This window comes from Panthera uncia, assembly GCF_023721935.1.
Source record: "Panthera uncia isolate 11264 chromosome A1 unlocalized genomic scaffold, Puncia_PCG_1.0 HiC_scaffold_17, whole genome shotgun sequence".
Lineage (NCBI taxonomy): Eukaryota > Metazoa > Chordata > Mammalia > Carnivora > Felidae > Panthera > Panthera uncia.
In genome coordinates, this window is record NW_026057577.1 from 110,278,691 (window position 1) to 110,331,590 (window position 52,900).

The 52,900-nt window shown below is 45.3% G+C and overlaps 3 protein-coding genes across 3 annotated transcripts in view; 2 read left to right on the plus strand and 1 right to left on the minus strand.

The window, feature by feature from the left end:
- DCTN4 (dynactin subunit 4) overlaps positions 1–7,122 on the plus strand; it is a 32,291-nt gene extending 25,169 nt beyond the window's left edge. The window contains exons 12-13 of the mRNA XM_049647995.1: positions 2,143–2,240; positions 4,515–7,122. Coding sequence (XP_049503952.1) covers positions 2,143–2,240; positions 4,515–4,728 — 312 coding nt within the window. The 3' untranslated portion in view covers positions 4,729–7,122. The remainder of the gene's footprint in view (positions 1–2,142; positions 2,241–4,514) is intronic.
- Positions 7,123–14,000: 6,878 nt separating this feature from the next.
- RBM22 (RNA binding motif protein 22) lies at positions 14,001–24,746 on the plus strand. Its single transcript, XM_049647996.1, has 11 exons — positions 14,001–14,161; positions 14,604–14,657; positions 15,849–15,878; positions 16,733–16,865; positions 18,095–18,195; positions 18,297–18,469; positions 19,758–19,958; positions 21,402–21,566; positions 22,345–22,433; positions 22,644–22,775; positions 23,626–24,746. Exons 1-11 carry the CDS (start codon positions 14,108–14,110, stop codon positions 23,754–23,756), a joined length of 1,263 nt encoding a protein of 420 aa, XP_049503953.1. The 5' UTR covers positions 14,001–14,107; the 3' UTR covers positions 23,757–24,746.
- Positions 24,747–36,426: 11,680 nt separating this feature from the next.
- On the minus strand, positions 36,427–48,115 carry MYOZ3 (myozenin 3). Its single transcript, XM_049647997.1, has 6 exons — positions 48,058–48,115; positions 41,465–41,619; positions 40,447–40,500; positions 40,190–40,325; positions 39,609–39,771; positions 36,427–36,595 (listed from the first exon to the last, which is right to left on the minus strand). Exons 1-6 carry the CDS (start codon positions 48,113–48,115, stop codon positions 36,427–36,429), a joined length of 735 nt encoding a protein of 244 aa, XP_049503954.1.
- Between the last annotated feature and the right edge of the window lie 4,785 nt (positions 48,116–52,900).

Here is a 52,900-nt window from a genome sequence, read left to right on the forward strand (position 1 = left end):
CCAGGCTCCGGGCCATCAGCCCAGAGCCTGACGCGGGGCTCGAACTCACGGACCGCGAGATCGTGACCTGGCTGAAGTCGGACGCTTAACCGACTGCGCCACCCAGGCGCCCCGGTCTCTTCCGTTCTTACGTGCACTGTGACAGTAACTTCCTGGCTGCCTTGTTTTGAGTCCACCCCCACTTCCATTCCAGCCCATCTTCTGTCTTACCACCGAAGTGGTCTTTCTAAAATCTAACTTTGATCATGACATGCTGATCATTGGCATCCCTCTGACTTGGGGAAGAAACCCAGATTCCTCAGCATAGCAGAAGAGCTTAATGGCCTTCCCTCTATCTTTTCTTCCAGGATGACCTTCTGTTTTTTTTTAAAAAAAAACTTTATGGTTTTTTGTTGTTGTTGTTGTTTTGTTTTTTAATTTTTGAGAGAGACAGAGCTTGGGTGGGGGAGGGGCAGAGAGAGAGGGATACACAGAATCCGAAGTAGGCTCCAGGCTCTGAGCTGTCAGCACAGAGCCCGACATAGGGCTCGAACTCACGAGCTGTGAGATCATGACCTGAGCTGAAGTCGGACACTTAACTGACTGAGCCACCCAGGCACCCCTTTAATTTAAAAAAAAATTTTTTTTTAATGCTTTATTTTATTTTTGAGAGAGAGAGAGATTGAGAGCAGGGGAGGAGCAGACAGAATCTGAAACAGGCTTCAGGCTTCAAGCCGTCAGCACAGAGCCTGATGCAGGGCTTGAACCCACAAACCATGAGATCATGACCTGAGCCGAAGTCAGATGCTTAACCGACTGAGCCACCCAGGCACCCCTCCATTAAATTTTTTCTTTTAATATTTATTTATTTTTGAGAGAGAGAGCATGCGAGCAAGGAGAGGCAGAGAGAGAGGGAAACACAGAATCCTAAGCAGGCTCCTGGCTCGAACCCATGAGTCACGAGGTCATGACCTGAGCCGAAGTCGGAAGCTTAACCAACAGCCATCCAGGTGCACCTTTCATTCTGCTTTTTAATGATTTCACTTACTAGCATCATTTTCAAAGAGAGATGACACTCATCTGTCCTTACTCTTTTTAAAAGTTTGTGGTTTTTAAAAATGTGTTTATTTAATTTTAAGTAAGTTAACATACAGTGTAATATTGGTTTCAGGGGTGAAACCCAATGATTCATCACTTACATATAACACCCAGTGCTCATCCCAACAAATGCCCTCCTATCATCCATTTATTTATTTATTTAAAAAAATTTTTTTTTAACGTTTATTTATTTTTGAGACAGAGAAAGACAGAGCATGAATGGGGGAGGGTCAGAGAGAGAGGGAGACACAGAATCCGAAACAGGCTCCAGGCTCTGAGCGGTCAGCACAGAGCCCGACGCGGGGCTTGAACTCACGGACTGCGAGATCATGACCTGAGCTGAAGTTGGACGCTTAACCGACTGAGCCACCCAGGCGCCCCGCTCCTATCATCCATTTAGCCCATCCCCCTTTCTACCTCCCCTCCAGCAACCTTCAGTTTTTTCTCTGTATTTAGGAGTCTCTGATGGTTTGCCTCCTTCTCTGTTTTTACCTTATTTTTCCTTCCCTTCCCCTATGTTAATCTGTTGTGTTTCTTAAATTCCACATATGAGTGAAATCATATGATATTTGTCTTTCTCTGACTGATTTATTTCACTTAGCAGAACACACTCTAGTTCCATCCACATGGTTGCAACTTGCTTTTTTAGTAATACTAATAACCTGTGAGACAGAAAGAAGTGCCTGATATGTACACCCAGCTTGTAGATTTGCTCTCTTTCTCTTCATACCTCCCCAGGCTCATTTGTATCCATAATTACAAATATGGTTGACGTTGTTACCTGCTAACCTCTGACATAGCAAAGTTGAGGCCTCCTTACAACATAAGGCTGAGTCTGAAGAATGCTTAACAGTTCTTTATTTTGTACTTTTGCTGGAAATGTCTGTGTTCCTAAACAGTATGTTTTCAAACACTGTATAAATAGTGAAGTAATATTGTGTATTTCTTGAAACTTGAATCTTCTGTGTGTTTAGGTCAGTGTCACACTGTGCTGTATTTTGTCGAATGAATGTCCTGCAACTCACTGGCCCATTCGGAGGCAAACTTCTCTGTTTCACTCTGCAGGTTGTGGTGCCTCCCAAAGAGCTCATCTTGGCCGGCAAGGATGCAGCAGCCGAGTACGACGAGTTGGCAGAACCGCAGGACTTCCAGGACGATCCTGAGTGAGTGAGCGCTCAGTGACCGCCCCCCGCCCCCCGACCCCACACACACACCATAGCTGGCTCATATGGGAGCCCCACGTGCAGATCCCAGTTTTCTCATCCTGGTTTTTTGAGATACTTTTTTCCTATGATAAAAATAATTACTATAGCAATTTGCTGAATACATCTACAATGATGAAGAAGAAAATAAAATAAAATCCCACTACCAGAGAAAAGCACCATTAACGTTTTGGTCTTTGGCCTTCCATGTATTTCTTCCATCATTGGGATCATTCTGTAAGCCGTTTTTTAACCTTTTTTTCCTTTTAAATATATTTGTCCCTCTTAATAAAAAATATCAAGTACATGATTTTTAATAGTGTGGACAGGATCCAGTGTTCTCTCCCTATAGTTTTATCATTAGATTTGTCCATGTACCACTCATCCCCTGCCCTTTGACTAAAAGATTTTACTCTCTCATACCTAATAACTGAGAAGTAACAACCAAACCTTTCCCTGGGTGAGGGTACATCAGTACACCAGTCTAAAACTGCAGCTGGAAACTGCTCCTTCCTGAGGGAAGCATTGCTGGAATGATGCCGACAGGAACCACGCACAAATAGGAAGCTCATAGGCAGGAGCAAGCCCCTGCCCCTTCAGATTTCCAGTCTCCTTTAGACCCCTCCTAAGCTACCTGTCGGGAGCCAGCCTACAAAGCAGAAACATGGACAGCAGAATCCTGTGTCACAAAGCAAGATGTAGAAGGTGGGCTTGGAGCTGAAAGAATAGCTTCACATACAGGCACAAGGAACACATAAGCTTTTTAAACAGAATGATCCAAAGCTTCCTCAGTAAGACGCTAGAAAGAAGAAATAACATGGGATGGGGTTGGCGGGGCGGTGTGGATAAAGGGCAAAGATGAGATTAGTACAATGATTAGCAAACTTGAGTGAACTTCAGAAAGCATCAGGGCAGGTGTTGTGTTTTGTTTTGTTTTGTTTTGTTTTGTTTTGTTTTGTTTTGTTTTTAGTCTGTAGAGTCCCAGGCCCCAACCCAGATACTCTCTTTAGCAGGTCTAGCGGGGCACCAGAAATCTGAATTTTTTTTTAAAAGCTTCCTAGATATTAGTGGTTACCTGAGAAGTCAGGCTAGAAAGACACTAATTTTTTCCGAGTTTTTTTTTTAATGAATCTGATACAAATCAAGGGTTCAGTTATTTACTGTAGTACAAAATGCATTGAGTTAGTCCAATACAGAATTCATTCTCTGTAATCCTTGCTTTATGTGGGTCCTTAAATGACATTAATTAGGTAATAGAAATTTGTTAAACCAAGGTTGGTTTCTGAAAAGATCATCTGCGATAACAAATTTCTAGTCAGGTTACATGACAGAATGAACTATATTTCACATTGTACTTTTAGGACTTTCAGCTATTTGGACATTAATACTATATAATAGTGTATAAGTAGGTAACTGTTTAAATCCAGTAAGTTTTCTTAGAGTGAGTATCATTTGATAGTAGATCAAATTCTGTCTCATTGCCCTTTAGCTTTTTGTTTGAAACTAAGTTACTGAGGCACAAAGTTCAAGTGCATGTCACAGAAGATGAAAGTTGAAACTTCAACTAAAGAGATCATTTTTCTGTTCTAAAAATTTCTAACTTACAGAGCTTATTTACAAAAACACATTAATCTGTGGTGTTCCAGAAATTCCGTCACAGCTCTGAGTTAATATCAGTCTGTATCCTATAGAAATATTACCACATGCACACTAAGATAAATGTAAAGGGGTAGTTGTAGCACCATTGTCTATAACAGAGGAAAACTGGCAATAACGTCAGTATATACCAACTATAGTAACTCTATGAGAAAATACTATGCAGTCGTTAAGTAGAATGGAGAAGATCTCTATATACCAGTATGGAAAGGTGTTTGTGATAAACTGAGAGGAAAAAACCAAGTTAACAGAATAGTGTGCCCCTTTTGTGTTGGTTTGAAAAGCAGGAAAGTATGAGTTTATAGAAAAATATCTGGTAGGTTAAGAACCAAAGTGTTTGTAGTTTTTCCTTGTGTGCTGAGGGGGAAAATGAGGGAGAACTTACATTTTCCCATTTAAATTTTCCACAACTGTATTTTACTTTTATAATATTAAAAAGATAGATTGACATTTTGCTGAAAGAATGCTTCATCTCTGATAAACGGAATGGTGGTCATAACTTGTCATCAGATAAAATGTAAGTCTTAGTGGCTTGGCTGACTTGTGACCTGCCTAATACTGTGCTTCTTTTTTTCATAGCATTATAGCCTTCAGAAAGGCCAACAAAGTGGGTATCTTCATCAAAGTGACCCCACAACGTGAGGAGGGTGAAGTGACCGTGTGCTTTAAGATGAAGCATGATTTTAAAAACCTGGCAGCCCCCATCCGCCCCATTGAAGAAAGTGACCAGGGCACAGAAGTCATCTGGCTCACCCAGCATGTGGAACTCAGCTTGGGCCCACTTCTCCCTTAAAAGGTGCCACCAGTGGGGCGGATCCCAAAGGACAGTACCACCACGAGCCCACGTTAAAATGTGGAAGCCGCTGCTTTGTTAAGCCTTGTTTGTAACGATGTACCCAGGCACTACTGAATCCTATTCCTAGGAAGGTGGGGGCACAGGCAAGGCGTTGGGAACACGGGGTAACTCCTGTTCTCTTGCTCTCACTTCTGCTAATACCAGTGAATTACTGTCTCCCTTACTGAACCCCGCACGTCGAATAACGGCAGCATAGTTCCCTCCCAAAAAAAGGGGGTGGTGGCTCTTCTTTGGCGTGGCATTGGATTTACCACCTGAGAAATTCTGACCATACTGTCTCCCAGTCTGATCTCACAAGGGATCACGGTCTCACAGATGAAACCTAAAATGATAACTGAAAGGTGGACCTGCTGTTAATGATCCAGCACTGGTCTGCTCTCTGCATTCCATTTAGCTATAATCTAGCACTCTAAACATACCCCTTCACTGGTTGCCATGGCTCCCATCTTGCTTAGGTTTCCACTGGACAGAAAAGTAGAAATTGTCACATCGTCTTCAGTTTTGCGGTGTTTGAAAAAACCCGTGAGATTCTCAAGGCGCTCCCATTTGCCTTTTTCTAAGTGAATACAGGATACTTACTTATCAGTTCCTCTTAAAATTTCTTTGTTGTTAGAACATGGAGCTCTCTTTTGAGAAGAATTGAAGAAGCAAGCAATCACATGTCATGTCAAGGGGGTGGCGAATCCCATTCATTTTAAATGTTGCCACAATATCCAGGGGTTACCGCTGTCACTGGGAGGCAGCCCTTCTGTGTCTCACTCCCTTCCCCTCCTCTCTGCCCTGCCTCTTTAACTCAATAAGTTGTTCTGGACATTTGGCACCTGGAAAGAGCCCAAAGAAAACTTGGTGGACAAGTTCACTTCTGGAATGCAGATTTTTAGCATGATCCAAAACTAATGTTCTTTCCACTGATTTGAAGGGTTACATAACGATTAAAATCTCTTGAATCCCAAACTAGATATTAAGATAAGGAACCTTTCCTCTTCCTGAGTTTAAGACTTTTATCATATGGTGTGTCAAATAAGACCATTTTGATTGTAAACCATAAAACAGTTCAGCATACTTGCCTAAGAGCACATGTGCTGTTTTCTCTTGGTATCCTGGAGTTGGGTTGCTGACCTTAACTTCTGTGTTTTCTAAAGTGAGATTTGACCAAGTAGACCAGCTGCACCACATTGTCTGTAAATGTATTGTTAGCAAGTGGCCAACACATTTTTGGGGAGAAGAGAAATTTCCTGTTTGTCCTCGTTTTGTTTTTAAGTTCAAGCCTTTAGTTAAAAAACAATTAAGATATGTAGTAGTCTAGAACATAGACAGGACATAGTAACTTATTAGCTCCCTCTGGAAGATAAAAATACTTAGGAAGCCTTTGAAAGACACTAAATTGTACTCTAAAGCTTAAGCCGACTTTATGAAACAATATTCCACAGAGTAATATATATGCTGCAGTATGAGAAAAAAATACACATATCTCTAACATTATGAGAGTAATTAGTAAGGTTTAGCCTCTTAGGAGTTGGGGCAGGGGGTTGTATAATGACAATTTGCAGACTGTAGATACAGTTTAATTTTTTGTGACCCCACAGTGTTAAGTCAGTTTTTATTTCACTACCTGCTAGAGCCTGCTCTGACGCCACTGCTCCATATTTGCTGGTGGAGAAGCTGGACGTCAGAGCGGAGAATGGCTTCCTGTGTTTACACATCTGCAGACTGTACAACAGTTGTATATTGTGCGTTTACGGCATGTAGCTAGTGTTCGTTCCCAAAAGTGATAATGTTGAAGCCATGGGTCTCATCACCCCCAGGTGACACAGAAACACAAAAATACTTTTGATCACAGATTTTTTTTTTTGCCTTTAGAAGTCAAATTAACGTGAAGAATAACAGAGTCATTGTATAAATGTTTCCTCAAGATAATTTTCAGTGCAAGCCAGTATTCTGTGTATTAGTAGAAACGGCTCAACACCTGCAGCTGGTGAATTCAGAATTTTGTTACTTGTTTATATTAGATCAGGTGCAAGACTGCCAGTGCACAGGCAGCGTGCATCTCTGCAGGCGAATAAGATGGCATTAGCACCAGAAACTACAGTTTTGGAAACTTAAGGTTAGGTTACTTTGGATTTGTGGTTTGATTAGCCCACCAAAGGTTTCTTTTGTTCACAGTGCTTATAGGTGTAACGAGCTAAGTAAATGTCATGCATATTTGTGAAGAAACATCCTTTTTGGTCCCTTTTGGGAATGAGAGGCACTCCTTGATCCTTATGAATCACAGGTTCCTGTTTTGCCTTATAGCTTAACTTAATGTAGTGAAATAAAGCAGACAAAGCTTGAGCGTGTCTTTTGTTTGCTTTCCTGAGGGCTGATTGGAATAGCATGGCTCGGAGTCCAAAGACTGGCTTGAAGAGAGTTAGTCTGAGAGGTGGTGGGGCCTGCTCCCTCTTCCATTTCTTTCAATGAACGAAGCTAAAACCTCGTGTCAAGTCAGTTCCCTGTAACATACAGGTAGATGTTGCCTGAGCTCCTTATCGACGTCTTCTCAGAACCATGATATAAATGTTATGTTCAGCTTTTATCCTGCGTCGTTGCTCCCAAAGCTTACTTGCAGCTGCCCAGAATGGCCCACCCCCAACAAGTGGCCGCCACTCCACCTTCACCTGGACTTCTGTGACCCTGCCTTCCCCCCGCCCCAGGACTGTGGGTGACCCATTCGCGCCCCTGTCTAAAGCTGGCCCCACCACCTGGCACAGTCAGTCTCGTCCTCTCACCTGTCCCCAGACGCCCCTTCAGCAGTGCCCCCTCCGCTCTCCTGCATCGTTGCCATGTACGTGCTAGGATCTCTCTTATCTTAGGAGCTGACCTCACGCCCCTCTTCAGCTGCCACCCCATTTCTCTCCTCCCTTTTCAGCAGAACTCCTTCAAAAACTTTTAGTTCCATCTCCTGTACTCACCTGAGCCCATTCCACCTAGGCTGCCACCCCAGCATGTCACCAAAATTGCTCTTGTCAAGTTCTCTAACAATCCACATGGCTAATTCTCCGTCCTTATCTACTTAATCTTTCACTAGCATCTGGCAGCTGATCTCTCCCTTCTTGAAAACCTGTTTTCTCTTGGTTTCCAGAACACAGCTGATTTTGCTTCCATCTTACTGGCAACTTTTCTTGCATATCCTTTGCTGGCCCTTTCCTGTCATCCCAAGCTTGGAGTGTGCCAGGTCTCATTCCTTATGCTTTTGTCTCTGCTCACTCTTAGTGATGTCACCACTTTCACGCTACCTATTAAATTTACATACCAACTCTAGAATAGTCTCTGAAAGTTCAAAATCACAGTGGATTTCCTCTCCCCACGTCTGCCCCTCCTGCATTCATCTCACTAAATGGCGCCTGTATCCTTTCAGTTGCTCACTCAAAAACCTTAGCATCAACCTTGACTCTACATGCCACATGCAGTAAGTCAGCAAATCCTACCAGCTGTGTCTTCAAACTGTGACGTCACATGCTCTCCAACGTTACTCTCCTGGGCCAAATCACCATAGGCTCTATAAAACCCTAGGATATTGCAGTAGCATCTAAACGGGTCTGGAAACCACCCTGGCCCCTGGCCCCACCTGTTAGTCCACATTCAACACAGCAACCAGAGTGAATAAGGCATTCTTCCACTTCAAACTCAAGCTTTTGAGCTTGGTAGAACAAAAAAATACAAACTCCTTACAGTGGCTTGTGAGGTCCTACATGACATGAACCTACATGATGTGAAACCCCACTACTGCCTCCTTGAATTCATCTATTACTTCCCCATGCTCCCTCCACCCCAACCACGCCAGTTTCTGCTGTTGCTGAGTCACCCAGTCAGGGGTCTTCTCAGGGCCTTTGCATGGGCTGTTCCATCTGCTTGGAAAACTCCTCCCAGATACCTGTATAACTTACACCATCATCACAATCAGGCCTTTGCTCAAATATTTCCTTCTTAGTGAGGCTTTCCCTGACCACCCTACTCAATGGTGGAAAACTGCCGTCCCTAAGCACATTTCCTGTCCCCTTGGCTACTTGTTTGCTTTTTTTTTTTTTTTTTTTTTTTTTGCATAGCACTAAACACCAGCATAATGATATACTTTATTTTCTGACACATGACACTAGAACATAAGCTCTGTAGTGCAGGGATTCTGTCTTTCTTTTTTTAATTGCTGTATCTGCAGAGCCTACAATACCTGATAGTAGGCACCTTAATTTGTTCTATTAATGTTATCCTTTTCCTTATGTATGTACCTGTTGATCTTCTAGCTTTTTTTTTTTTTTAATATACCTATGCCTCTTTTTTGTCATAAGCCAAATATCGTGCTTGCCTTGAGCATTCTTGTTCTGTTGTTTTCTCTACCTAGAATACTCTTCCTTCTCTGTGTGCCTTCTCTAGAATTACTTCCTTGCTCTCTCCTCCCATCTCTCCCTTCCTCTCATCTAGATGTCACCTTGATCCACAGCACTGTATCTCTTAAAAACATTTACCTCTTCCTTCTTTATGGGGTTTTGTATGTGTATAGTTCAGTTACTGGATTGTAGACTCCTTCAGAGCCAAATTCTGGACCCCTTCTCATCTGTTTTTCCTTTATTTCATCAAACTAAAAACAATCAGAGCTGAGATGCTTGTTCAGTTGCTATACTTAACTTTGTTTATCCTCATTTTCTGGTGGTCAGGGACATCTACAGCAAAATGTATTTCACAGTGTGAGACACCCACACAAGATAATGACTTTAAGTATTAAATGAAAGTAACATTAGGGGTGCCTGGGTGGGTCAGTTAAGCATCTGACTCTTGTTCTCGCTTCAGGTCATGATCTCATTCTCATAGTTCGTGGGATCAAGCCTGTGTTGAGCTCTGCACTGACAGCGTGGAGCCTGCTTATAATTCTCTCTCTCTCCCTCTCTTTCTGCCTCTCTTTCTCAATATAAATAAACGCTAAAAAAAAAAAAAAAAAAAAAGAACATTAGGGGCACCTGGGTGGTTCAGTCGGTTAAGTGTCCAACTCTTGGTTTTGGCTCAGGTCATGCTCTCACAGTTTGTGAGTTCGAGCCCTACATCCGGCTCTGCACTGATAGTGAAGAACCTGCTTGGGATTCTGTCTCCCCCTTTCTCTACCCATCCCCCACTTGCATGCACACTCTCTCTCTCCCTCTCTCTCTCAAAATAAGCAAACAGTTTTTAAAAAGTAACATTAGGGGTGACTGGGTGGCTCAGTTGGGCGTCCGACTTCGGCTCAGGTCATGATCTCACAGTTTGTGAGTTCAAGCCCCGTGTCGGGCTCTGTGCTGACAGCTTGCTCAGAGCCTGGAGGCTGCTCCGGAATCTGTCTCCCTTTCTCTCTGCCCCTCCCCTGCTCACACTCTGTCTCTGTCTCTGTCTCTCTCATAAATAAACATTAAAAAATAAATAAATAAAAAGTAACATTTAATAGAGAATCAACCAGTGAAAAAATATTTTCCTCATGTTTTTATCCCTATCCTTCTGGTTAAATCAAGGAAAAAGTATCAATACTCATGTTTGTAACATCTAAACACTTCCTCTTCTTTTTTAAACCTAGGCTTCTAGTTCAGAGTCTGGCAGACAACAGTAGCTACTTACTAAAAAAAAGGCTGTTTCATTTTCATTGTATTTGTTTTTAAGGCTGCATCTAAATATGTGATACTATTTTCCATTTACAGAAGTGATAGAAAGTTTCCTCTTAAACTATATTTTGAAATGAAATCACTCAGGAGTTCCGCTTCTGCCCATGATACGGGTATCTGGAAAGTGTCACCCCCCCCGCCCCCACTCAAAAAAGAAAAGGTGGATAGATGAGAAAGTCATAAATTTTACTGGATCTATCAGAGAGCTGATGTGGCAGAGCAGCCAAATAGCTTGAATTTCAAGGCGGGGGGGGGGGTGGCGGGGGGAGCGGGGAGGGACAGACCCCTCCAAGGAGAGATCAGACATGCACAGCATGGGAGGAAGAAGTGTTGACCATTATAAGCAGGTAAGAGGAAATCAACAAAAATCTTTAAGAATTGTTTGAACAGTCATATTTGGGCTAACAAAACAGTACAAAATCCCTGGGAGCCTAAAACACTCAGGGAGCTTGCATGCATTCACAAGCTCTTTCCAGAATCTCCACCAGGTATTCATGAGAAAGACCTGCAGGGAGGGGAGAGTGCTGGAGCTCTACAGGGCCTCCTTGGTTTGGAGGCCACAGAAGAGATCTGCTGCTTCTGTAGGAAAGGCCCGAGAGCCTGCCTCCTCCTGCCCAGGCCCCTCCCTCATAAGGAGAAAAAGGCCACTGGGGGAGGAACAGAAAATCATGTCTCCCCAGGGCACAGGTAAAGACCCACTGCTGCTGGGGCATGGTAAGAAAAAGCTTCTACTCTTGGGGGCAGAGGACAAGATTCAGTCCTGAGCCCCAAAAATCTATACCAACCAATACCATTAAAGTTCTACCACTGCAGGAAGGGCAGGAAACTCTTCCTGACAAGGCCGACTACAGGCACAAGTCACAGTTTTGGCTGTCATAGACAGCAGGGGCAGGAATGTTAAGAAAAAAAACCACTCATGAGGCCTGGCCACAAAGGACCCACTAAAGACGGAAGTTGAACTGGAACAAAGAACCTCCAACAAATTCCCAACTACCAACCTAGCAAGGAACTAATAACAGCTGCTGGGGGAAAAGCAAGGCCACAGAGACTCACCACTAAGGTTCGGGTGTGCAGGACAGCTGAACGCTAAGGATAAAATATGAACACTTGAGAAAAGTTCTTCAACCCCATCCTAAAGCACAAAATAATGCTAGAGGATACGAAATCTGTAATGCATGGAAGGCAACCATAGCAACAACAAAACCCAGACCCAGTTCAATTTCTGACTGGATTGACCAAACCCCACACACGTGGCCTGACAGATCTGCCCACTTCCCAGCATCTACCTCAGTCTACTGCTACATAAGCAATGAATGGCATTCAGTAAAAAAAATTGAGTTACACAAAGAAGCAAGAAAGAAACAACTCATTTTTCACAGACAAGACAATAAGACCGTATACAGATATGACCCAGATGTTGGAACTATCAAGGATTCAAACTCTGATTGATATGTTGAAAAAAGTAGTTGAAAATATGGATAATATGTATGAACATGTTTCAGCAGAGAGGTGGAAACTGTAAGAGACAAATTGAAATAAAAAACAGGATCAGAGAGGAAAAATATCTTTTACAGGCTTATCAGTAGAATTGTCATAGCTAAGGAAATAATCAGGAAACTTGGAGATCGGTCAACAGAAATTATCCATATTGAACCACCTCCTCCTAAAAAGGGAGGAAGTAACACCACAGTTTTCAAGAGCTATGGAACAGTATCACGTGGTCTGATATGTGTAATTGGAGTCCCGGATAGAGAAGAAACTAGGCAGAAGAGTAAAGAAATGATGTCTAAGAATTTGCCAAACAGCAAACGATAACAAACCATAGGGGCACCTGGCTGGTTCAGTCGTTACAGCACGCGACTCTTGATCTCTGGGTTGTGGTTTTGAGCCCCATGCTGGGCATAGAGTTTTCTATACAAAAAAAATTGTTTTTAAATCTTAAAAAAAAAAAAAAAGATAACAAACCATAAAGAAGCTCAGCTAAATCCAAGCACTTTGCCTTACAGGAAAATATACACTTACCATATGATCAAGTAATCCCACTCCTTGGTATTTACAAGTGAAAACCTATGTCCATGCAATAACATGTATGTGAATGTTTATAACGGCTTTATTTATATTCACTGAAATCTGGAACAACTCAAATGACCATCAACTGGCATATGGATTTTTTTTAACTCACCCGGTACATCCAAGAATCTCAGCAATGAAAAGAACAAATTGCTGATGCATGCAACAATATGGAAGACTCTCAAATACTATATTGGAAGAAAAAGAAATCAGACCCAAAAGGCTATAATAGGACTCCACTTATGATTTTCTGGAAACAGCAAAACTATAGGGACAGAACAGATCAGTGCTTGTTAGGACTGTGTGTGGGGAGAGGGGAATTTACTTGGTTACGAGGAAACTTTTTGGAGTGATGAAACTATTCTATATTTGTAATGAATATATGTACATATGTGAATATATGTAAAAATTCTATACAACTATACAACTAAAAGGTAAACTTTTACTGTACATAAGTTCAACCTGATTTTTTAAAAACTGTGGTGACTTAGGGGCGCCTGGGTGGCTCAGTTGGTTAAGCATCTGACTTCAGCTCAGGTCATGATCTCACAGCTTGTGGGTTCGAGCCCCGCGTCGGGCTCTGTGCTGACAGCTTGGAGCCTGGAGCCTGCTTTGGATTCTGTGTCTTCTCTCCCTCTCTGCCCCTCGCCTGCTCGGGCTCTGTGTGTGGGTGTCTCTCTCTCAAAAATGAATAAACATTAAAAAAAAAAAAAACCAACTGTGGTGATTTGAACATAATAGGTATTTTAATGATACACTGTAAGTGTACAGAATGCTTGAATTCCTAAAATATTGGCAGTGCAGTAATGAGTTGTTCAAAAAACGATGTAACGATGCATGTGTTGATCCATAAGACCCTTTAAGTTTCAAGAGGGAAAACACTACTATTGTCTTTGGATTTGTGGCTTCACCATTTATTAGCTACACTACCAGAAGAAGCAAGTTAATTACTCGCTCTAAGCCCCACTCTCCTTTTCTATAAAACAGGGACAATCACACTTGCCTAGAGGGTAGTGGTTTGCCAGATACAATAAGGATATCCAGCTAAATTTGACTTTCAGATAAACGAGTCATTATTTTAGTATAAATCTATTTGGGACATATTTATACTAAAATATGGTTTGTTGTATATCTGAAATTCAACTTTAGACGTTCTGTGTTTTTGCTTGTTAAAACAGGCAACTTTACAGAGTTTATTGTGAGAAATACACTGGCACGTCAAGACGTTCGCCCAGCGTTTGGCATAATAAACGCTCCACGGAAGCTAACAATGTTTGAATCCCATCCCCTCATTCCTTGCTTGTTCCTCTATTCCTTCGCTCAATTTTAAAATAAATCTATTGTATTTCGGCTCTTCTTCCTAAGCACGGACCAACTCAAAGAAAGGACCAGGGAAACCCACCAGGCCGCCCAATTGTTAAGCGAAAAAATTCCGGGCGACGTCATGACGCACGAGGCCCACCCCCAAGGGCGCCCAAGACGCATAAATAAGACGTCAACGGGCCGGGAACCAGCCTCGGGGCCTGACGGGATTGTGGCGGTCCTCTCTCCCAACTCGGAAGCCGCCACTGCCTCCAGACGCTCTCAAGATGGCGACTTCTCTGGGTTCCAACACCTACAACAGGCAGAACTGGGAGGATGCGGTGAGTATGCCTGCCGGAGGAGGACGGAGAGAGGCGGCGAAGCCGGGCCTCTTTGGGGCGGGCAGGGCCGTGGCTGTGGATCGGCCGAAGGAATTCCGGGAAGGAGCCAGCGCTGCGGCCTAGCTCGGCCAAAGCGGGAGGCTGGAGGGCGGCCCTCCTTCGGGCTTGGAGGGAGGGGGCTTAGCCAGGGTCCGGGACCTGCCCCCTTCCCACCCCTGCCCTCTCCTCTCATTTCGAGCTGGTCTTTTTTTCCCGCCGCTTGCCGGAAGTGCAGACAGCGCCCCCTCCCGCGACCGGGCCCGTGCAGAACCTCGGGTTCCTGCCCTACCCTGTCCCCCACCCTCGCTCCTTGCCTCCCCTCCCTCCCCCTTCCCCACGAGTGTGGCTGAGATGGCAGGGTCTTCCGAGCCTGGCTTTCAACCAGATTTCCCACTTTCACCAGGACTTCCCCATTCTGTGCCAGACATGTCTTGGAGAAAACCCATATATTCGAATGGTGAGTAATCGTGTGTGAAACGAGAGTTCTTCAGGTTCTGTCATTGTTGTGTTACCTACACGCTGTCCGTGAAATGCTTCTCCTAGCCAAGCCAAAGCAATGATGCTCCTTTACTAACCCAAAACACAGGACTATTTGCAAAGGACTGTCATGCTTATTCTGTCTTTGGAACTCAGCGGCATTCCTGAGATCCAGGAGTCATAACGACAGCTAATATTTGTTGAGCATTTATCTAAGAGTGAGGTGTATTAACCAGGCAAATACGGTTTATGTTTTTTCGGTATGGCAAGCAAGGAGCAGAGCTTGGATATAAATTCAGATAGGCTGACTCCAGGGACCTTAGCAAGGAAGGAGGAGAAACTCGGTGTCCTGATTCCTAATCCAGTGCCTTTTGGCCACTGCACCTTGTAATCTGTTTAGTGTAAGGTAACCCCATCCTTATAAATAAGGGTAAAATCACCAGCAGTTAATATTTAATAATTAGAATAGGGCTGTGTTGTGATCCATCTCAGAGATCTTGATTGACTGTATACAGACTGTCTGCACAGGAGGGTATAGTAGGTACCTCTGACTAAACTTTGTAAAATGGGCTAGCCATAGCTACGTCCTCCATGATTTGGGGACTGTGGACACTATTAGGAATTTTAGTTCTTCAGCGAGAACTTGGGAGCCAGAAGTGAGCGGAAGAGTTGTGGCAGTGGAAACATACGTATTTACCCAGTATTAGATCCATAAGATTCTTTTTTTTTTTTTTTTTTTTTTTTGGGACAGAGAGAGACAGAGCATGAACGGGGGAGGGGCAGAGAGAGAGGGAGACACAGAATCGGAAACAGGCTCCAGGCTCCGAGCCATCAGCCCAGAGCCTGACGCAGGGCTCGAACTCACGGACCGCGAGATCGTGACCTGGCTGAAGTCGGACGCTTAACCGACTGCGCCACCCAGGCGCCCCTAGATCCATAAGATTCTTAAGAGAGTATAATTCATAGCAGGTAGTTAGAATATATCTCTGTCATCCCCTGCCCGCCCCCCCCCCCCCACCCCCCAAAAGAGGTCGTCCCCACACACACATACACACCTCATTAGGATGCCGGGGATCTCCAGACACATTTCTTAGATTGTATTTAGGGAAGGAGAAGACATCTAGTTTTTTTCTTTCTGTAACCTGCTGTTTTCTGTTTCTTTCTGTTTCAGACCAAAGAAAAGTATGGGAAGGAATGCAAAGTAAGCATGCCTGTTAAAGAGTAATGATTTGATTTGATTTTCCTTTTCTTTTCAATTTGCATGGCTTTGAGCTTCTCCAGTAAAAGTCAGTGCTTCACAGACTTTCATGTATCATTTATGTACTCACTGATTGTTAACTGTTTAGTGTGAGAGGTAAGAAAGTGAGGCCTTTAATGTAAAGGTTCTTAACCTGGCGTCTGTGAATGGGCTTTGAACCCTCAGAGATGGTATATTGAGTGGTGTTGTCTGACCGTGCACATGAGGATTTAAATTTTTTTTTGACATTAATTTATATTTGAGAGACAGAGCACGAGCTGGGGAGGAGCAGAGAGAGAGGAAGACACAGAATCCGAAGTGGGCTCCAGGCTCTGAGCTGTCAGCACAGAGCTTTGAGACGGGGCTCAAACTCACGAACTATGAGATCATGACCTGAGCCGAGGTCAGATGCTTAACCGACTGAGCCACCCAGGAGCTTCCAAGTGAAGATTTTAGCAGAGGAGGAAGGTCATAGCTGTCATAAGATTCTTAAAGGAGTATATGGCATTCCCCACTGTCCCCCCAAAAGATTAAGGGTCATATGTTAATGGTGGTTACCTCTAGTGTGGGGAGGACTTTGACTTTTGAGTATTTCATTTCTGTACTGTGTTAATTTTTTAACTCCTGGGGATGGGTGTGCTAAATGGAATCGAAATGTCAGATGGTGTTTAGACTACATGATTGCTAAGATCTCTTCTAAACCCTAGAGTCAAGGATCCTTTCTTTAAATCCCCTGTTGTTATTAAATCCCCTAGCTTGATTGGCCAGACCAGCATCAGGGCTCTTATTTTGTTTATTTTGTTTATTTTGTTTTCCAGATCTGTGCCAGGCCATTCACAGTATTTCGCTGGTGCCCCGGTGTCCGCATGCGTTTCAAGAAGACTGAAGTGTGCCAAACCTGCAGTAAATTGAAGAATGTCTGTCAGACCTGCCTCTTGGACCTAGAATATGGTATGTTTGCCCTAACAGATCTAAAACTATGCAGATGCAGTTGCCCTAGATGACAAATTAGTCTTTTTGTTTTCTACTTCTCACCCCATCTCCAGTTCTGACCCCCCTTTGGAGTGCCTTTTGTGCTCTGCTTCTCCTAGGAAGAGGAGAATCGTGCCAGGCCATCCTAGAGCCCTTCCGGACAAGGGGAGGAACTTAACTTAAGGAAAAGTTGGGAATTAATCAGGACTGGCCCAAGCCTCTCTGTACATCTGTGTAGCCAAAGTGAGGCAAAGGCATTGTTCCTATGGTAGATAATCTCTTTGCCTTGGGCTTCTTTCAAAATCCAAAGCTCTTTCCCACAATCCCTACCAGAAGCATAGGCTAATTGTGCTTTAGATTTCTGTGTTTTGGGGACTGATGTGCTATAACTGCTCCTATTTTAAAAGTAATTTGGGAGTGATTTTTTTTTTTAACTACAAGTGACTTTTTGTTTATGAGAAAAGTACTTTTTCAATAAGAGTTTCTACTATACAATAAAATAAAAGGGAAAATATAAGTTTATGTATGTTAAGAAAGTTAGCTGCTAATCAGAGTCCTGGTCATATATTGTTTAATATTATTTACTTACATGTTTGTTAAAAGAAGTGTTCTGGTTCTGGAATATAGTGACTCTTACTGACTATGACTATCCCAAGGATCTAGAACACCAGCCTAAAAATAACCCACTTTTTATGTTTATTTAAATAAATCCTGTTCCAATAAAAGCTAGGTACTTCATTAATTACAGGTCAAATCTGACCATAACCAAAGTTTGTCATCTAAAAGATTTTCTAAAACCTTCATTTCAAATATCATGACAGCTTAGGAATTTCGACAGTTGCATAGAATGCTCTTAGGTAGTTTTGGCCTGATGGTAATAAAGATTTCGAATAAAAATAAAGCCTCTGGGGACGTGTGGGTGGCTCAGTTGGTTGAGCATTGGACTCTTAATTTCAGCTCAGGTCATGGTCTCATGGTTCATGGGATTGAGCCCTGCATCAGGTTGGGATTTTCCCTTTCCCCTCTCTCTACTCCTCTTCCTCGCTCACTCTCTCTCTCAAAATAAATAAACATTAAAAAAATAATAAAGCCTCTGATACCTAGAAAGCTGGAGGAGAGAACAATGATGTTGTATTCTATGTGCATGTTCAATATGGATTTGTTTTAAAATGTATCTTGAGGTTTTTTCCTCCTTTCCTTTGTACCAGGCCTGCCCATCCAGGTTCGGGATGCAGGATTGTCTTTTAAGGATGATATGCCAAAGTCAGATGTCAACAAAGAATACTACACACAGAATATGGAGAGAGAGGTGTGCTGCCACTTTCTTGATGTAATTTTATATTTGGTAGAATCCTAGTGGATTGATACAGTCTGTGTAATTTATCTTTTGAACTTGTCGTCGCTCTGTAGATTTCCAACTCTGATGGAACACGGCCAGTTGGCATGTTGGGGAAAGCCACATCCACCAGTGACATGCTACTCAAACTAGCCCGGACCACACCCTACTACAAAAGGAATCGACCCCACATTTGCTCCTTCTGGGTAAAAGGAGAATGTAAGAGAGGAGAGGAGTGTCCATACAGGCAAGAGCTGAATTCCATTTTCATTATTTGCTTTTAGATAATTAGTCATCTAAGAAATGGGAGATGCTAGCTTAAACTATTTCTGCTTTAAAATCTACAAGTTTAGGGGCATCTGGGTGGTTCAGTCGGTTAAGCATCTGACTTCGGCTCAGGTCATGATCTCACAGTTCGTGGGTTTGAGCCCCATGTCGAGCTCTGTGCTGACAGCTCAGAACCTGGAGCCTGCTTTGGATTCTGTGTCTCCCTCTCTCTCTCTGCCCCTCCCCTGCTTGCACACGCTCTCTCTGTCTCTCTCAAAAATAAATATTAAAAAAATTGGGGGCGTCTGGGTGGCTCAGTCGGTTGGGCAACTGACTTCACTCGGGTCATGATCTCACAGATTGTGAGTTCGAGCCCCATGTCAGGCTCTGTGCTGATATCTCAGAGCCTGGAGTCTGCTTCGGATTCTGTGTCTCCCTCTCTCTGCCCCTCTCCCACTCACGTTCTGTCTCCTTCAAAAATAAACATTAAAAAAAATTTTTTTAATACATATTTTAAAAATGTAATTAAACAAGTTTATGCAATTAGTGTCATATATCTCATTTCTTAGGGCTATTAAATTTAGAAGAGCTTGATTAAATTGTTGTTTTTACTTGTAATGGGACTTTTACTCGTAACCATGCCTTGGGAAACTAAGTTATTATGCCATATAATACGATGTTGACTCTAAAAGTTTCTGCCTGAGAAGTATGTCATGGTTTAAATCTCAGTGTGTAGTTGAAATCAAATGAAGGCCAGACCCCTAACAGGTATGTGAGTATGTTTCAGTCAAGACCGCCAAGCGTCTGGATCAGAAGTTCTTGATTGGGTCTTGGTTAACCACACACCCACCAAAAAAAAAAAAAAAAAATTATCTATACTTTTTTCTGGGGCTGGTCCACAGCCTTAATGAGACTCTCCGTGGAATGCAGGACTTCAGGTTTGTTAAGAACCATTGCCCTAGAGAAGGGTAACCATGTTTTGATTACTTTTTGTTTTGAAGCAGAGTGTGCCAAAAGCATTTCTTTATAAGGAAAGTCTGTTACCGTAGATCGTCATTTAAATGGCTTTTAGGAGGCTGGCAAGTGTTTGTGTGATACAATAAATCCTTTTGGTGTTAGCTTTGTTGTGATAATTATGTTTTGGTATGGCCATGGTTTCTAGTTCAGAAGGCATTTCAGGGTATATGTACGTAGCTACTATTGGGTGATAACCTGTAAATTCTTTTCCTTTGTTTTACCTTCATGTGTTGTTCTGTCTTGAACCATAGGCATGAGAAGCCAACAGATCCGGATGACCCCCTTGCTGATCAGAACATTAAAGACCGATATTATGGGATCAATGACCCTGTGGCAGATAAGCTTCTAAAGCGGGCTTCAACAATGCCTCGTCTGGACCCCCCAGAGGACAAGACTATCACCACGCTGTATGTTGGTGGTCTGGGCGATACCATTACTGAGACCGATCTAAGGTTTGTAGATAAAATTTTATGAGCTCTCTGCTTTTAACTGCCCTGAAATACTTTTTTGGGCAAAAACACAGGCAACAGGATAATTCTGTACAAAGTACATTTTTCTTTAGCCTCTCTATAGTTATGCTAATTAGTCATGCTAACAAGAATTTTTATAAACGTGTCCTTTCTCTTGCCAGAATAGTAATGTTCATCGGCAGTGCTTATAGTGCTTACCTGATCCTTCCACGTGATAATAATCACGAGATTCTATTTGACCTAATAGCCAAATAGAGTCTTTTAAATATGGCACATATCCAAGAATGATTAATTATGTCAAGGAGGGAGACCTTGGCAGTTATAAAACTCTCATGGTTTAAATTGTTGGCTTTTTAAAGAGATTTCTGTTTGCTATGTTTATATTATTCTTGGCTTGTATTTTGCTTGGCCAATGGGACATCTAGACAGATAGTGATGGAAATTACCCCTTCCAATTACCCACTTATCTCCTATAAGTGTATAACCTGCCCTTGGTAGCCTGTCTCCATTAAACCCGGTCTAAGTGAGCTAGACAGTCCCTACTGCTGGCCGACGCTTTCCCTGCTCCTCCCTTTTGTTTCATTGTTGTTGTTGTTACATAGCCTTAAAAAACTTTTTTAGAGGTGCCTGGGTGGCTCAGTCAATTAAATGTCTGACTTTAGCTCAGGTCATGATCTCGCGGTTCATGAGTTGGAGCCCCGCATTGGGCTCTGTGCTGACAGCTTGGAGCCTGGATCCTGCTTCGGATTCTGTGTCTCCCTCTCTCTCTGCCCCTCCCCCACTCACACTCTGTCTCTCTGTCTCTCAAAAATAAATGTTTAAAAAGATTAAAAAACGGGGCGCCTGGGTAGCTCAGTCGGTTAAGCGTCTGACTTCGGCTCAGGTCATGATCTCACAGTTTGTGAGTTCGAGCCCCGCGTCGGGCTCTGTGCTGACAGCTCAGAGCCTGGAGCCTGCTTAGGATTCTGTGTCTCCCTGTCTCTCTCTCTCTGTCCCTCCCCTGCTCATGCTCTGTCTCTCTCTGTCTTTCAATAATAACATTTAAAGAAAAATTTTTTTTTTTTTTAATTAAAAAACAAACTTTTTACAATGTTCTTGGCTCATGAGCTGCGGGCCTGAGTTTGCCAGCCCCTTATGGAGGGTTTAGGGTCCCTATGAAACCTGGATACTGGAGCCTCTATTCCTCCATGGAACAATCCCTGAGATGTTTGTAAACCTTTATTTACTCACTATTTTTCTTATACTCTCTCTCAGTAAGTAGTACCCACAGTAGGGCAGGGTACTGGGGGAATTACCTGCAGGTAGTTAGGCAGATGACCAGGGGGCCACCTGCCTTGTGTGTGAGTGAGTGCAAGAATGAATAATCCACTGCAACCTCCTGGGAGTGTCATTAACTCTCCTGTTTCTCTGCCTGTATCCCTTCAGAAATCACTTCTACCAGTTTGGGGAGATCCGGACGATCACCGTCGTACAGAGACAGCAGTGTGCGTTCATCCAGTTTGCCACGAGGCAGGCTGCAGAGGTGGCTGCGGAGAAGTCCTTTAATAAGTTGATTGTCAATGGCCGTAGACTCAACGTGAAATGGGGAAGGTGAGAATTGGGCTATTTTACGATGTCTTTATTGAGATTTTCAAGGAAGTGTTTCATTATCTGGGAGCTAGTATGCTTTTGGTGAATGGGTTTAAGTCAATAGGACCGTTAAAAACAATGTTTCATTTCTCTGACACTTCTCTAACACTGTGGACATTGGGAGGATCCTGCTTTGGAAATTTATTCAGGGCTTTGCCGTTGTAATCTACTCCTTCGAAGGTTCTTACCTTTTGTGACCAGCTATTATAGGCCAAATATAACGTCAGGGCAAGAAAGATTGGATTTGAGAGTTTACAAATGCATTAGACCTAGTTTCTGCCCTCTAGGGGCTGGTTGTCCATGGAGAATAGCTAATTGAAGTTTGAAAGTGATGATTGCATAAGAGAGACTCGAAGTGAAATACCCTGAAGGTTCAAAGGGAGAACATGTTTCCAGCTTGGAACCAGGAAGGAGCGCCCCTTGTGGGTGCTTCCTGTGTGCTGATTAAGCACTGCGCCAAACACACATAGGTCGCTGCTTCTTGTCCTTAACAGCATTTCCAGCAGAGTTTGAATCCAGGTCTTTCTGGCTTTAAAACATTTGCTTCTGTCTACTCTGCACAGTGGCATTTAGGGGAAAAGAGTATTCTCTGAAAAGGAGGCAAGGAGCAAAGGAACTCTATTTGGAAACACGAGAAGCAGAGGTGTGAGAGAAGGTGGGACAGAGTGCTGACATTGTGTGTGTGTGTGTGTGTGTGTGTGTGTGTGTGTGTGTGTCTGTCTGTCTGTCTGTCGCCCAGGTCCCAAGCAGCCAGAGGAAAAGAAAAAGAGAAGGATGGAACCACAGACTCTGGGATCAAGCTAGAGCCCGTTCCAGGACTGCCAGGAGGTGAGTGCAAACTTCCTGCCTACTGGGTAGCTTGCTGACGTCAAATGCTCACCCTGCCCTGCTGTTCCTCAGTGTCAGGAGAGACCCAGGCAGGTCTCTGGCTACTGTAGCAACTCTTTTCCCCCAGCAGGAGCCCCGGGCTTAAAGGAGGTAGAAACATCGTTGCACGGTCTTCTTCCCTTTGACTGTTGGCTGTTTTCTCTTCTCCAGCTCTTCCGCCTCCTCCTGCAGCCGAAGAAGAAGCCTCTGCCAACTACTTCAACCTACCCCCAAGTGGTCCTCCAGCAGTGGTGAACATAGCCCTGCCGCCACCCCCTGGTATTGCCCCGCCCCCACCCCCAGGTAACATCCATCTTCTTTCTTAGTAAATAGGTCTCATTTAGCCCAGGAAAATCTTTGTGAGAGTCCTGTCTCCACACCTCATTATCGTGGCTAAATCCTCTGAGTTTGCCCCATAGAAGTCTGCAAGTAAACCTGATTTGTTAGGATCCCTGATCTTTCGTTTTTTTCCCTGGCCTGCCAAGGAGGAGAAGGTTGCCAGTTTTCTAAAGATCTGAGTGTGTATGATCAGAATGGGAGTTACTGGATTATAGTGATCTCTCATCAGTTTGTTCCCTGTTTGGCTCAAGTTACATTTGACTTTATCTTGGGGTGGCGGGGGCAGTAATAAGCAGTTCTAGGACCAGCACTTTGTGTAGCGCTGCTCTAGGAAATGTCAGTGGCGATCTGTACAGTGTAGGTAAGTCACAAATAGCCGGTTCTCCTGTGGCAGAGTTCCCATACTCTGTAACAAAGTCCTGGTTTCTGAACACCTTCCATTCTGGTATAAGGCATTGAGGTTGGTGGTGACAGAGTCTGGCATCAGCCTGGTTCCTTCCTCATTTCCCAAATCCTGATTGCATCCTGTCTGGTAGGCTTGGCGTGTTAGGCACCAAAGGCTCAGATGACATAGTACCAGATCCCTTTGGGTCCTGTGGAGTTTTCTTTTAACCTGGTCTGAGGGGAAAGCTTTCTAAAGCCGAGGAAGTACTACAGGTGGACATGCCTAAGCAAGTCTGTGAACTGACATTTTCTGAAGCCCCTTGTCAATTTGACTTACGGCTGGGTGGTTTTGACCTTAGAAAGATTCACAGGTTTGAAAGGTTGTCCAGGAAACGGCAAGCCTAACAGATTTGTCCTCTCCCATCTGCAGGTTTTGGGCCACACATGTTCCACCCAATGGGACCACCCCCTCCTTTCATGAGGGCTCCAGGACCAATCCACTATCCTTCTCAGGACCCTCAGAGGATGGGAGCTCATGCTGGGAAACACAGCAGTCCCTAGCACACTATCAGCACGCCAGGGCTTTACGGAAGAAAGGGCGTTTAAAAATCCCAGTAAATGAATCTTGGAATAAATATATTTTTTCCTTCCTTTGTAGTTTCCGTGGTAGCTGAATGTGTTCAGATGTGGGCAGTCGGAGAACGACAGCCATGCTTTCCTACACGTGTTCCAAGGATTGATGGACCTCAAATAAGCTGCCATTAACACATCTGGTTACTACTATAACATTGCTAATAAAACTCAATGCCTGTTCTCCTTACTTGTATGGCGAACAAGCGACTGGGTGAATTGGAATGTCTAACGGAGTTACCATCCCAATTATATGTTCATTTTGTATCTTTTTTGGGGGGGAAAAATTGACCTGCGGTAAGATCTTTTTGACCATTTTTATGTCCATTGGGTACTTTTCCTTTTTATCATCTGAGAAAAGATTACTAGTACTAATCATTGTAGTGGCATGAGTGTGATTTAACACTTCGGAAGTCACGTTCTCAAGGAGACAAGTAGAAGCCAGCACCCAGCACAGCCCAGATCCTTCCTTACCTCTCCTCTCCTCATTTATTACTAAAGGCATCTGGCGGCTAGTTTCACTTCTCTGCCCTGCTAAAACAAGATGAAAACAAAAACCGCTTTTTAGTCCTATCAGTCGGGTGGAAACACCGATGTGGAGCTCTGTGTTGTTGAAGAAATCTGGCGTCTGGGATGAAATGATTTTAAAGAGCTTCCCGTAAACCATGTGAACAAACTGTGAAGTGAAAGTGGCGGCGTGCGTCGGGCTGGAAGGCTGTGGCCCGCAGCTGGGACTGTCCTCTAGCATTCACCCTCGTGTGTCTTCAGCGTCTCTCTCCTCGTAGTCCCCTGCTGCTGGGCAGAGGACTCTGTTTGGTCTTAGAATGTTTGGATATAACTGAATTGTAGACGGCAAAAATAATTTGATGTTGTGTTGTGTGTTTTTGTTTTTAAAAAATTAAAACGGGTCAATTTTCCAAACGTTGTGCTTTGTCCTTTGGTAGCTCACCTTGAGGTCAGTAGCAGTTAGAATCAGATTATGTATAAATGTAAGTTTTTGGCTTTAGACTGTTCCGATTTTTACCTCTGTATCCATTCTAGGATGGGAAAACGGCCCAGGCCTTTTTCGTAAGTGCTTGTGGTTAGTTGTGAGGTTGGAGTAAGAGAATGCACAGAAGGCACTTGGCACGGAGCTGCCGGGAGGTGGTTGACAAATGGTAGCTTTCAAAAGTCACTGCCATATTATCCAAGTCACTTTAAAGAGAAACAAGCAAAAATTATCCGAAAGTCTGTTTTTCCTGAAGCCAATTCCATGTCACTTGGGTAAACGATGTATTTCTGGGATGGACATAACCCATAGGACCCTTTTTTAACTTCTCTGGAGAAAATTGTTTTTTCCTCTAGAGAGCTTCCTCTGGGTTGCTTGCTTTTTTTTATTTTTATTTTTGTTTTTTAAAGATTTCAAAATTAATCTAGAAGGACTTAGAAGATTTGATTTAATTTCTAATAATACCAAATGTGAATCGGCGAGGGTACTTCCAAGTATTTTGACACCGTTTGGGGTAGGGTTTGTCTCTGTTTTGGGCCTACTTTTGAACCTGTAAAAGATTTTTAGCCAATTTGTGAATAAGATGTGGATTACGTGTAGTGTTTTAATAATGCCAAGTTTGATTATTTATATCTGTACATATATATGTATGTAAATATATGACTCCAATTGTATATTCTTTTCGAGAAGGAGGGGATTCTAAATTTTCTGCACTCTCTGGCTGTGGATATATTTTTTTTTTGAAAAGCATAATATGCCAGCATAAGTTGAAGTGTAGAAGCGATGCTGTCTTTCTTGAGTAAATCAGAATTAAGAGCGATTGGATTTTGACAAAAACTCTTAGGTACTTAACCAACTCCGTTTCCTTTTCCTCCAGGGCACACAGCTGGGGGTGCACTTGGTGAAAAGTAACCTTTGCCATTCCCAGACCAGGTCTGTAAAAACATCTCACCCAATCCCATGAATTCTTTTCCCATCTGGCTAAAGACACAGGAGGAGGATCCCTCCTCTGGAGGGAGGAAGATGGCAGAGTCACAATGGAAGGAGCCTGGGTTCCTTATCACTGCTTTGAGGAGGAGAGCGTTATGATGGGGGGAATTTTTGTTACAGTAAAGTGTTGAGACCTGGGGATTTATCTGTTACAGCAGCTAGTGTTACTCGAGTAACAGAGCTGTAGTTGAATCTCACCACAAAAAAAGAAAACCCCCATTTTTGTTGATAACGAGTGATGGTTTAAACAGACTCTGGAGCCAGATGATCTGCATTCAGATCCTCACTTCAGCACCTCCCAGCTGTGTGCCCTTGGGCACATTACTTAACCTCTGTCTCCTGGTCATAATGCCTCCCCTCCCAACCCTTCTCGTTGCCTGTGGTATTTTGGGCTGCTCCCCTCATGGAGGAGGCTCAGAAGGCACTGCATCATGACAACTAAATTAAGGCAGTGACTGCCCATGGGGCAAAGAGTGATGTGACAGATGTTTTAGACAAGTCAGCGAGCCACCACTGTAACCTGAAATAAATGGAAATAGAAGAGTCAAGGATGACACCCCCCGCAACCCCCCCCCCCCCAGGTCCCTGGGTTGGTCAGATGGGTGGAAGGGTGCCTTTTCCTGACCGAGAATGATGGTTAGGGGAGGACAGTGAGGTTGGGATGTAGGGGTAGGAAAATGAGTCCAGTGTGGGGGTTGGTAAGTTTAACTGGAAGACCTATGGAACTTCCCAGCCCAAAGGGAATCGGAGCTAAAGAAAGACCCCAAGATTTGGGAGTTGGCAATGAAGTAGCATTTGAAGCTGTGTGTGTGGAGTGAAATCCTGCAGGATAGGGATATAGAACACTAGTTCTTAAACTTCAGTATTTAAGTTCCTGCACTGGGTCTACACAAGTTGGTGAGGCGAAGACCACCCTCCAAGAAACACTAATATGAGATGAAATGGTTTTCTAAGATTAGAAGAAGCTACCCTCCTCAGAGATCCTGAAGTCTTTGTATTCTCCCTAACATTTTATTATAAAAATTTTCTAACATACAGAAAGGTTGAATTTTACAGTGAGCAGTCACATATCTACTAACCAGATCTACAATTAACATTTGGCCATATTTGCTTCAACACATACCTGTCTATTCCTCCATCAATCTGTTTTTTATGCATTTCAGAGTAGACTGAAAACAGCATACTTCACCTTGAAGCACTTAAGCATTTATATAATGAACTTGAGTTCAATATTTGTAGATTTTCTAGGTAAAATTTATACAGATTGAAATGCACATATCTTGAATATGCTACTCAAGAATTTTGACGTTGTATCCATCTATGTGACCCAAATCCCTGTCAAGATGTAGAACATTACCATCATTCCAGAAAAATGTCCCCTGTTCTCCCTAGTCAATACCCTGCCCCCATCAATCTCCAGAGGCAACTACTGTTCTGATTTTTTTCACCATAAATTAGTTTTACTTATTTTAGAACTTTACATAAATGGAATCATGCATTGTGAACTCCTTGTATTTGGCTTCTTAACAACATGATGTTTTGGAGGGTCATCCAGGATGTGTATAATTCCTTCTTATTGTTGAGTAGCATTCCACTGTATGATTATACCATCACTTACCTTCCATTGTATGATTATACCATCACTTACCTATCAACTTTTTGCTATCATGAATTAAAGCTGCTTTGGATATCCTTGTACACTTTTTTTTTTTTCTTGGTGAATATATGTTTTTATTTCTCTTGAAATAAATAGAGTGGACTTCCTGGATCACAATGCTGGTGCCCATTTAGTTTTAAAGGAAACCGTTGGAACTTTTCCCAAGATGGTAGTACCATTTTACATTCCAACCAACAAGAGTTCCAGTTGCTCCAAAACATCACCAAAGTTTCATATAAAAAGTCTTTTGACTTTTAGCCATTCTGATGGCATATTGTAGTATTTCATTGTGGTTTCAGTTTGCATTTCCTTTTTAAGTAGTTGTTGGTTGTTTATATATCTTCTTTTGTGAAGTGTCTGTTCAAATATTTTGGCCATTCTTACTGGGTGTCTTTTTATTAACTAGTTACAGGAGTTTTTAAAATATATGTATGTTCTAGATGTTAGTCCTCTGTCAGATATATGTTTGCAAATACTTTCTTCACATCTGTGGCTTGCCTATTAACTTTCCTATTGGAAAGATGATAAGCAATTTTCTTGATGAGCAGAGATTTTTTATTTAATGAAGTCTCATTTATTGTCTAGCATACAAAAATATGTATTAGTTTGCCAAAGCTGCTGTAACAAAGTATTATCAAGTAGGTGGCTGAGCCAACAGAAATTTATTGTCTCACCTTTCTGGAGGTTAGACATCCAAGATCAAGGTGTTGGTAGAGTTGATTCTTTTTAAGGCTGTGAGAATGTGTTCCAGGCCCCTCTTCTAGCTTCTGGTGTTGGTTGGCAAGCTTTGGCATTTGTTGGCTTATGGAACTATCACCCCCTGTATCTGCCTCCGTTTTCACATGGTTTTCTCCCTGTGTATACATCTACTGTTTCCAAATTTCCCTGTTTACATAAGGACACCAGTCAGATTGGATTCAAACCCACCCCACTGACTTCATTTCTTCTTTGTTGAAAAGCTTTTCCTTTGTTAGGTCTTCTACATTTCCGTATACATTCTAAGATCAGTTTGTTAATTTCTCCAAAAACATAGGACTATGACTGGGATTGTGTTGAATTTGTAGATCAATTTGAGAAGAATCGACGTCTTAACAGTACTGAGTCTTCCAATGCAGAGCACGGCACGTGTCCCCGTTGCGTGAAGTCTGCTGTAAATTCTCTCAGGAGCATTTTACACCATCAGCGCACAGGTCTGATGCAATATTCGTTACATTTATCACTAAGAATTTTGTGATTTGCTCCTATTGCAGCTGGAATTTTAAAAAACGTACTTTCTAATGATTTCAGCTAATATATGACACTGAGTGGGTTTCTGTATATCAACCCTGTATCCCGTGACCTTGCTTAGCCTCACTCAGTATTTCTAGTACTTGCTTTATAGATTCCTGTGATGATCTATGTAAGAATAATATCTGCAAATATAGACCAGTTTACTTATTTATTCCCAATCTTCATGCCTTTTATTTCTTTTTCTTTTCTTTTCTTTTTTTTTTACTGAACTGGCTAGCACCTTGAGTAATATATTAAATAGAACTGGTGAGAGTGGACATCTTTATCTTGTTCCCAATACTGAAATACTTCAGCATGTTACCATTAACTATGATATTAGATGTAGATTTTCTTTTGTAGCTGCCTTTTATCAGACTGAAGAAGTTACCCTCCAAATTCTCTGAGAATTTTCACCGTAAACAGCTGTTGAATTTTGTCAGTCCTTTTTTTATGCCTCGTATGGTTTTCTCTTTCCCTATGCCAGTGTGGTGAATTACATTGATTTTTAAATCTTTTAGATTAAGTTTGTTTATTTATTTTGAGAGAACAAGCAAGCTAGGGAGGGGCAGAGAGAGAGGGAGAGAATCCTAAGCAGGTTCCGTGCTGCCAGAGTGGAGCCCAACACGGGGCTTGAACCCATGAACCATGAGATCATGACCCGAGCCAAAACCAATTAAGTCACTCAGGCGCCCTGACATTGATCAATTTTTAAATGTTAAAGCAACCTTGCATTTCTGGGATAAACCTAACTTCGTCATAATTTATTTCTTTTAAAAATTTATTTTATTTTTTCTACTCTTACTGAGATACAATTGGCATTGTATTAGCTTAAGGTGTACAATGTGATTTGATACTTGTATTTATAGCAAAATAATTATCAAAGTCAGTCCAGTTTATATCCATTACCTCACATAGTTACATTTTTTCTTGTGATGAGAACTTTTAAGATCTATTCTCTTAACAACTTTCAAATATGCTATATTGTACCATTAACTATAATCGCCATGCTATACATTACATCCTTAGAACTTACTTAACTTGTAACAAGAAATTTGTACCTTTTGAGAAAGAATGAAAACTTGCCATTTGCAACAATGTGGATGGAACTGGAGGGTATTATGCTAAGTGAAGTAAGTCAGTCAGAGGAAGAGATATCCTATGTTTTCACTCATATGTGGAATTTGAGAAACTTAACTGAAGACCATGGGGGAAGGGAAGGGGGAAAAATAGTTTCAGAGAGGGAGGCAAGGCATAAGAGACTCTTAAATACAGAGAACAAACCGAGGGCTGATGGGGGGGAGGCGGGGTAGGGGTGCAGGGGAGGGGAAAATAGGGTGATGGGCATTGAGGAGGGCACTTGTTGGAATGAGCACTGGGTGTTGTATATAAGCTATGAATCCTGGGAATCTACTCCTGAAGCCAAGAGCACACTGTATACACTGTATGTTAGCTAACTTGACAATAAATTATATTTAAAAAAAAGAAAAAGAAATTTGTACCTTTTGACCACCATCACCATTTGAAGCCCTATGACCCAACATAGACATAATGTATCATAACATGTATCTATATATGATATCTATCTATCTGTATCTATATATCTATATATAGATATATATCTATATCTATCTATCTATATACTGTTTTTTGTGTTTATGTTCATGAGAAGTATTGGTCTTGAATTTTTTGTAATGTCTTTGTCAAATTTCTTCTGGCCTTGTAAAATATGTTTGGAAATGTTACCTCTTCCTCTATATTTTGAAAAAGTTTATGTAACATTGTTATTAGTTTTGTCTTAAAGATTTGATACAATTCACCAGTGAAACCATCTGGGTCTGGAGTTTTCTTTTGGGGATTTTTTTTTCTTTAGTTTTAAAACTTTATTTTGGAATAACTTGAGGTTTACCGAAAAGGTGCAAAGATGTACAGAGAGTTGTTATTCTTTACCTAGCTTCCCCTAATGTTAATGTCTCACATAGCCGTGGTATCTTTGTCAAAACCAAGAAATAAACATTCGTATAGTACTATTAACTAGACTAAGTCTTTATCTGAATTTCACCATTTTTCCCTCTAATATCCTTTTTTCTGTTCCAGAATCCAACCCAGTCTACCACATTACAGAAAAGTACTGGTGAGCTATTTTGCAGCCTCTCTTGACTTGAATTTGTCTGATGTTTTGTTGTGATTAGCCTGGGGTTATAGATCTGGGGGAAAATATCTCAAGGAGAAGTGCCCTTATCATGTTATATCATTGATGATGTTAACCTTGATTACTCGGTTAAGGTGATGTCTTCCAGGTTTCTCCTTTGTAAATTTACTGTTTTTCCCTTCCTATGCTCTATATTTTGGAAGCAAGTCAGTAAGTCCAATCTATAATCAATAGGATGGGTTTTACATTCCACCTCCTGAAGGACAGGTTTCTACATACATTATTTGGAAGTCTTTTGTGGGGAAAAAAGAAGACTTGTCTTTTCTCTCCCCATTTATTTATTTATTCAATAATTTATTGTGGATGCATGGATATTTATTTTTTCTTTGAGTTTATAACTGTTTATTCTGTAGATTGTCTTTTCACTGTCTTGATAGTGTCCTTTGATGCATGGAAGTTTTGAATTTTGTGTATTCATTTTATAAAGTGTTTCATAGTAGTTAAAAATAGTGAGTATTCTCTAATTTGGCAGTGCAGTATTCTACATTTTAATTTTATTGTACAAATTTCCTATATTCCCTACTCTGTCTGATAACCAATCAATAATTAAAAGAACTGTGTTAAATCTTCCACTATGACTTTGGTTATATCCTTATGTAAGGATCCTCTTTATCACAATAATGCTCTTTGAAAGTCTCCTTGTCTGATGTCAATATGGCTGGAACACATTTCTTTGGGGTAGTATTTAACTGGTTTATCCTTTTCCATTTCTTATTTTACTACTGTGTCGTAGTTTTAGGAGTGCTGTTGTGAAAAGCGTAGAGCTGGAATTACTTTTGACTTAAACTGTTATCTTTAAATTGGTGAATTTTACACATTTACATTTATTGTGATAACTGATATATTTGAATGTATTTATACTACCTTATTTCGTGTCCCTTTAATTGCTGGTTTGTTTGTTTGTTTGTTTGTTTGTTTTTCATCCTTCCTGCTGTCTATTGAATTGATTTCTCTGCTCACCATTGCTTCTTAGACTCTATACTTTTATTCTGGATCCTTCCTAAAGCATGTTCTTTTGCTCTTTCAGAGGTTAGTGGGAAATTCTCTCACTACTTATTTGTCTAAAAATGAATTTGTTTTGCTCTCACTTCTTGAAGATGTTTTTCTATTATGGCTGTCATTTTAAATACTCTTTTGTAGGTAACCTAGCTTTTGTGTTGGGTAATTTGTAGGCAATATCAACTTTTTTGAAATTTCTCTGTGACTTTGGAGTTCTGCAGTTTCACTACAATGGTTCTTTAAAAAATTTTTTTAATATTTTATTTTTAAGTAATCTCTACACCCAACATGGGGCTCAAATTCATGACCCTGAGATCAAGAGTCATATACTCCACCAACTGAGCCAGCCAGGTGCCCCTCACTACAATGGTTCTTTTTTTTTTTTTTTTTTTTTTTTTTGACAGAGAGAGAGAGTGGGGAGGGACAAAGGGAAAGAGAGAGAGAATCTTAAGCAGACTCCATGCCCAGTGCAAAGCCCAACATAGGGCTCGATCCCACGATCATGAGATCATGACCTGAGCCAAAATTAAGAGTTGGATGCTTAATCGACTGGACCACCCAGGTGCCCCATAATGGTTCGTAAGTGTGGATTTAATATCCTTTCTCATGATAGGGTGAGAATTGTGTGAATTTATGTCCTTTTATCAAATCTGAGAAAACCCCAGTCATTAAAAAAAATTTTTTTTTAACATTTATTTATTTTTGAGGCAGAGAGAGACAAAGCATGAACAGGGGAGGGTCAGAGAGAGGGAGACACAGAATCCAAAACAGGCTCCAGGCTCCGAGCTGTCAGCACAGAGCCCGACGCAGGGCTCGAACTCACGGACCGCGAGATCATGACCTGGGCCGAAGTTGGCCGCTCAACCGACTGAGCCACCCAGGCGCCCCAAACCCCAGTCATTTTAAAACATTCTGGAATTCCTGTCAGTATTGTTGGACATTTTCATTTTATTCTCCATGTCTTTTAATTTCTCTCTCATACTTTCTAACTCTTTACCTCTCTATGAAGCATTATGGGCACATCTGGTTCACTAATTCTTCCTTCAGTACATCTGATCTACCATTGATTTGTCCATTAACTATTTTTTCTTTTTCTTTTAGAGAGAGAGAGACAGAATGAGTGAAGGAGAGGGGCAGAGAGAGAGAATCTCAAGCAGGCTCCACACTCAGCACAGAGCCTGATATGGGGCTTGATCTCAAACTGTGAGATGATGACCTGAACGGAAATCAAGCATCAGATGCTCAACCAACTGAGCCACCCACGCACCCTTGGCCATTACCTTTTTAAAAAGAGGGACTGTTTTGGTAAAACCTAACACATGTACAGAAAAAGTACATAAAACACAGACGTACCACTAAATATTCTAAAGTGAACACCTATGTATCAATCACCCAAATTGTAGCAGAAATTGTCCAACTGTCCCCAGAAGCATTTTATGTGTCCCTTTCTGATCACCACCCTCTCTTTCATCCCGAATTTAACACCATCCTGACTTTTACATTAACACCTCCTTGCATCAGCAAACATCTATGTTTGTATCTTCCTTCCTTTGCTTTTGCCATTTTGTTTCCAAGGTGCATTAGTCTCTGGATGTTACCTGTAGCTGCAGCTCACCTACCTTCACAGCTGCAGGATCTAATGGCTGCTTTCCCGACATTGTGGCTATGCTCCGTCTGTGCCATTTCTATATCACTGTGCGATTTTATTTATGTAAGGAACAAAACAGCCAAAAGCACAGAATTTTATGTGAATGAGCAAAGAATAGGATTTTATATGAAGGGCTTCCTAGGCCCACAAATTACATGAAAGGCTAAATGGCCTGCTTTTTCAGGATCGAAATTTTACTTACTGTTGAATAAAGGTGCAAAATACAGAATAATGCACATAGTATGATCCCATTAAAGACATATTTTTGTACCTATGCATCTATGTTTCCTATGCATGTTACCTATGCATCAAGTTTACCGGTTCAAGTAATTCTAGAATTCTACAAGGTCCACACTGTTACCAGTGGTTACCTCCAGTATGTGGGAATCAGGCAGAATGCAGGAGGCTGGGAAAGTCTATCTGTGTGCGTGGGAGGAGCTATGTGGGCAAATCTTTTCACATTTTATTTATTTATTTATTTATTTAAAAAGCTTCCTTTCTTTCTCTTTCTTTCTTTCCTTCTTTCTTTCTCTTCCTTCCTCTTTCTTTCTTTCTTTCTTTCTTTCTTTCTTTCTTATCTTTCTTCTTTCAACAACATCAGTGAAAGTCATATTATCAGAAGAAGAAAGAGTGAGAATTTGCTTTTGGGAGCAGCCGGCTCCGCTAGGCTCTCCTCTCCTGGAGCTGGTGGCGGCCATCACCCTCCAGGACATAGCAGAGGCAGACACTTTAATGGTTGGTTTTCAGCTCGTGCAAACATGGCTTTAAACAGCAGCCCCCAAACTCAAGACAACACGTTAATTGCAAGCAAGTCTAATGGGCTGCTGGCCCCTTGAGAATGTGTGGGGTGAAGTAGAAGTCCAGAACAAAATGCAACCACTATCCCATGCACCCTGGGAATTAGCTGGATTTCTCACCTTCTCATCTCCCCAAGAGAGGGAGTCAGGGAAGAGGCAGAAGGAGGCGGGGTGGGGGTGGGGGGTTGGGGGGGCGGTGAGGAGGTAATTCATGTCCAGAGGGAAGCCCTGCAGTGATCAGAGGCTTTCCTTCAGGCTTAAGCTTTACCGACCCCAATGGTCTCTCGCAGACAACTTCTCAAGCTGCATCTGCTACAAGAACATCTCTTCCAGTCAAGAGCAGGGGCTGCACGGAATCTAAGAATGACTGAGAGCTTCTTAGGTATGTGGCCATCACTGTGCTCGCAACAACCCTACACAGGGCTTTTGGTCTTGCCCTCGTGTTACAGGGGGGGAGAGACAGCCTCACCAATGAGAAATGGCTTGTTCAAGTTCACACAGCTAACAGTAGCAGTTCATCTGGTCTGACTACCCAGCGTGCACTTTTTACCTCTAAACCCTAAGGCGGGACACCATGCTTCGATGATTTCAGAGTGAGTGGGCGTTGGCCTGGCCACCCAGTGCAGTGAAAAGGGAGAGCCACTAGAATTAGACAGATTCCCATTTTAGCTCTGTCCCTGAACAAGCCGCTTCTTTTGAGCCTGGATATCCACATCTGTAAAATGGGACCATACCTTTTCCTCAGGGTTGTACTGAAAATAAGAAATAGGACATGTGAAGAGTCTACTACCAGCCCAAGCACTGAGGCACCCAATAAAAAGCAGCCACCAGCACCATCGTCATCATTGTCCTCCCCATCATCACTTGAACTGAGAGGCACTCCTTTCTTTCCTTTTCCGAATGACCTAGAGCACAGCCCTTGAACTACCCCTGCTGGAAACTAGGACATGACTTACCCTGAGGCTTGCTCAGGATGGTGAGCAGAAGGAGAAAAGAAAGAAGGAGTCCTTATAGGTGCCCCACATTGCGCCTGTCTTAGAAGGTGGCCAGAGGCGTGCCCCTTCTTTCCATCCCCGTGGCCCCCTGCCTAGTCCAGACCTTGTTCTCTGTAGGCTTCCTGGCTCCCGGCCTCAGTCCTCTCCAATCTTTGCCCCACTTAGCAAGACCCATCACTCCCCAGCTTAAAAACCGCCCCCATCTCCTTAGCAGAGTGCGCCCCACGGTGGCCCTCACCCCTCCAACACAGCCCTCTCCTTTCTCCAGAATACCTCCACCTGTGCACAATTCCGCACTTTGCACGTGCTGGTTTACTCGGCAGGAATGCCCTCCCCATCACTCCCTCTTCCCGTGATGGCTCTCACTCCTCCTCTGGGGTCCCACTCAAAGTCTCTGAGAAGCGGCCCAGAACCCCACCCCACACCCAGGGGTAGGGACCCCCTCCTCTGCCTCACGGCACTTTATTCCCCAGTTAGTGTGCTGTAGGGAAAATTAACACGATTTACTGATTTCCAAAGCTATCTTCCCTACTGTCCTCTCTTCCTCTAGGCCACGGCCTGGGCTTATTCGCCACACACTCTCCCTGGGGCTGGCAGGGTGTCCAGTGCATAGTAGGTAAGTAGCAAATGTTTAGCACATGAATGAGGGCCAACTGCATCTCAATAAAAGGAAAAGCTTTCTAGTTATCAGAGTTATCCACAGGTAAACAGGTGCTAGTGAGCTCCCTGTCGCCGGAGGAATGTAAGCTGGAGTACACGAGCAGGGAGGGGTGGTGGCATGGATGTGAATTCATTGGTGGCTTGGATTCCTAAAGACACAAACCATGGACGAGTTTCACTGGAGTCTCCTGGGAGTGTTGGTTACTAATAGAGATTCCCCGACTCAGGAGATTCTGATGCTGCAAGTCTGGGGCAGGCCAGAAATCTGTGTTCAAAACATCATCCCCGGGAAATTTGGAAACACACCCCATTTAGGGACTGTCCCCAAGTCTTGGCTCCAAGATGTCACCCGGACACCAAGATAAGGGAATTGAATACTCAGGCTGGGGCTACAGGTCCTCAGATTCGGGGAGGTTGCGGACCCAGCCCTGGGCCACTCTGTTGAAGCTGGGTCTGAGACAGAGGAGTTCTAAGCCACTGATGAGCTCTGGGACGAAGGGGGTGCCTCCCCTGGGAACAGTCTCCCCAACCAGGGGTCCTCCAAAGGGCACCGGGGTCCTGGGGAGAGAAGAGCAGCAGAAGAGGTGGGCTGTGTGGGAGAGGGATGGCAGAGCACTGACATGCGGGTCACGATGTGGGGCCCCCTCCGTGCCTCCCTCCGTTTCCCCACCTATACCAGGCTTTGTACTGTCTTTAACAGGTTTCTCTGGCTCTGCCCATTCCCCAGTCTCCTTCTAGTGCGGATGGCTTGTTGCTTGGGAATGGGAATGAAATTTTCAAAGCTAGAATTGGCTGGTCCCAGACAAAACTCTAGGTACCCCTTAAGTATTAAGCTCCAGAAGCCAAAAGAGCTGGAATGGGGTTTTTCCTTGCTCTGCTCATCTCCCCTTAGAACAGGGGAGAATTAGAGAGGGGAGAGAGGATTAGAAAGAGCACTGAGAAGGGCCCCTGGTTGGCTCAGTTGGTTAAGCAACCGGCTCTTGATTTCAGCTCAGGTCATGATCTCATGGTTTGTGAGTTCAAGTCCCAGCTGCCGGTGCAGAGCCTGCTTGGAGTTTATAAAAGAGACACACCATTTGTCACCCATAAGACTGGTAAGAAGAAATAATTTGATAAGGGGGCAAAGTTGATGAGGCGGTGGGGGCAAAGTTTCACTTAGATACTGCTGGTTGGAGGGTAAATTGGTGCTGCTCCCTTGGAGGACAATTTGGCAGGATCTTTTTCACCTAAACATGTGCAAACTCTGTCAACCAGCAATTGCACCTGTGAGCATACGGCTTAGGAAGGCACGTGCACAGACAAACGGATACAAGCAGTGATTGGTGACAAACCAGAAACAGCCCCTATGTCCACAGCAGAGAAATGGACAAGACAAATGTATATTCACATGGTGGAATACCATACAGCAGCTTAAAAGGCATGAAAAGATCTGTTTGTATTATGTAGGATAGATTTCAAAAGCATACTGTTGAGTCAAAAAGGCAAGCAAGTTCCATGATGAAATACAAAGTATTAAAATGCCCACTATACATAAAACAATCCCATCCCCTATCGGAATGTAGCTGCTGGTAGAAAATGATCTGAAAACACACACCAACCTGACAACGGTATTCCATTTGGGAAGGGAACTGGGATTGGAGGATGGTGAACAAAAGGCCCTCTATTTGTAGTGTGTGTGTGTGTGTGTGTGTGTGTGTGTGTGTGTCTTTATTTAAGAGAATATAAGTATGTTATTTTTAAACTTTTTTCATTTTAAGACAAGTTAAAAAGCATTGCTTGTGTAGTGTTTTCCTCGAAGCCCGGGACCAATGGGAATGGGGGAGTGTTTGCCCCCCGGGGGTAGAAAGGCAGACCGCAGGCCAGGGCCTGGGTTCCAGCCAGTATAGCATTTCTGCCCGGACCACCCCGGCTGTGGCGGCAACAGCCAGGCCCTGTGGGAACAGGCTGGGCAGTTTCCAAGCTGCACAGGCCTCACGATTCGGCCCTTGACTAGAAGCCCAGAGCCCTGGATCCTGAGCACAGCTTGGCCACCAACACTGCTGTTCCCCCCCTTCTTAGCCTCAGTTGGCCCTTCTGTCTCAGACGGGGCCTGGGCTCAGGGCTCCCGAAGGTCCTCCTTCTGCTTATGGGAATGTGCTTCAGCCTGTCATAGCTGCAGTGTGAGATAGATGGGGCTATGACTCGACTTGGCCAGCCTGGAAGCCGGCGCCCGGGCCTGAATGTCTGCTGAGGGTTTTTAAATAGCTGGGCAGGCAGGAGCTGAGGGCCCCCGGAGGAGGGAGAACGCAGTCTCGCCTGGCAGAAACCCCAGAACGTCTGCCAATGGCTCGTGGCTCACACGGTGCCTGTTGGGCACAATTCTTCCTGTAGGGGCCCTCCTGGCTATCAGCTGTTTGAGGGCAAGCACCTCCCTTCTGAGCAGTCTCTTTTCAGTGCTGGTCACCCCCAGTTGTCAGACGGTCTCCGCATGTGGTCTGGGCCAGAAGAGCTGGACCTTGGCCTCCTCCGGTGGACCCTCCCCTTTCTCACTTTAATGCAGCCAAAGCCAGAGGAGCATTTTTCAGAAATAGCATCAGACTGAAGAAGCCGACTGCAGTTGAAATGCATCCCCCAGCCCAAGGCCTTCCTCCAGTGCCAGACTCCTGTCTTGACTCCTATGATTTGTCTTTGGGCCCCTAGGTCAGCACACTAAGTTTATCCCTTTCAGTTCTCCCTAGTAGCTTTTCCAACCATCATTTCAGCCTGTAACTACTACTCCTAATACCAATAGCTACTGTTTATTGACAGCTTATTCCTTGCTAGAAACTTTGCCTATGACTTCTCATGCCAGCCTCACAACAAACTTATGAAGAGATTCTGTAATGATGCAGACGGGGAAATGGAGGCTCAGAGAAGTTAAGTCACTTGCCCAAGGTCACACAGCTAAGCAAGGAGTCTGCATTTAAGCCCACGTTGAGGCCCCATGCTCTGGATAGTACAAGCCACTCTTCTGTGGCTCTCACCTCTGCTGTCCAACGTTTCACTGCCGTCCCCCACTCTGATAGAGCCTCAAGCCATTTCTAGACCTCTTCCAGACCATTGATGAACATGAGGAAAAGGCTGAGCTGATCTAGGAGTAATGAGATCCAGGGCCCCCACCTAGGGAGGATATCCATCAAAGGGGTGGCACCAGGAGTGCGGGAGAATAAGACCCTAGGCTCTGGAGTCAGACTAACCCAGACTTGGATCCCAGCCCTGCTTCTTGCCTCGTGACTGTGGGCAGGTTGTCGGTGTTCCTGAGTGGGTCTCTTCACTGGCGAAATAGAAAACATTGAGGCACGTCCCCACCCTGTTGTGTGCAGAAACTGAGATGTGTGGCACATTCACCCATTCACTCCCTGTACATTTACTGCGGACCAACTATGTGCTGAGGCAAGAGTTCTACCGAGTTCTAGCAAGAGCTCAATCAACGTGTAAGTGTTCAGATAGAGCTTGGCATGTCCAAGGGCTTGGGAAATGCAGCCACTACTGTGTTGTGCCAGGCACCTGCACCCCCTAGGGACCTCTCCCCAAGCTGCCCACCCATCCTTACTTGTTGAAATTTCGAAACTCGGCAGGGCTGGGGGTGTGACTTCTGCCATCGCTCTGGTAGTCCCGGTAGCTGATGAACTCCTGCCAAGGACAGCGGTAGCCCTTGGGGATGGCCGTGTGGTTGAACTTCTCCGGCGGGACGCCCTTCAGCGGCTGGGCATAGCCTGGAGGTGGAGCAGGGCGTGTGGGAGGCAGGCAGGCTGGGGCACCCGGGGGGCTTTTCTCCCTCTGCCCCCACGCCTGCCCACCTGGTGGATATGGTTGGGGGAGGGAAGTCTGGAGCTGGGGTAGAGGAGTGGGAGGGATGTAATGCCAAAGTTGCGCCAGCAAAGGGGACTGAGGCTTCCCCACCCCTGGAAGCAAGGAGGACCGGCATCTCGAGTCGGGGCGTAGACTCTGGCTGGCTTTGTGACCTTGGGGACGTTGCTGTGCCTCCCTGGGCTTGTGTTAGATCTGTGGAGGGGCGTGGGGGGTCAGGGAGGTGGACTAGATAGCCCTCTGGGCACTGTCCCTGCCCCACCCTGGAGCACTGCCACGCTTGGGTCCCCCAGCCCTGGTCCCAGGACCCGGGGCTGAACTCACCTGGCGCCAGGGCGCTGGGGCTGCGGGGGCGTTCCGCAGGGAAGGCTGAGGGCTGGGCCACCTCGGGGCCCCCGGGCGTGGCCCGGAAGATGTGGAGCTCAGAGCTGCAGCTCTGCCCCTCAGGGCCGTTGGCAACCTGGGCACAGGAGCGGGCGCTCAGAGGCTGGCCCGAGCTGCCTGGCTCCTTCCCCCGAACTCCCCCATTTTCCCAGGGCTCCCTCCACGCTCACCTTCCCCTGGGCATGAAGGGGGCCGGCCTCCGCTGTTCCCGCTGTTCCCGTCACCTTTCCCTTGGCGCTTCGGTCCACCAGCTGTGGGCACAAATAGACCACAGGGAGGCTCAGTGGGGCAAGGATCCAGGGTTGTCCCAACACCGAAAAAGGGACGGGCGCATAATCTTAGCGCCCACATCCCGGGGATGCGGGGTAGGGGGGATGAGTTAATAGCGAAGAACGCTAAACTCGGTGCCAGGGACAGGGAGATGGGCTCTATATGTTAGATGCTATTCTAATATTGACCCTGGCCAGATAACCTTCCTGAGTCTGTTTCCTTGTCTGTGAGATGGAAGTACTGATGATAATATCAGCTCACAGGGCCCTATGAGCATAAAATGAGATGATACATGTGAAGTGTGTGGCTAGCGCTGTCTCAGGCACCTCGCGAAGGTAGGTGTTTTGTCGTCTTTACTCTTGTGCATCCTGCCACATCGTCCCCTCTCAGTCACCCCCTGTCTAGTCCAGAAATGGAGTGGCGTATGAGTGGAATGTCCCTGAGCGACTGAAACTACCTGCAGACTCTTTGAAGCCTGAGGATAAGCCGTTCTTGTCTCTACCAGCAGACTGTTTTCTGGCCTTTTCCTTCTTCTAGAGGCAGGAAGAGAAGGAGTTCTCTCTCTTAGGTTCTCTCTCCGTTCTCTCTCTCTGTGTTCTCTCTCTGAGGTCAAGCCCAAGTCTCATCTAAATCCTGCTCACTGCCAATTCAGCCCAGAGCACTTTTTGTAGGAGCCAGAGTGCCCTCCTCACCCCACAGCTCGCCCTGCCCGGTCCGCTCTCCGTTTTGCGTCTACGGAGAGGCACCTAAAGAGGTAACGCTTTTCTAGGATCACACGGCAAGTCAGGGGCTCGAGCCGATGGGAACGTCACAGCCTTTCCAGCGGGAGCTGGAGGGGCTCCCCAGGGGCCAGAGGTCTTCATCTGACTCGCTGCTTGGCTCTAGGCTTGGCTCTAAGCTCACCGAGCCTCAGTTCCCCGGTAAGCACGGTGGGGGCTAACTCACCGCCCTCTGGCTGGCTGGAAATTCAAAGGTGAACCTCTGTACCCGGCGCTGTCTCTTCTGGAAGAGGAGGGATCCTCTGTTGTTGCGTAGCGAGAGCTCCTCCATCATCAAGTCCTGGGGCACACTCAGCTTCTTGCCCAGGTCCAGCAAAGGGACTGCTCAGAGAGGCCAGAGGGAGCTCTTACCACCAAACCCTCAGGGCACTCGGGGCTGCCAGCCTCCAAGTGACCTCCTCTGAGCAGCTCCAGTACCATGCCGCGGAATCTTAGCCCGCCTGGGGGGCAGAAATGAGCTCGCAGAGTTTAATGTGCATGTGTTTGACACCCAGTGAAACTGAGTTCTTCCAGATGTTCTCTGGCCATTTGTATTTTTTCCACGGATGTCCTCGGCAGCTCTTTGCCCACAGTGGTGGGAGCCGTGAGACATGGTCAGATTGTAGATATCTCCTAACGGTAAGCCATGGGTGTGAGCCATGCGAGGGGAGGAGGGGTACTTTCTGGCCTGAGCCACTGGCAGGAAGGCACAGCCGCTCACTGAGGCGGGGAGGGCAGGAGGAGGGTGAGAGGGGGCAAGATCAGGAGTTCAGTGTTAGACGTCTGTTCGTTCAGTTTTAAAATAGCCTTTTATTATTATAAAAATAGCATATATGTGCATTGAAGAAAGTTAGGAAATACAGATATAAAGGGGAAAGAGAAAAATGTCATTTCTATCACCTGGAGATGTCCACTTTTAACACCTTGGTGTGTGTCCGTTCATATCTTTTTTTAAAGACTACCTATTCATGTATGAGTTTTCAGCCAAAATGAAGTCATAGTTATACAAGCTTTGTGACTTGGTTTTATCAGTTGAAGATCTCCACCTGTACACACATGAAAAGATACTCAGCCTCACTCATGATCAGGGGAACACAAATCAAAACGGTAATGAGATATCACCTCACACCTGTCAGAATGGCTCACACGAACAATCCAGGCAACAACAGATGTTGGCGAGGATGCGGAGAGAGAGGATCTCTTTTGCATTGTTAGTGGGAATGCAAGCTGGTGCAGCCACTCTGGAAAACAGTATGGAGGTTCCTCAAAAAACTAAAAAGAGAACTACCCTACGACCCAGCAATTGCGCTACTAGGCATTTATCCAAAGGATACAAAAATGCTGATTCGAAGGGGCACATGCACCCCCATGTTTATAGCAGCACTCGCAACAATAGCCAAAGTATGGAAAGAGTCCTAATGTCCATCAACTAATGAATGGATAAAGAAGATGTGGTATATTGGAATACAATGAAATATTACTCAGCGATCAAAAAGAAAGAAATCTTGCCATTTGCAATGGTGTGGATGGAACTAGAATGTATTATGCTAAACGAAATAGGTCAGTCAGAGGGAGATAAATATCATGATTTCACTCATATGTGGAATTTAAGAAACACAACAGATGAACATAGGGGAAGGGAAACAAACATAAGATAAAAACAGAGAGGGAGGCAGACCATAAGAGACCCTTAAATACAGAGAACAAACTGAAGTTGCAGGAGGGGAGGGGGGAGGGGGATGGCTTAAATGGGTGATGGGCATTAAAGAGGGCACTTTTTGGGGTTAGCATTGGGTGTCACATGTTAGAGATGAGTCACCGGGTTCTACTCCCGAAACCAAGACTGTATGTTAACTAACTTGAATTTAAATAATAGTAAGAGATCGCCACCTGCGCAAGTGAACACATTTTTATTTCACACAATCCCTAATCCATATTTAAATCCCCTTAATTGTCTGCAGAATTGGGCATATAAGGTTTGAAGAACCTCGACGACACCCAAACGGAGAAGCCGAGGAGGGCACCAGATATGTGAGCCTAGTGCTCATGGGACAAACTGACCTGAGATACAAATTGGGGCATCGTGGGCCTACAAACGGTATCTGTCATTGTCTTTGTTGTTTGATGAAGACTATTACATTTACTTTTTTTCTCAAAGTTAGGATGAGTCGTCGTAGCCATGGAGAGGGTTTCCAGGCTATCCTTAATGGTTTCAGAGCCCAACAAACACTGTTACACCCTTCCCAACAAGGGAAGGCTTTTGGAGGCAAGGAGTGACAGAGTGGTGAGGGCACTGACAGGAAAGGGATACGGGGGGGACAGCGTGGCCAGAGTTGTCCATCTCTAAAATCCGATACACGGAGGTTCGTGTTCCAGCTCTATAAACGGTATGTAGAGCCGGAAGGCTGGATGAGATCACTGGGGATGTGAGAATGGGTAAAAAGATCCCAAGCCTGAGTTCCAGGCCTGCCGCATTCAGACGGAGGAGGTGAGGAACCAGCCACGGAGCCTGGGAAGGGGAGCCTGGTGAAGCAGGAGGAAATCCAGAGTGTGGGGCCCTGGAAACCAAGTGATGAAAGTGTTTCGGGGAAGATGGGTTGATCACGAAGCCACATGCTTCTGCTTAGTGAGGAGGAGGAAGGCCGAATACTGGCCGTCCTCTTTACTGTCATGGGGTTATTATTGGTCACCCTCACAAGAGTAGTTTCCATGGAGTATTTGGGTGTGAAAATCTTACTGGAAAGTGTTACGAGAAAATGGACAGGGGAACATTATAGCCACACCACGAGCAAGCAATGAACCAAATCTAGGATGTGGGACATTTTATAGGGCAGCTGGCCTGGGTTCTTCAAAGGAGTGAATGACATGGGGAAAAAAATAGAAGAAGACAGGGCCGGGAGGGCGGGGGGTAGGGTGTAGATTAAAAGAGATTTAAGAGACGCGGCCACCAAATAAACAGTGGTCCTTCTTTGGATGCTCATTAAAACAAACTAGAAAACTGAAGAAAGTTGATGCTGGCACTGGTTACCAAGCCAAAGTTGCTAACAACTTGAGAGAGAGAGACAGAGAGAGAGAGGGAGAATCTCAAGCAGACTCTACACTCAGCACAAAGCCCAATGTGGGGCTCAATCCCACCACCCTGGGATCATGACCTGAGCTGAAATCAAGAGTCAGATGCTCAACTAAGACACCCAGACCCCCCTCTTTTCATTATTTTGGATGCCTCCTGAGCCTGATGAAATGACAGGCTCTTTGGGTTTTGCTTTGGACTGCAGGAATGAAAGGAGGGCCACGGAGATTTGCACTCTCTATTTTTGTGTGTTTGGAAATGAGCTTAATAAAATGTTGAAGACAGCGAGCGAGGAGGGGAGAAAGTATAGACAACAACGTTGAGGAGTTATGCTCTACAGGACCCGAGGCATCTGTAGAGTCAAGAGGTGTTTGTCTGTTTTTAAGAGGGAGAAGTAAAAGCATGCTTTGTGGCTGATGGGAAATTTTGATAATGCAGTAGAGAGAGGGCAGAATGGAAGAATGTCCTTGGGCAGGAGAGAGGGGCAGGGAGGGTATCTGGTGCCCAACTGGAAGGGGTAGCTTCAGACATGTGCACGGAGAGGTCAGCCACCACGTGGGGAAGAAAAACAGGGAACGCCGAACAGAGGTTCCCTTTTGGTTCCGTAATTCTCAGTGCAATAGGAAGCAAGGTCATCAGTTGGGAACGAGGATAGGGGAGGAGGCATTGGGAGTTTGGGGAGAGAGGTTGCCAACGTTGTGTAAGAGAGTAGTACCGGACGGGGAGACAGGCCTGATGTGGCCACCAGGCGGCATCGAGGCCAAGGCAGGTGCTGTGATTCATTCCAGTCGATGGGATCCAAACAGCCTTTTTAAAAAAGGAGGCTGATGATTTTTTTCATTCTTTCAGCAAATAAAGAGAGCGCACCTTTTACATGTTAGGAACAGAAAGAGATCCATTGTAGGGTAAGAGAGGCAAAAAAGCAAGTTTCAGAAGAATCTGTATTCTAGGATTGCACTCATATTTTAAAAAATAAGTACTGTTGATGCACACATTGAAAAATCTGCATGGAGACGTGCCAAATATTAGTAGTGACTACATACAGGACATAGGAAGAGGAGGGCTGGAAATCACACTAATTTTTAATGAGAAAAGGTACTGCATACTTAAAAGCATGAAAGACTATTTATACCGAAATATATAATAAAAAGTCCCCTGGCATCATACTGTCAAATATTATCCAGATGAATTGACCTCGACAGTAAAAAAAAAAAAAGTTACAGATAAAATCTATTTAAGGAAACAATTCTATTTCTAGGCTCTCATTCTTAGGGAGAAAAGTTGAATAAGCATGCCTGAAGTTATGTATACAAGGATGTTTATGGCAGTGAGGGTTCAGATTGTGAAAACCGGGCATCAGTGTTGTGGGGGTGCTGCCCAGATGTCCTTTATCAGTGGCTCTGTGTCACAACTGGCCCCTTCTGCAGAGAGCTGCCTGGCTGAGCAGAAGTGCTCACAGCCCCCTCGCTGAAGGCAGGGTGAATTCTGTGGACTCTGGGGGCCTGGAGCCCCCACAAGGTCAGACTGAACCTGGGCTACAGATGAGCCCATATCCTGGCTTAGCAATTTCCCCCACCCTATCCCCCTCCTGTCATTTCCCTCCTCCTGAGAGTCCAACCTCAGTAAGTCACTTGCTTGAGAATCTTCAACTCTGTTCCTAAGGGTCCAACCTGAGATGAGCCTTCACGACTGCCAGTAAGGTGTGTGTGTACCAATATGCTGAATATATTATGTGCTGGGGGAGCAGGGGGAGGGGATGGAGAGAGAAATCATAGCAGGAGGGAAAGAAGTCTCTGGAACGCTGCTAGTGGAAAAAAAAAAAAAGCAAGCTAAAGAACCCAGCATATAGTACTTAGCCCACATGTATTTGCATTTATATAAATACGTTTGTATATGAACGGAAAATGGATTTACACAATTATGCTAACAGTGGTTATCTCCAGATGGTCCCATTACGAGGAACTTTCACTTTCAAAGTCATTCATGTCTGTTTTGTCTGAATATCTTATAAAATGGATGTATTATTTGTACAACCGTGTAGTAAGGAAGAGGGCTCTGGAGACAGAGATCTGGAGTCAAATCTCAGCTCTACTGACTACTACATCCATGATCACCTAGCTCCTCTGAACCTCGGTTTTCTCATCTACAAAACAGGGACAATAACATCTAACTTACAGAGTTGTTGTTTATGTGTATAACATAGAGCATAAAAGCCCTTAGCACTGGATCTGATGCAGAGTCAGTACATAATAATGGTAAGTGTTTTCATCATCATCACCTTACAGTGCTGTCTTCTGATGGTGAGACTATGAGATTTTTTTTTTCTTTCTACTTTTCTTTGGTTTCAGAATTGTCTTGCATTAATATCCTAGCGATAGTCAACAACGTATACATTTCCAGTCTGGCATAAATGACATGTGTCCACATTTGGGGGGGCCGCAACTACTTAGACAAAGGGGAAGATAAAGCATTGCCTGGTTCTTCTAGTTAGAGCATCAATACCTCACCAAGTTGGCATATTTTAGCACTTGAAATCATGAAGTTAAAAAAAAGAAAAACTTGATGCCAACAAAAGGAGGCAAGAACACACAAAACAGGTTAGGACCACTCACATATAAAGTCATACGACATGGTTAGGGGAGCCTGGGTGGCTCAGTTGGCTAAGCGTTTGACTTCAGCTCAGGTCATGATCTCACAGTTTGTGAGTTCGAGCCCCATGGCAGGCTCTGTGCTGACAGCTCAGAGCCTGGAACCTACTTTGGATGCTGTGTCTCCCTCCGTCTGCCCCTCCCCTGCTCGCGCTCTGTCTCTCTGTGTCTCTCAAAAATAAGTAGAACGTTAAAAAAAAAAAAAGTCATTCAACATGATTAAATACTTCTTAGAACCCTGCACGGGGCAAAACCGCAGTGGTGTCGATTGATGAGGGTTTACCGGAGCTCGGTTCACTGTCCGCGTGCACCAGGACACTTGCCTGAAAGGTGAATGTGTGGCCCCCCTCCAGGTCCACTGAATCAGAATCCCTGGGGGAAGGGGCTGGGACTCTGCATTTTGAACCCGCAACACCACTTCACTATCATTCACACTAAAGCCTGAGAGCTAGGACTTGGCTGAATTCATTTTTTAAAATACTTGAAATGCCCTGACGTAGGCCAAATGAACAGACTCCAGAATTACGCGGAGAGTTCCAGAAGGGGTCTTCTATGGTGATACACATGTGTTTTAGATGATTTCTTCATTGAGTGAGCTGGCTTTTAAGTGAAATGGTCTGAGTCACCCTGGGGAGCCTGCTCTTGCCAGCCTGCCTTACTCTCCCCGCCACCTTGTCTCTTGCCACAGGGGCTCGGTGAGACCCACAGTTACAGGAAACAAGGGCAAGTGTACGGGGAGCTTGGGGCCACGGTTAGGCTGGATCTGGGACCAGAGCCCTCAGTGCTCAACTCGGGGCTGAGGTAAGGACTTAGTTGGGCCCAGGGCCCAGTCTAGGGCATTCAATCTCAGCTCCTGGGTGTGTGGGTGTCAGGGCAAGGCCCCTCCCAATGCTTCGGGAAACTTCCCAGCCCAAGTGGCAGATTCCACAGGCACTCCCTCAGGGCTGGCCTGGAACTCACACCTGTTTGCCCGGGCCTCGGGCCAATAGGCCTGCGTGGCTGCCCTTTGGGACCAGGAAAGGATGGGGTCAGAGGAACCCACAAGGGCTGAGTCCACCTTACCTGGTCCAGTGAGGTCCCCCATGGCAGCCATCACGGGCCCCTTCTCCTTAGGGATCATCCTGTGGAAGAGAGATGCCTGCAAATGGGCCAGTCCTCCTCCATCCACCCCCAGACCTCCTCTTAGTCCCTGCCAGACCTCCTCTCAGTCCCTGGTCCACCCAGCCTCAGCCCTGAACCGCCTTGGTCCACCCTAGTCTCAAGGAAGGGCTGTCTGAGCTGGAAAGGGCTTTGGGGCCTCTGTGTACAGAGGAGGAGACTGAGGTCCAGGGAAGGCAAGGGAGGTGTGAGAGGCCACACAATGTGCTTCACAGGTTGTCAGGGAGGCACTCTTTCTTTAGGGGCTGATCTCTGGGACATGAGGGGTAGGGGAGGTGGGGGTCTCAGACCACTGTCATCCACTCAGATGAGCTTCTAATCAGAGGCTGAAAGAAGATGGAAGTTTAAGTCAGGGAGAGGGGGGTAAGGATGGGTTGTCAGTCTGGGGTCTACAAGGCTGGTCCTGTCCTTTTATCCCCAATACTTGGCTCGGAGGCTTGAGGGCACAGGCTGGTCCAAGGAAGCTGAGAGACCCATTGCCCCCCTTCCCTATGCCCCATCCCTCAGCTGACTTACAGGGGGCTCTCTTCTGCCTCACCCCTTCTCTCTTTCCTCCTCCATCTCCCCCCCCCCCCCCCAGTTTGCATCTCATGGGACTTTCCAGGGATCTTGGAGGAGATTTACAAACAAAAAGAGATCTAGAGCCCCAGAGGATCCCTGCAGGCTCCAAGTCCAGATTCCCCGATTTGCCCCCAGGAGAGAAGGCAGAGCCCTTGAGGCCCCTGACATACTACCCACCCCTGTGCTTTGCTTCCAGGTTTTTCTACACTCCTTCCTTTGGAAAAAAGTCTGCCTCTATCTATACTCCACACTCACACATGGCCCCTGGTCAGTGGGCACTGAACTGGGCAACCTGGAGTCCAATCCATGCCCCTGACTTCCTCTGTAACTGTGTGCGAGTAGCTCTCCAACTCTGTGCCTCAGTTCCTCTTATGTGCCCTTATTACATAAGGAGGGTGGGCTAGATCATGGGATCCACAGATAGACGTTGGGGCATCCATAACCGCCCCCCCTGCCCCACAAACTGTGTCACACATAAGCATGTCTACAGGCTTTTGGGGGGAGGGCCATGAGTTAGGGGAGAGTGCTCTGACCGTGACCACTCAGGAGTCTACAGTGCATGGGTCTGTTTCTTGATAAACACTCCCCTTACAGACAGGCACGGACATTGGGAAGGGCTCTCATCTTACAGACACGGACGCTGCTCCCTTCCACAGCCTAAAGATCTTGAAATGCTGTGCAGAGCCGTCACCTATGCCCACCTCGAATCCCAGCCACCCCTCCTCATTCAACCTAAAGTGGCCTAGAGCTTAGAATCCCTCCACTCCCAACTCAGGCACTGAGCTTCCTTGAGGCCCCCGGTTCCCCAGCCCCTCCGCAGGGCCCTTCCTCTGCTTGGGGGCCAGGGCTCATGCTCTCTGCCTACGCCCCGAAGCTCCTCGAGCTCCCCTAAGATCCTGGTACCTGAGAGATGGAACCGAAGTGTGCAGGAGGGAGGGTCAGACTCTCAAGATTAGCACCTCTGTCGGGAAGCTGAGAGCTGAGTAGTCATGTAGGTGTTAGTGGTCCTCGGTCCAGTCCGAGCCGGGTGTGCCCTTGCAGCCGGCTCTGGCCTCAGCTGAGAAGAATCAAGAATCGTTCCTGCCTTGTCGTGGCTCACAGCCTTATTTCGGGCTGCAACAGGATCCAGGGACAGATGCTAAAAGCACCAGGCCCCAGGGAAGACAGGTGCCCCGGCAGCAGGCCCTTGCAGACAGAAGGGCTTGCACACACACACACACACACATATGCACACACCAAAGTCACCTGGAAATGCTGAGAGTCAGTTGCCAGTCACTTGAGCTTGCTAATTGTATCTTCAGTGCCTAGAACGGAGCCTGATAGGAATTCAATAGATATTTGTTGAATGAATGAATGGATGGATGGATGCTTGAATGAATGAATTCTCCCCTGATATCTTTGCTTGACTTGTTCATTTCTTCTTTCCTTTTTTCTTTCCTGCCTTTCTTTCCTCCTTCTGCTCCCTCCCTCCCTTCTCTCCCTCCCTCCACCTTCTCACATTCTCTAAGTCTCTCTCTATGGAGTGCAGATAAATATGGCAGGGCTCTGTCCTCAAGGAGCTCAGCCAGGCCCAAGTCAGACCCGTAAACAAGCCTTTGCGCTGCATGATGGGAAGTGCTCTGGGAGTACCCAGGGGAGGGTGCCACCAGCTTGGCCTGGGGGTGGAGGGGTGGGGAAGGCACTTCCCAGAGGAGACATTTGATCTGGGCCTGGAAGGCCAGTGGGAGTTCAGTGGGCAGAGGGGCACGGGCATTGCAGGCAGAGGCCACATTGTGTATAACAGTGTCAGGGGTCTTCAAGCAGAGCCAGAACTTGCCCCCAGCGTTGAGAGATGGGTAGGGTGGGGCTGAGAGATGAAGCGGACAGGTGGGCCAGATCACAGCAGGCTTTTCAAAAGGAAGATGTGCTTTATAAAGGGCTGTTGAAGAATTTGAAACAGTGGAATGCCGCGGTCAGATTGGCATTTTCCAAATATATCTCTGGCTGCCAGGTGGGCAGGGGGCCAGACTGGAGGCGGGAAGATTTTACTGTGCTCAGGTGGGAGATGGGGAGGCTGCACAGGGGTAGGAACAGAGCCCATGGAGAGGAGAAGGACCTGAGGGGTATCTGGGGAATCATCAGGTCCTGCTAAGAGACTGGATGTGGGGAGCGAGGAAAATGCCACTCTGGCTTGAGTGACTCGGAAAGGTAAAAGGGGAACAGATTGGGGTGGCGACAGATGCTCAGCTCAGTTTGGGATAAACTTGATTTGAGGTGTCAGGAATGGGAATCACCAGTAGGAGACTGCGCCCAGGAGGGGCTCCAGCTGAAGATAAAGATTGGGTCATTTGCAGGGAAGGGTGGGACCGGCAAGGACGTGCTGGGCCCCGGGGTGGCCAGCACCTGTACCCATGTGCTGGGACAGACTATCCAAGGGTGCGTTTTTTTTTTACATTTATTTCTTTTTTTAATTTTAATTTTTTTTTTCAACGTTTTTTATTTATTTTTGGGACAGAGAGAGGCAGAGCATGAACGGGGGAGGGGCAGAGAGAGAGGGAGACACAGAATCGGAAACAGGCTCCAGGCTCCGAGCCGTCAGCCCAGAGCCTGACGCGGGGCTCGAACTCACGGACCGCGAGATCGTGACCTGGCTGAAGTCGGACGCTCAACCGACTGCGCCACCCAGGCGCCCCTTTTTACATTTATTTCTGATAGAGAGAGACAGGGCACAAGTCGGGGAGGGGCAGAGAGAGAAGGAGACACAGAATCTGAAGCAGACTCCAGGCTCTGAGCTGTCAGCACAGAGCCCAACGCGGGGCTCGAACTCACAAACCGCGAGATCATGACCTGAGCCGAAGTCGGACGCTTAACCGACTGAGCTACCCAGAGGGTGTATTTCTGACACACTCATAGGAAGAAGCCTGGGCTCTGCTGTGGCCCGCAGGAGGTCCACGTTCTGCCCCTTAGGATCCTGCATCCAGCCTCTGCTGGGAGCTCCTAGAGAGGAAGGAGAGGGATGTTCCCAGGGCAGGCTCGGCCTCACCTGGGAGTGGGGCCACAATCCCCTTCTCTAGACAAAGGACACCCCCCTCAGGTGAGAAGCACTCCAGATAACCTGGGTCTTGAGCTCACTAGGGTTATCTGGACTCACATGGGATCTCTTGTAGGGGCTTCTCTCCCTGCATGGAGCCCCAACCTGCCATGAAGAAACAGCCCCGGAGCACTGGCCCCTGACCTGGTTTGGCCCTGCCTGCTTCAGTGACAGTGTCTTGTGGTGAGGGCCTGGGAAATACCACCCTGAAACATCACCTAGCCCAGCTCATTCTGCACACACAGGGAAGCTGAGGCTGGATAAGGAGTGGCCTTATTCAGGGTCACCCAGCTAGTAGATGACAGGATCAAGATTTCAACCCTGGGACTTCATCTATGGCCTGGAGTTTTTCCATTGTTCCCCATCTCTCTTCATGGCCGCTACTCCCCGAGCTCCCATCCCACCTGTATCAAACATTCTCATCCACCCAGAGCCCCTTGGACTGTTCCATGGGGAGAAGGGAGGGGCTTTAGACACAGCCGAAAATGACACAGGAGGCAGAAGCATACAGGAAGCATTTATTGAGGGCCAGAGATGAATTCTACAGGAGGCAAGAGGCAGAACACAGGCAGTCTCTAGTGGGTTAGAGAGGATAGGGGCTGGGAGAAGGCAGTGACAGGGAGAGAACAGCCAGGAGAACTGAAGCTTCTCAAGGCTGCCTCCTGCTGGTTCTTTGGGGGAAATGCAGGCAGAAGTGGATTTGCTATGCTTTGGCATCAACCAGGGGCCCAATAGTGTCTTTTCTCTGAAAGAGGCCCTTAGCCCCAGTCTCCCATGCTACAAGGAACCCTGAAACAGATGGGGACTTTGGTAAATGTGGTCACTCATCATTGACCAAGCAGGAGCACCCTTTTACCTTCCCACTGTCAGGGCCTATGTTCCCAATCCTTAGGCCCTAGGCACCCTCTGGGATCACTCCTTTATTCCAAAGCCCCCCTCCCAACTCTCTCCCACTGTGGCCCAGCTTTCCCTAGCCTCACTTAGGGGTTCCAGGTCTAACATCATCTGATGCGTGGGTAAGTCTACCTCTAACCCCAAATCACACTCACTCCCTCACCTTTAGCCACATCCTGGTGTCCTTTCACCTGCATCTCTTTGATCCTCAGCCCATTCCAA

Coding starts and splice junctions, on each gene's coding strand:
- RBM22 (XM_049647996.1), top strand. CDS start 14,108: ATGGCGACTTCTCTGGGTTCCAACACCTACAACAGGCAGAACTGGGAG. Junction 14,162..14,603: donor GGCAGAACTGGGAGGATGCG/GTGAGTATGCCT, acceptor CACTTTCACCAG/GACTTCCCCATTCTGTGCCA. Junction 18,196..18,296: donor CACAGAATATGGAGAGAGAG/GTGTGCTGCCAC, acceptor GTCGCTCTGTAG/ATTTCCAACTCTGATGGAAC.
- MYOZ3 (XM_049647997.1), bottom strand. CDS start 48,115: ATGATCCCTAAGGAGAAGGGGCCCGTGATGGCTGCCATGGGGGACCTC. Junction 41,620..48,057: donor GGGGGACCTCACTGGACCAG/GTAAGGTGGACT, acceptor CTCTCTGAGCAG/TCCCTTTGCTGGACCTGGGC. Junction 40,326..40,446: donor GAACAGCGGGAACAGCGGAG/GCCGGCCCCCTT, acceptor TCCTGTGCCCAG/GTTGCCAACGGCCCTGAGGG.